Genomic DNA, 72,089 nt, shown 5'->3' with positions numbered 1-72,089 from the left:
CCTGTATGTGAAAGATAGCATAAAATCTAATTTAATACAAGTTAGCAAGACCAATTTAGAGTCAGTTTGGGTTACCTTGCAGCTTGATAATCATAAGGTCAATCAATTGCTGCCCAATCCCCTGAAGAAGCCAGTAATCTGGTGAAACATGTCGGGGGGCAGATTTTGTTTTTAAGTTCAGTGATTTACTCCACTGTCAATTAGCTAGTAGTAGTCCGGCTGGCCTACTTACCAAAACTAGAGTATTAGTTTAGCAGAGCAACACGGCATCAAAACCGTGAACCCACCGCATGCAGTGTGCACCATCAAAGGGATAGGCATCAGTTAACGCATGGTATCACCTATGCGCCGTACATATAGTGAGATGAAGGATTTCAGTTCCCACAATTTAGCCTAACTGTAGGTGTAACTGCTAGCGATATGAAGGCAGCAAACTGCCTGTAAGTGACAGGGGTGAGAGTGAGTGCACGTGCTCTCCCTCTTGATCAATGAGCAATATTTGATTGTACAGAGGAGTGGTCACTGTATTTTTAACCTTAGTCTTTCTTTTGGTTCGTTAATTAAAATTAAATATAATAAAGGTTTGAAGCACTTATTTTAACCCAATTAAAATAAAAGTGAAGTATTAAAATTTTCACCTGGGGCAAGACAGGTTCAACGCCTGCATAGGCATCTGTAAATAAAGGTTTTAGAAAAACTGACTTTTCTAAAATTAGATTAGTGGTATACGAGTCCCTATCAGATTGGGACAGTTTCAATGGAGTCCAGGAGAAATGGGACTACTTAAAAGTAGCAATATTGAAGGCAACAGATAATTGCATTAGGCTTGTCAGTAAAAGCAAAAAAAGGAAGAGACCACTGTGGTACTCAGCAGAAGTGGCCAAAATCATTAAAAACAAAAAGATAGAATTTAGTAATTATAAAAAAAACAAAAAACGAGGATGACAGGCAAATTTATAAGATTAGGCAGAGAGAGGCCAAACAAGTTATAAGAGCAAGGGTGCTGTTTGGCCACTGGGTCCCGCCGCCGGCCGGGATTGCGCCACAGCGCTGGCGGTCGCCGTGCAGCACCGCGCCAATTTTAGGTTAGGACTCACTCATAGAGGCACCCTTGGCGTGGTGAGTGGGCTTGTTGCCTTTTGATCAAAACGTACACAAATGCCTCATTTAGCATGTAGCATGGAGGTAGTACACATGCGCTATTTAGTGCTGTCTCCTGCAGAAATGCAGGGATGAGATCATAGCATTAGCAGTGGATGTGCGATTCATTTCTTTTTCTCTCTCAATATTTTATACAGGGGCCTGATGGGATACACCCAAAGCTATTAAAAGAGCTTAGCGGTGAACTAGCAAAACCATTAACAGATTTATTTAACCAATCACTAGTAACAGGAGTCGTCCCAGAAAATTGGAAATTAGCAAATGTTGTGCCCATTCACAAGAAAGGTAGTAGGGAGGAATCGGGCAACTATAGGCCTGACATCAATGGGGAAATTAATGGAAACCATACTTAAGGAGAGGATTGTGGAACATCTAAAATCCCATGGATTGAAAGATGAAAAACAGCATGAGTTTACTTCAGGGAGATCATGTCAAACTAATCTTATTGAATTTTTTAATTGGGTGACTAAAATAATAGATGGCGGAGGTGCAGTAGACATCGCTTATCTAGACTTTAGTAAGGCTTTTGATACTGTCCCACATAGAAGGCTTATCAATAAATTGCAGTCTTTGTGCTTGGACTCCCATATTATTGAATGGATTAGGCAATGGCTGAGGGACAGACAAAAGAGGGTTGTAGTCAATGGAGTATATTCAGACCATGGTCTTGTTACCAGTGGGGTACCTCAGGGATCTGTTCTGGGACCCATATTGTTTAATATCTTTATCAGCGAAATTGCAGAAGGCCTCGATGGTAAGGTGTGTCTTTTTGCTGATGACACAAAAGATTTGTAACAGGGTTCCTGGAGAGATATGGAAATGGAAAAGGATTTAGGAAAACTAGAATGGTCAAAAATCTGGCAACTAAAATTTAATGTTGATAAGTGCAAGATAATGCACCTGGGGCGTAAAAACCCAAGAGCAGAATATAAAATCAGTGATACAGTCCTAACCTCAGTATCTGAGGAAAGGGATTTAGGGGTCATTATTTCAGAAGACTTAAAGGTAGGCAGACAATGTCATAGAGCAGCAAGAAATGTTAGCAGACTTCTTGGGTGTATAGGGAGAGGCATTACCAGTAGAAAGAGGGAGGTGCTCATGCCGCTCTACAGAGCACTAGTGAGACCTCATTTGGAGTATTGTGCTCAGTACTGGAGACCATATCTCCAGAAGGATATTGATACTTTGGAGAGAGTTCAGAGAAGAGCTACTAAACTAGTGGATTGCTGGATAAAACTTACCGGGAAAGATTAAAGGACCTTAACATGTACAGTCGTGGCCAAAAGTTTTGAGAATGACACAAATATTAGTTTTCACAAAGTTTGCTGCTAAACTGCTTCTAGATCTTTGTTTCAGTTGTTTCTGTGATGTAGTGAAATATAATTACACGCACTTCATACGTTTCAAAGGCTTTTATCGACAATTACATGACATTTATGCAAAGAGTCAGTATTTGCAGTGTTGGCCCTTCTTTTTCAGGACCTCTGCAATTCGACTGGACATGCTCTCAATCAACTTCTGGGCCAATTCCTGACTGATAGCAACCTATTCTGTCATAATCACTTCTTGGAGTTTGTCAGAATTAGTGGGTTTTTTGTTTGTCCACCCGCCTCTTGAGGATTGACCACAAGTTCACAATGGGATTAAGATCTGGGGAGTTTCCAGGTCATGGACCCAAAATGTCAACGTTTTGGTCCCCGAGCCACTTAGTTATAACTTTTGCCTTATGGCACGGTGCTCCATCATGCTGGAAAATGCATTGTTCTTCACCAAACTGTTGTTGGATTGTTGGAAGAAGTTGCTGTTGGAGGGTGTTTTGGTACCATTCTTTATTCATGGCTGTGTTTTTGGGCAAAATTGTGAGTGAGCCCACTCCCTTGGATGAGAAGCAACCCCACACATGAATGGTCTCAGGATGCATTACTGTTGGCATGACACAGGACTGATGGTAGCGCTCACCTTTTCTTCTCCGGACAAGCCTTTTTACCAGATGCCCCAAACAATCGGAAAGAGGCTTCATCAGAGAATATGACTTTGCCCCAGTCCTCAGCAGTCCATTCACCAAACTTTCTGCAGAAGATCAATCTGTCCCTGATGTTTTTTTTGGACACCAGGCCATCTTCCAAAAGTCTTCGACTCACTGTGTGTGCAGATGCGCTCACACCTGCCTGCTGCCATTCCGAGCAAGCTCTGCACTGGTGGCACTCCGATCCTGCAGCTGAATCCTCTTTAGGAGACGATCCTGGCGCTTGCTAGACTTTCTTGGACGCCCTGAAGCCTTCTTAACAAGAATTGAACCTCTTTCCTTGAAGTTCTTGATGATCCTATAAATTGTTGATTGAGGTGCAATCTTAGTAGCCACAATATCCTTGCCTGTGAAGCCATTTTTATGCAACGCAATGATGGCTGCACGCGTTTCTTTGCAGGTCACCATGGTTAACAATGTAAGAACAATGATTTCAAGCATCACCCTCCTTTTAACATGTCAAGTCTGCCATTTTAACCCAATCAGCCTGACATAATGATCTCCAGCCTTGTGCTTGTCAACATTCTCACCTGAGTTAACAAGATGATTACTGAAATGATCTCAGCAGGTCCTTTAGGTTTTTTTGGGATTAAGTTAATTTTCATGGCAAAGAAGGACTATGCAATTCATCTGATCACTCTTCATAACATTCTGGAGTATATGCAAATTGCTATTATAAAAACTTAAGCAGCAACTTTTCCAATTTCCAATATTTATGTAATTCTCAAAACTTTTGGCCACGACTGTATATCTAGGAAGAAAGATGAGACAGAGGGGATATGATAGAAACTTTTAAATACATAAAGGTAATCAACAAGGTAAAAGAGGAGAGAATATTTAAAAGAAGAAAAACTGCTACAAGAGGAGATAGTTTTAAATTAGAGGGGCAAAGGTTTAAAAGTAATATCAGGAAGTATTACTTTACTGAGAGAGTAGTGGGTGCATGGAATAGCCATCCTGCAGAAGTGGTAGCTGCAAATACAGTGAAGGAGTTTAAGCATGCATGGAAAATGCATAAGGCCATCCGTCATATAAGATAGGGCCAGGGGCTATTCATAGTATTCAGTATATTGGGCAGACTAGATGGACCAAATGGTTCTTATCTGCCGACACATTCTATGTTTCTATTTATTTCCTAGAGCAAAATTTTTGTTCAAACCATCTGCCACTACTTGATGGACTGCTGAGCAATTAATGAAAATTTATCATGCCTTCACTCCAGAATTCTGGTTAAAAAAAATAAGTGTTAAGATTAAGGATAAGACAAATTTATCAAACAATATGCGATATTTTATAAAAGTGGCATAAAGTACGGCAACATCGACTTCATAAATTTTCCTCATAATAAATTCCCATGGTTGTTTCTATGTATGTTAGCAGTCCCCTGGGCAGAGAGGTGAGCTTGAAAACATTGTCGTGGCAGATACTAATAGCGGTGCACTTAACACTGTCTAAGAATACTAATCGCAATCTTGATATTTGAAAAATGTACTAATCTGATGCATGGAACTTTGTGAATTTGAAGTATCATAAATTCTGCATCAGATTTAGGCTAGAATTCTGTCCATGCACCAAAACTTTTGTCTATGTACCAGAAAAAAAAAATGTCTAGTCTAAGTTTACACCACCTATTTTTTTATTCCAAAAATGCACCAAAATTTGGGTGCAGAGAGGATCATTTAGGTTATGCCCCTTTTCAGTGAAGCCACACACCCTTTGCAAAACAGTTGATAAACGTGGTGCAATATATGCACAACAGTTTTTGGCACAATTTTAATAGTAAATCTGGGCTTAAGTCTAGAGCTAATACAGGAGATCTCCATACACATTTAACAAGGGGTTGAAAAAAATCTACATACAGAGTGATGACTAAATAGTTAGAATTTCCTCGGCCTGGATTTAATATGTGTATCAGGGCCTAACCCTCAACTGTTATACACACTTTAAAGTACTGCTTTCTTCTCATGTTGCAGAAGGACCCATGCCTATGAACCACCTATGCCTATGAGCACTGTTGCAAAAGGACCAATGCCATATGAACCCTAATGCCTATAAACCAGTTACAGATACAGTAGTTTTTGCTTTCTAGCTATATACTCTCCTAAAACTAAAAACAAAATACGACTTACTGTATGTAGGGGTTAATTTTTGTTTTAACCCTTTCTTAAGACTTTTACCTTAGATTAAGCTTCAAGACCACTTTTTACATAGTAAAAACGAATTTAAAACTAAATTATGCACAACACAGATCTCAGACGAATTTACTAAGATCTGACCCAAAGCTCTGTTTTGCTTGCTACATTGTGTACCTGCTTATTATCTGTGTAATCTGCATATGCCTATTGGTCATATTATTCAGTGGAATCATTAAAGGGTTTCTGTCACCTTAAAAATGAACTTTTATAATATGCTAATTAGCTAATCAGCAGCCGACGAGCGTTTTTCCCTCACTGTGCCTGCGCCGAATACTGAACGGCGCGAGATTTACATTGCAGACATGGCCGGCGGGAGGAGAGCATCACTGCCCTGGCCCTGTCAATCAAGAGAAGAAGGGCGTGAATAGAGGTGGGCAAACGGAGCCTCTAGGAGCAGGTACAACGACCCCCCCCCCCCCCCCCGCTCCTAGAGGCTAATTAGCACATTATAAAAGTTCATTTTTCTCAATAAAGGCTTTAGGCAGTGAGATGGCACTAATATAGTTATGTTTAGTGTTGATCACGAATATTCTAATGATTCAAATGATTTGGAGCAGTGCCACAGTAACCAGACAAGGCCATCACGCAGTGCAGCTCCTATCTTTGGTTTCATCACCAGAGCTTGTGAGAACAGCTGAATGCGGTGGCTTTGGAGAGCTTGACCTCCTTCAATCTGATATTGATGACCTATCCTAATTGTAGGTCATCAATAAGTAAACCTTCTAAGGCTAAATGCACACGATCAGGATTGCGTGTGGATTTTCCACGCAGATTTGCGTGTGGAAAATCCGCAACGTAGGTCATGTACATTGTATTCTATGGGAATTTGAAATTCTCAATGCACACAATGCAGATTTTTTTCTGCATGGATTTTGACCTGCGGTGCAGATTTTAAAAACCGCAGCATGGTGTCAATGTATTTTATTTTTCCTGGCCGGATTTTCTTCATTCACTTAGTAGAATCCGCATGCAGAAAATCCACACCGAATCCACACCAAATCTGCACGCAAATCCGCATGCAAATCTGCACCAATTGATGCGGATTGACTGCACAGATTTGCCTGCGAACACCTGCAGATTTAAGTGCGGATTCTCCGCACATGAATCCTGAACGCACGTGCCACTGGATAAGGACCGCGCTGTGTGGTCATATTCTAATTGCATCTGCCATAAAGCACACATAGAATCCAACCTAACACAGACAATTTGGGAAGGAAGAGTACATCTCCAATAAAGTCATCCCCAGGAAATGTTTATAAAAATATAAAATTACTAATTGCAACCTTAAACATTACAAACTAACACTCTATTTGTCATCTGCAGGCTTTCATCTATTTCATTTGACTATCCAAAAAGTCTCTGTATCGCAAATACACATTTTACTCAGCACTGCATTTTTTACAGGCCATGTTCATATTTGTCTAGAGCAGATCGGTGTAGAAAGTGAAATGGAAAATTCCTTTAAGGCTCCATTCACATGTCCGTAGCGTGTTTTGCGGATCCACGGATCCGCAAAACACAGACACGGCAATGTGCGTTCCGCATTTTGCGGACCGCAGATAGCCGACACTAATAGAATAAGGCTATTCTTGTCCGCAATTGCGGACAAGAATAGGACATGTTCTATTTTTTTCGGGAACGGAAATGCTGACCTGGAAGCAATGGGTCCGCAATTCCGTTCCGTGTGAATGATGCCTAATTCTCCCTCTCTTTGCTTTTTTGTTTGCTACCGTAATATCTCCTATACAATGGGGAATTTGAGCAGTGGGACATATACTGTACATATTATTGGGTGATAAATTGCTCTCCACACCAACTATAGCCCGTACAATATACTTGAAATTTTGCTAAAGTTAAGAAGTAATATATTGTATTGCATTGTAAACATACCTGGACTTGTATGCTAGCCTTTCCAGAAACTGATTATTCTAGTTGATCGCGCACTTGCCCTGGTATCTTCTACCTCTATTCATGTCTGAGCTGCAGAGCATTACCTTATTGCTTCTCATTTGCTTGACTGGATAATGTGTCTCCTCCAACACGCATGAGTTAATGCTTCTTCTTTTTTTCTTCCTAGATACAGATTTTAACATTTCAGAGAGTCAAGAAAGAACCCAATCTTTTATCTTGGAAATTACTGCTGCCTTTCTCTGCTTCTTTTGTGTAGCGTGATGGCTAAAATATACAGACAAGATTAAATATATGCCAGCTCACGATTCTGCGTATTCTATTTCTGTTGCCTACCATTCCTTTCCGTTCATGACTCATACTGATTCATAATGTCATTAAGAAAAGTGTGAACATTAAAGATGCAGCATCATTGTCTTATTTACAGGGATATCCCTTCTTCCCCCACCTGATGTGAACTTTTACCTGGTATGATATGGTATGATATAGGACTTTAAGGGCAGGAATTGGTGTAATATAAAGAATAACCATGAATCGCCTGTTTATTCCCCCACCACTCCAGTACTAAAACTTCAGGGGATCCTGTCAGTTCCTCCTCCCATGAGCGCTGCAGCCCCCTCACAGCTTACAAAGCACAGTGCTATCCATTGGAATTTTGAATTAGCAACTAGATTATATACTGTTCCACTGGCGCTTATGCTCCACAATACTTCTGCTGCAGTACCGCAGCAGTACCGCAACCAACCTGCTGCCAACAGACACTCAATATAGATTTTGTATTACCAGGTACCGCGCACTACCTTCACCACTGCTAATCCTGTTAACCCGCCAGAGATATACCACTGATTAGAATTAATATGATGATCAAGATTACCTTGATATTGAGTTCTCTTCCGTGGTACTTTTCAGCTCCTGTCGCAGGTTTGAAGACAAAATTTTAGGTGGATCAGATTTTCTCTCTTCAACAGGAGTATGCCTTGGCCGGTGGCAAAACTCCATATTAATGAATTTAGAAGCTTGCGCTCACAAGGAGCGACCTAGTGACGTCACTGTCTGAGCTACAGATCACTGTAAGGCCCCTTTCACACGAGCGAGTATTCCGCGCGGATGCGATGCGGGAGGTGAACGCATTGCACCCGCACTGAATACTGACCCATTCATTTCTATGGGGCTGTGCACACGAGCGGTGATTTTCACGCATCACTTTTGCGTTGCGTGAAAATCGCAGCATGCTCCTCTTTGTGCGTTTTTCACGTAACGCAGGCCCCATAGAAATGAATGGGGTTGCGTGAAAATCGCAAGCATCCGCAAGCAAGTGCGGATGCAGTGCGATTTTCACGCACGGTTGCTAGGAGACGATCGGGATGGAGACCCGAACCTTATTATTTTCCCTTATAACATGGTTATAAGGGAAAATAATAGCATTCTGAATACAGAATGCATAGTAAAACAGGGCTGGAGGGGTTAAAAAAAAATAAAAAGTCATTTAACTCACCTTTATCCACTTGCTCGCGTAGCCGGCATCTCCGTCTGACTCTTTTACTGTCTAGGACCTGTGGAGAGCATTAACTATAGTTTAAGGACCTGGGATGACGTCACTCCGGTCATCACATGGTACGTCACATGATCTTTTACCATGGTGATTCACCATGGTAAAAGATCATGTGACGTACCATGTGATGACCAGAGTGACGTCATCCCAGGTCCTTAAACTATAGTTAATGCTCTCCACAGGTCCTAGACAGTAAAAGAGTCAGACGGAGATGCCCGGCATCGCGAGCAAGTGGATTAAGGTGAGTTAAATGATTTTTTATTTTTTTTAACCCCCTCCAGCCCTGTTTTACTTAGCATTCTGTATTCAGAATGCTATTATTTTCCCTTATAACCATGTTATAAGGGAAAATAATACTATTTACAGAACACCGATCCCAAGCCCGAACTTCTGTGAAGAAGTTCGGGTTTGGGTACCAAACACGCGCGATTTTTCTCACGCGAGTGCAAAACGCATTACAAGGTTTTGCACTCGCGCGGAAAAATCGCGGGTGTTCCCGCAACGCACCCGGACATTTTTTTCCGCAACGCCCGTGTGAAAGAGGCCTAAGTGCCAAAAATCCAACGTGTTTCGAACAATGCGTTGTCCTTTGTTAGGGAATCACCCTGGCACTTCCTGATACCCTCCTTATATACCTCCTTCAGGTTATTTCGTTAACTATTTACTTGCTGCTTCTGACTTCTATCTTCATGTTCTTCTTTCAATCAAAGGCAAACAGCTCTATTTCCGCATTTAACCCCTTTGGTGCCAAAGTGTCCATATTAAAAATCCACTTTGTTTCAGCTCTTGACATAACATAGTACATAAGGCCGAAAAAAGACATTTGTCCATCCAGTTCGGCCTGTCATCCTGAAAGTTGACATGCTCTTAATGAAAACCCCTTTCCCCACTCATTTATTTTTATTATCTCTACCCCGCAAAACATCGACCCTTTAAACTTTCCTCCATGTTTATCTGTATAGTGCCTAGATAATGTATGTCCCTCATATTTTCTCTGGATGTTATATATATATGCTCTCCTAGTCTTTTCTTTAATTGTCTTCTTGTTCTTCCAACATTCATTTTCTTGCAGTGGCATGTGATGGCATATATTACCCCCCGACTGTTGCATGTAATATGTTCTCTAATGTCATATATATATATATGAACCTTTCTTATTCTGAATCTGGAGTTGTTTTTTATTTTTTGGGGATTTTTTGCACCCTATACATTTTTTGCTTGAAAAAAAACAAAACATTTGGTAAATTTTTATTTTGCGTTCTATTCTTGGCTACTACTGTGCATTCTCTTGTAGACGCTACCATATTTCCTACATTCCTTGCCTTTCTGTATACAAATATGAGAACATCTGGAATGTAGTCTCCAATAATTCTGTCTTCTTTTAAAATACCCCAATATTTATTCACTATTTTTCTAAACTGTTTGGTCTGGCCATTATACGGTATAATGATCGGTGGGATTTCTTCCTCATACTTTATCAGCGATTTTTTTGTGTTGACTGGATCTTCTAAGGCTACTTTCACACTAGCGTTCGGGGCTCCGCTTGTGAGCTTCGTTTGAAGGCTCTCACAAGCGGCCCTGAACGCATCCGTCCAGCCCTAATGCATTCTGAGTGGATGCGGATCCGCTCAGAATGCATCAGTCTGCCAGCGTTCAGCCTCCGCTCAGCAGGCGGACACCTGAATGCTGCTTGCAGCGTTCGGGTGTCCGCCTGGCCGTGCGGAGGCAAGCGGATCCGTCCAGACTTACAATGTAAGTCAATGGGGACGGATCCGTTTGAAGATGACACCATATGGCTCAATCTTCAAACGGATCCGTCCCCCACTGAAACATCAGACAGACCCACTCTGAACGCTAGTGTAAAAGTAGCCTTAAAGGGTTTGTCTGTTCATTTGCTCTATTTTAATTTTTTGCTTTATTAGTAATTCTTCATTGTAACCTTTTGAGTCAAATGTTTTCTGCATGTCCTCCGCTTCTATTTTATATCCTTCTATTTCAGTGGAATTTCTTTTAATTAGGTATGAGCGAACCCGAACTGTAACATTTTCGTAAAAATCCGGGTTCAGGTTCGGTGTTCGGCGCTTTCTTGGCGCTTTTTGAAAGGCTGCAAAGCAGCCAATCAACAAGCGTCATACTACTTGCCCCAAGAGGCCATCACAGCCTTGCCTACTATTGGCATGGCTGTGATTGGCCAGTGCAGCATGTGACCCAGCCTCTATATAAGCTTGGGTCACGTTGCGCTGCACGTCACTCTGCTGATTGAAGCATAGGGAGAGGTTGCAGCTGCGACGTTAGGGCGAGATTAGGCAGATTAACTCCTTCAAAAGACTTCATTCTGTGATCGATCTGCAGCTGTGGATCATTGAAGTGCTAATATTGACTTGCTCACTTTTTTGAGGCTGCCCAGAGCGTTTTTAGATCACTTTTTTTCTGGGGTGATCGGCGGCCATTTTGTGACTTGTGGTGCGCCAGCACAAGCTATTACCAAGTGTATTTAACCATCAATAGTGTGGTTATTTTGTGCTATATCCTACATCAGATGCAGGCTGAGCCTGTGTCACCGAAGTGCATTTAACCATCAACAGTCTGGTTATTTTTTGGCCATATACTACATCAGCTGCAGGCTGAGCCTGTGTCACCGAAGTGCATTTAACCATCAACAGTCTGATTATTTTTTGGCCATATACTACATCTGGTGCAGGCTGAGCCTGTGTCACCCAAGTGCATTTAACGATCAACAGTGTGGTTATTTTTTGGCCATATACTACATCAGGGGCAAGTTGAGACTGTCACCCAGCGCCTAAAAAATAGACCTGACATCTCTATTCAACCAAATCTGTACTGTTTTAGCTGGTCAAGTTATTTCTAGTGACCGTAAAAGCAAATTTTTTTTTCTGGGTTGAAAAACTATTCCCAAATTTGCCATTCTCAAAATAACTAGTTTCTGGTATTTGAGGCCTACTTGAAATCTATCCCAAAAAGGATATCTTACATTGAAGGTGCTGATAGTGCCATTCAGAAAAACCTAAGACACACGCTACCGTGCTGATAGAAGTCTGATTCTGTGATTAAACCTATACCTGTCACACAGCGCAAAAAAAAACAGGCCTCACATTTCTATTCAACCAAATCTGTACTGTTTTAGCTGGTCAAGTTATTTCTAGTGACCGTAAAAGCACATTTTTTTTTCTGGGTTGAAAAACTATTCCCAAATTTGCCATTCTCAAAATAACTAGTTTCTGGTATTTGAGGCCTACTTGAAATCTATCCCAAAAAGGATATCTTACATTGAAGGTACTGATAGTGTCATTCAGAAAAACCTAAGACACACGCTACCGTGCAGATAGAAGTCTGATTCTGTGATTAAACCTATACCTGTCACACAGCGCAAAAAAAAACAGGCCTCACATTTCTATTCAACCAAATCTGTACTGTTTTAGCTGGTCAAGTTATTTCTAGTGACCGTAAAAGCACATTTTTTTTTCTGGGTTGAAAAACTATTCCCAAATTTGCCATTCTCAAAATAACTAGTTTCTGGTATTTGAGGCCTACTTGAAATCTATCCCAAAAAGGATATCTTACATTGAAGGTGCTGATAGTGCCATTCAGAAAAACCTAAGACACACGCTACCGTGCTGATAGAAGTCTGATTCTGTGATTAAACCTATACCTGTCACACAGCGCAAAAAAAAACAGGCCTCACATTTCTATTCAACCAAATCTGTACTGTTTTAGCTGGTCAAGTTATTTCTAGTGACCGTAAAAGCACTTTTTTTTTTCTGGGTTGAAAAACTATTCCCAAATTTGCCATTCTCAAAATAACTAGTTTCTGGTATTTGAGGCCTACTTGAAATCTATCCCAAAAAGGATATCTTACATTGAAGGTGCTGATAGTGCCATTCAGAAAAACCTAAGACACACGCTACCGTGCTGATAGAAGTCTGATTCTGTGATTAAACCTATACCTGTCACACAGCGCAAAAAAAAAACAGGCCTCACATTTCTATTCAACCAAATCTGTACTGTTTTAGCTGGTCAAGTTATTTCTAGTGACTTTAAAAGCACTTTTTTTTTTCTGGGTTGAAAAACTATTCCCAAATTTGCCATTCTCAAAATAACTAGTTTCTGGTATTTGAGGCCTACTTGAAATCTATCCCAAAAAGGATATCTTACATTGAAGGTGCTGATAGTGCCATTCAGAAAAACCTAAGACACACGCTACCGTGCTGATAGAAGTCTGATTCTGTGATTAAACCTATACCTGTCACACAGCGCAAAAAAAAACAGGCCTCACATTTCTATTCAACCAAATCTGTACTGTTTTAGCTGGTCAAGTTATTTCTAGTGACCGTAAAAGCACATTTTTTTTTCTGGGTTGAAAAACTATTCCCAAATTTGCCATTCTCAAAATAACTAGTTTCTGGTATTTGAGGCCTACTTGAAATCTATCCCAAAAAGGATATCTTACATTGAAGGTGCTGATAGTGCCATTCAGAAAAACCTAAGACACACGCTACCGTGCTGATAGAAGTCTGATTCTGTGATTAAACCTATACCTGTCACACAGCGCAAAAAAAAACAGGCCTCACATTTCTATTCAACCAAATCTGTACTGTTTTAGCTGGTCAAGTTATTTCTAGTGACCGTAAAAGCACTTTTTTTTTCTGGGTTGAAAAACTATTCCCAAATTTGCCATTCTCAAAATAACTAGTTTCTGGTATTTGAGGCCTACTTGAAATCTATCCCAAAAAGGATATCTTACATTGAAGGTGCTGATAGTGCCATTCAGAAAAACCTAAGACACACGCTACCGTGCTGATAGAAGTCTGATTCTGTGATTAAACCTATACCTGTCACACAGCGCAAAAAAAAAACAGGCCTCACATTTCTATTCAACCAAATCTGTACTGTTTTAGCTGGTCAAGTTATTTCTAGTGACCGTAAAAGCACTTTTTTTTTTCTGGGTTGAAAAACTATTCCCAAATTTGCCATTCTCAAAATAACTAGTTTCTGGTATTTGAGGCCTACTTGAAATCTATCCCAAAAAGGATATCTTACATTGAAGGTACTGATAGTGTCATTCAGAAAAACCTAAGACACACGCTACCGTGCAGATAGAAGTCTGATTCTGTGATTAAACCTATACCTGTCACACAGCGCAAAAAAAAACAGGCCTCACATTTCTATTCAACCAAATCTGTACTGTTTTAGCTGGTCAAGTTATTTCTAGTGACCGTAAAAGCACATTTTTTTTTCTGGGTTGAAAAACTATTCCCAAATTTGCCATTCTCAAAATAACTAGTTTCTGGTATTTGAGGCCTACTTGAAATCTATCCCAAAAAGGATATCTTACATTGAAGGTGCTGATAGTGCCATTCAGAAAAACCTAAGACACACGCTACCGTGCTGATAGAAGTCTGATTCTGTGATTAAACCTATACCTGTCACACAGCGCAAAAAAAAACAGGCCTCACATTTCTATTCAACCAAATCTGTACTGTTTTAGCTGGTCAAGTTATTTCTAGTGACCGTAAAAGCACATTTTTTTTTCTGGGTTGAAAAACTATTCCCAAATTTGCCATTCTCAAAATAACTAGTTTCTGGTATTTGAGGCCTACTTGAAATCTATCCCAAAAAGGATATCTTACATTGAAGGTGCTGATAGTGCCATTCAGAAAAACCTAAGACACACGCTACCGTGCTGATAGAAGTCTGATTCTGTGATTAAACCTATACCTGTCACACAGCGCAAAAAAAAAACAGGCCTCACATTTCTATTCAACCAAATCTGTACTGTTTTAGCTGGTCAAGTTATTTCTAGTGACTTTAAAAGCACTTTTTTTTTTCTGGGTTGAAAAACTATTCCCAAATTTGCCATTCTCAAAATAACTAGTTTCTGGTATTTGAGGCCTACTTGAAATCTATCCCAAAAAGGATATCTTACATTGAAGGTACTGATAGTGTCATTCAGAAAAACCTAAGACACACGCTACCGTGCAGATAGAAGTCTGATTCTGTGATTAAACCTATACCTGTCACACAGCGCAAAAAAAAACAGGCCTCACATTTCTATTCAACCAAATCTGTACTGTTTTAGCTGGTCAAGTTATTTCTAGTGACCGTAAAAGCACATTTTTTTTTCTGGGTTGAAAAACTATTCCCAAATTTGCCATTCTCAAAATAACTAGTTTCTGGTATTTGAGGCCTACTTGAAATCTATCCCAAAAAGGATATCTTACATTGAAGGTGCTGATAGTGCCATTCAGAAAAACCTAAGACACACGCTACCGTGCTGATAGAAGTCTGATTCTGTGATTAAACCTATACCTTTCACACAGCGCAAAAAAAAACAGGCCTCACATTTCTATTCAACCAAATCTGTACTGTTTTAGCTGGTCAAGTTATTTGTAGTGACCGTAAAAGCACTTTTTTTTTTCTGGGTTGAAAAACTATTCCCAAATTTGCCATTCTCAAAATAACTAGTTTCTGGTATTTGAGGCCTACTTGAAATCTATCCCAAAAAGGATATCTTACATTGAAGGTGCTGATAGTGCCATTCAGAAAAACCTAAGACACACGCTACCGTGCTGATAGAAGTCTGATTCTGTGATTAAACCTATACCTGTCACACAGCGCAAAAAAAAAACAGGCCTCACATTTCTATTCAACCAAATCTGTACTGTTTTAGCTGGTCAAGTTATTTCTAGTGACCGTAAAAGCACTTTTTTTTTTCTGGGTTGAAAAACTATTCCCAAATTTGCCATTCTCAAAATAACTAGTTTCTGGTATTTGAGGCCTACTTGAAATCTATCCCAAAAAGGATATCTTACATTGAAGGTGCTGATAGTGCCATTCAGAAAAACCTAAGACACACGCTACCGTGCTGATAGAAGTCTGATTCTGTGATTAAACCTATACCTGTCACACAGCGCAAAAAAAAACAGGCCTCACATTTCTATTCAACCAAATCTGTACTGTTTTAGCTGGTCAAGTTATTTCTAGTGACCGTAAAAGCACATTTTTTTTTCTGGGTTGAAAAACTATTCCCAAATTTGCCATTCTCAAAATAACTAGTTTCTGGTATTTGAGGCCTACTTGAAATCTATCCCAAAAAGGATATCTTACATTGAAGGTGCTGATAGTGCCATTCAGAAAAACCTAAGACACACGCTACCGTGCTGATAGAAGTCTGATTCTGTGATTAAACCTATACCTGTCACACAGCGCAAAAAAAAAACAGGCCTCACATTTCTATTCAACCAAATCTGTACTGTTTTAGCTGGTCAAGTTATTTCTAGTGACCGTAAAAGCACTTTTTTTTTCTGGGTTGAAAAACTATTCCCAAATTTGCCATTCTCAAAATAACTAGTTTCTGGTATTTGAGGCCTACTTGAAATCTATCCCAAAAAGGATATCTTACATTGAAGGTGCTGATAGTGCCATTCAGAAAAACCTAAGACACACGCTACCGTGCTGATAGAAGTCTGATTCTGTGATTAAACCTATACCTGTCACACAGCGCAAAAAAAAAACAGGCCTCACATTTCTATTCAACCAAATCTGTACTGTTTTAGCTGGTCAAGTTATTTCTAGTGACCGTAAAAGCACATTTTTTTTTCTGGGTTGAAAAACTATTCCCAAATTTGCCATTCTCAAAATAACTAGTTTCTGGTATTTGAGGCCTACTTGAAATCTATCCCAAAAAGGATATCTTACATTGAAGGTGCTGATAGTGCCATTCAGAAAAACCTAAGACACACGCTACCGTGCTGATAGAAGTCTGATTCTGTGATTAAACCTATACCTGTCACACAGCGCAAAAAAAAAAAGGCCTCACATTTCTATTCAACCAAATCTGTACTGTTTTAGCTGGTCAAGTTATTTCTAGTGACTTTAAAAGCACTTTTTTTTTTCTGGGTTGAAAAACTATTCCCAAATTTGCCATTCTCAAAATAACTAGTTTCTGGTATTTGAGGCCTACTTGAAATCTATCCCAAAAAGGATATCTTACATTGAAGGTACTGATAGTGACATTCAGAAAAACCTAAGACACACGCTACCGTGCAGATAGAAGTCTGATTCTGTGATTAAACCTATACCTGTCACACAGCGCAAAAAAAAACAGGCCTCACATTTCTATTCAACCAAATCTGTACTGTTTTAGCTGGTCAAGTTATTTCTAGTGACCGTAAAAGCACATTTTTTTTTCTGGGTTGAAAAACTATTCCCAAATTTGCCATTCTCAAAATTGTGGTGAACGGGAACAATGAGGAAAACATCTAATAAGGGACGCGGACGTGGACATGGTCGTGGTGGTGTTAGTGGACCCTCTGGTGCTGGGAGAGGACGTGGCCGTTTTGCCACAGCCACACGTCCTAGTGAACCAACTACCTCAGGTCCCAGTAGCCGCCAGAATTTACAGGGATATTTGGTGGGGCCCAATGCCGTTCTAAGGATGGTAAGGCCTGAGCAGGTACAGGCATTAGTCAATTGGGTGGCCGACAGTGCATCCAGCACGTTCACATTATCTCCCACCCAGTCTTCTGCAGAAAGCGCACAGATGGCGCCTGAAAACCAAGCCCATCAGTCTGTCACATCACCCCCATGCATATCAGGGAAACTGTCTGAGCCTCAAGTTATGCAGCAGTCTCTTATGCTGTTTGAAGACTCTGCTGCCAGGGTTTCCCAAGGGCATCCACCTAGCCCTTCCACAGGGGTGGAAGAGATAGAATGCACTAACGCACAACCACTTATGTTTCCTGATGATGAGGACATGGGAATACAAACTCAGCACGTCTCTGATGATGAAAAAACACAGGTGCCAACTGCTGCGTCTTTCTGCAGTGTGCAGACTGAACAGGAGGTCAGGGATCAAGACTAGGTGGAAGACGATGCAGGGGACGATGAGGTCCTAGACCCCACATGGAATGAAGGTCGTGCCACTGACTTTCAGAGTTCGGAGGAAGAGGCAGTGGTGAGACCGAGCCAACAGCGTAGCAAAAGAGGGAGCAGTGGCAAAATCAGAACACCCGCCGCCAAGAGACTCCGTCTGCTACTGACCGCCGCCATCTGGGACCGAGCACCCCAAAGGCAGCTTCAAGGAGTTCCCTGGCATGGCACTTCTTCAAACAATGTGCTGACGACAAGACCCGAGTGGTTTGCACGCTGTGCCATCAGAGCCTGAAGCGAGGCATTAACGTTCTGAACCTTAGCACAACCTGCATGACCAAGCACCTGCATGCAAAGCATGAACTGCAGTGGAGTAAACACCTTAAAAACAAGGAAGTCACTCAGGCTCCCCCTGCTACCTCTTCTGCTGCTGCCGCCTCGGCCTCTTCTGCTGCTGCCGCCGCCTCGGCCTCTTCTGCTGCTGCTGCCGCCGCCTCGGCCTCTTCCTCTGCCTCTGGAGGAACGTTGGCACCTGCCGCCCAGCAAACATGGGATGTACCATCAACACCACCAGCGTTCAGCTCTCTATCTCACAAACATTTGAGAGAAAGCGTAAATTACCACCTAGCCACCCTCGATCCCTGGCCCTGAATGCCAGCATTTCTAAACTACTGGCCTATGAAATGCTGTCATTTAGGCTGGTGGACACACACAGCTCCAAACAGCTCATGTCACTTGCTGTCCCACAGTATGTTGTTCCCAGCCGCCACTACTTCTCCAAGAGAGCCGTGTCTTCCCTGCACAAACAAGTGTCCGATAAAATCAAGTGTGCACTGCGCAACGCCATCTGTGGCAAGGTCCACCTAACCACAGATACGTGGACCAGTAAGCACGGCCAGGGACGCTATATCTCCCTAACTGCACACATATGGTAAATGTAGTGGCGGCTGGGCCCCAGGCGGAGAGCTGTTTGGCGCACGTCCTTCCGCCGCCAAGGATCGCAGGGCAACATTCTTTGCCTCCTGTCTCCTCCTCCTCCTACTCAGCTTCCTCCTCCTCTTCTTCCACCTGCTCATCCAGTCAGCCACACACCTTCACCACCAACTTCAGCACAGCCCGGGGTAAACGTCAGCAGGCCATTCTGAAACTCATATGTTTGGGGGACAGGCCCCACACCGCACAGGAGTTGTGGCGGGGTATAGAACAACAGAACGACGAGTGGTTGCTGCCGGTGAGCCTCAAGCCCGGCCTGGTGGTGTGCGATAATGGGCGAAATCTCGTTGCAGCTCTGGGACTAGCCGGTTTGACGCACATCCCTTGCCTGGCGCATGTGCTGAATTTGGTGGTGCAGAAGTTCATTCGCAACTACCCCGACATGTCAGAGCTGCTGCATAAAGTGCGGGCCGTCTGTTCGCGCTTCTGGCGTTCACACCCTGCCGCTGCTCGCCTGTCTGCGCTACAGCGTAACTTCGGCCTTCCCGCTCACCGCCTCATATGCGACGTACCCACCAGGTGGAACTCCACCTTGCATATGCTGGACAGACTGTGCGAGCAGCAGCAGGCCATAGTGGAGTTTCAGCTGCAGCACGCACGGGTCAGTCGCACTGTGGATCAGACACACTTCACCACCAATGACTGGGCCTCCATGCGAGACCTGTGTGCCCTGTTGCGTTGTTTCGAGTACTCCACCAACATGGCCAGTGGCGATGACGCCTTTATCAGCGTTACAATACCACTTCTATGTCTCCTTGAGAAAACACTTAGGGCGATGATGGAAGTGGAGGTGGCCCAGGAGGAAGAGGAGGAAGAGGGGTCATTTTTAGCACTTTCAGGCCAGTCTCTTTGAAGTGACTCAGAGGGAGGTTTTTTACAACATCAGAGGCCAGGTACAAATGTGGCCAGACAGGGCCCACTACTGGAGGACGAGGAGGACGAGGATGAGGAGGAGGTGGAGGAGGATGAGGGTGAAGCATGTTCACAGCGGGGTGGCACCCAAAGCAGCTCGGGCCCATCACTGGTGCGTGGCTGGGGGTAAACACAGGACGATGACGATACGCCTCTCACAGAGGACAGCTTGTCCTTACCTCTGGGCAGCCTGGCACACATGAGCGACTACATGCTGCAGTGCCTGCGCAACGACAGCAGAGTTGCCCACATTTTAACGTGTGCGGACTACTGGGTTGCCACCCTGCTGGATCCCCGGTACAAAGACAATGTGCCCACCTTACTTCCTACACTGGAGCGTGATAGGAAGATGCGCGAGTACAAGCGCACGTTGGTAGACGCGCTACTGAGAGCATTCCCAAATGTCACAGGGGAACCAGTGGAAGCCCAAGGCGAAGGCAGAGGAGGAGCAAGAGGTTGCCAACGCAGCTGTGTCACGCCCAGCTCCTCTGAGGGCAGGGTTAGCATGGCAGAGATGTGGAAAAGTTTTGTCAACACGCCACAGCTAACTGCACCACCACCTGATACGGAACGTGTTAGCAGGAGGCAACATTTCACTAACATGGTGGAACAGTACCTGTGCACACCCCTCCACGTACTGACTGATGGTTCGGCCCCATTCAACTTCTGGGTCTCCAAATTGTCCACGTGGCCAGAGCTAGCCTTTTTTTGCCTTGGAGGTGCTGGCCTGCCCGGCGGCCAGCGTTTTGTCTGAACGTGTATTCAGCACGGCAGGGGGCGCCATTACAGACAAACGCAGCCGCCTGTCTACAGCCAATGTGGACAAGCTGACGTTCATAAAAATGAACCAGGCATGGATCCCACAGGACCTGTCCATCCAATGTGTGACAGTGGCCTGTTCCAGTGGTGGGTGACGTGAAGCCTGATTCTCTGCTATGACATGAAGACTTATTCTGTGCTGACATGAAGCCAGATTCTCTGTTACACGACCTCTCTCCTCTGCCTGGGTGCCTGGGCCTAAATATGTGACAGTGGCCTGTTCCAGTGGTGGGTGACGTGAAGCCTGATTCTCTGCTATGACATGAAGACAGATTCTGTGCTGACATCAGGCCAGATTCTCTGTTACGGGACCTCTCTCCTCTGCCTGGGTGGCTGGGCCTAAATGTGTGACAGTGGCCTGTTCCAGTGGTGGGTGACGTGAAGCCTGATTCTCTGCTATGACATGAAGACAGATTCTGTGCTGACATCAGGCCAGATTCTCTGTTACGGGACCTCTCTCCTCTGCCTGGGTGGCTGGGCCTAAATGTGTGACAGTGGCCTGTTCCAGTGGTGGGTGACGTGAAGCCTGATTCTCTGCTATGACATGAAGACAGATTCTGTGCTGACATAAGGCCAGATTCTCTGTTACGGGACCTCTCTCCTCTGCCTGGGTCTAAATGTGTGACAGTGGCCTGTTCCAGTGGTGGGTGACGTGAAGCCTGATTCTCTGCTATGACATGAAGACAGATTCTGCGCTGACATAAGGCCAGATTCTCTGTTACGGGACCGCTCTCCTCTGTCTGGGTGCCGGGGCCTAAATGTGTGACAGTGGCCTGTTCCAGTGGTGGGTGACGTGAAGCCTGATTCTCTGCTATGACATAAGAGACTGATTCTGCGCTGACATAAGGCCAGATTCTCTGTTACGGGACCTCTCTCCTCTGCCTGGGTGCATGGGCCTAAATGTGTGACAGTGGCCTGTTCCAATGGTGGGTGACGTGAAGCCTGATTCTATGCTATGACATGAAGACTGATTCTGCGCTGACATAAGGCCAGATTCTCTGTTACGGGACCTCTCTCCTCTGCCTGGGTGCCTGGGCCTAAATGTGTGACAGTTGCCTGTTCCAGTGGTGGGTGACGTGAAGCCTGATTCTCTGCTATGACATGAAGACTGATTCTGTGCTGACATGAAGCCAGATTCTCTGCTATGGCATGAAGAGACTGATTCTGTGCTGACATGAAGCCAGATTCTTTGCTATGGCATGAAGAGACTGATTCTCTGCTGACGTGAAGCCAGATTCTCTGCTATGGGACCTCTGTCCAATTGATATTGGGTCATTTTTATTTTTTTAATTTTTATTTTAATTCATTTCCCTATCCACATTTGTTTGCAGGGGATTTACCTACATGTTGCTGCCTTTTGCAGCCCTCTAGCTCTTTCCTGGGCTGTTTTACAGCCTTTTTAGTGCCCAAAAGTTCGGGTCCCCATTGACTTCAATGGGGTTCGGGTTCGGGACGAAGTTCGGTTCGGGTTCGGATCCCGAACCCGAACATTTCCGGGAAGTTCGGCCGAACTTCTCGAACCCGAACATCCAGGTGTTCGCTCAACTCTACTTTTAATGCATAAAAATTGACTCCTGGGTATGTTATCCAGCCACTAGGGTAAATGGAAGCTTTCTTTAAAAATAAAACTATTAGCATCTGTAGGTTTATTGTAAGTTTTAGTAAAATTTTTCTTTTTTCAATATAAACAGTCAGGTCTAAAAAGTTGATCTCTTTTTCACTATAAGTTGGGGTAAATTCTAAATAAAAATCATTTTTATTTATATTCTTAAAAAATTCCAAGAGCATATCCCCACCTCCCATATGAAGAGCAAGTCATCTATAAAATGCCGCCATAGGATAAAGGCCCGCCCGGAGCTCGCTATCTGGGTGTATAGTCAATTGTTCCCACCACCCAACTTACAGATTAGTGAACCCCGGTGTGAACATCGTCCCAATCGCAGTACCCCACGTCTGAAAATAAAAGTTATCTAGGCATTTAAAATAGTTCCTCTGTAAAATAAACTAAATACATTCCCCTATAAATTCTATTTGTTGTTTTGGCATATCTACTTTTTTGTTTAAAAAGCGTTGAGCAGCTTTGCATCCCTTTTGGTTCTCAATTACCGTGTACAGTGATTTCACATCTAGTGTGCCTATTGTGTATCCTGATTTCCATTCAATACTATTAAGTACTTGTAGCACTTTGGCACCAAAGGGATTAAATGTGGAAATAGAGCTGTTTGCCTTTGATTGAAAGAAGGACATGAAGATAGAAGACAGAAGCAGCAAGTGAATAGTTAACGAAAGAAACTGAAGGAGGAATATACGGAGGGTATCCGGAAGTGCCAGGGTGATTCCCTGACGAAGGAAAACGCATTGTCCGAAACATGTTGGATTTTTGGCACTTACAGTGATCCGTAGCTCAGACAGTGACGTCACTAGGTCGCTACTTGCGAGCGCGAGCTTCTAAATTCACTAACACAGAGTTTTGCCACCGGCCGGGGCATACTCCTATGGAAGAGAGAAAACCCGATCCACCAAAATCTTCAAGCCTGCAACAGGAGCTGACAAGTACCATGGAAGAGAACTCAATAGCAAGGTAATCTTGATCGTCATATTGATACTAATCAGTGGTATATCTCCGGCGGGTTAACAGGATTAGCAGTGGTGAAGGTACTGCACAGTACCTGGTAATACTAAAGGTATTTTGAATTGGACTGAGCTGCACCTTGGCCACATGACTGATGAACATGACATCATTGGCTAAAGAAGAGGATACAGCGCTCACTGGAGCACTACAGTCTCTTCAAATAGCTGATCAGCATGAGTGCTTGAAATTGGATCCCAGCTGATCAAATTTTTTTATGATCTTTCCTGAGAATCAGTATCAAAATCTCAGAAAACCCCTTTATAAGGGTTTCTGTCACCTGAAAAATGGGTATTAAACTGGCTGACATTAGCGATGTGCTAATGTCAGCTGAACATAGCTATATTAGTGCCATCTCACTGCCTGCCGCCGTTATTGGGAAAAACAAACTTTTATAATATGCTAATTAGCCTCTAATAGCAGGGGGGGAATTGCACCTGCTCGTAGAGGTTCCGTTTGCCCACCTCTTTTCACGCCCTTCTTCTCTTGATTGACAGGGCCAGGACAGCACTGCTCTCCTCCCGCCAGCCGTGTCTGCAGTGTAAATCTTGCGCTGTTTAGTATTTGGCACAGGCGCAGTGAGGAAGTCAGCAGCCGCCAAGCGTCCTTCCCTTACTGCGCCTGCGCTGAATACTGAATGGCGCAAGATTTACACTGCAGACACGGCTGGCGGGAGGAGAGCAGCGCTTCCCTAGCTCTGTCAATCAAGAGAAGAAGGGAGTGAAAAGAGGTGGGCAAACGGAACCTCTACGAGCAGGTGCAATTCCCCCCTGCTATTAGAGGCTAATTAGCATATTATAAAAGTTTGCTTTTGTCAATAACGGCGGCAGGCAGTGAGATGGCACTAATATAGTTATGTTCAGCTGACATTAGCACATCCGCTGTGCTCCATTAGGCGTGCAACTAGTGATGATGACAGTCGGGTAGGAGCATGTGTTGTGAGCAGTCAGGGACTTGGCCATGAGACTGATGAGGGTGACAAGTGACAAACAGATATTAGTGGATCATGTAGCCGATTACAAGTGGGAGCCGAGTTAAGAGGGGGCATCATCATCATCATCAGGGCGTGAGGGTGGCAGCAGGCCCGTGTGACAGCAGCAGGGTGGCAGCATGCTGATGAGCCAGCAGGGTGGAAGCAGTAGGAGATCTTTAGTCCAACGTGCCTGGGGTAGAAGATCTGCTACTCAGGAGCCTACCAAGTTGCTGGAGGATGTTAGCGTGGTGGTATGCAGGATATGTGGGCAAAAGGAGAAGCGCAGGGTGCTAATGTTGACAACACGGGCCTGTGTCAACACATGGAGTGTCACCATAAACTGGCCTGGGAAAACCTTGGCACTAACGTAGAACAGAGGAAACCCCTTACCAAATTCTTGATGATGTAGACAGACAGGATTACTCCTAGGTGTAACTTTGACGTTAGACAGTGGCATCTCATGCGTGACACCTGCGTTTGATCAGGCCCTTTGAAGAGGCTACTTTATTTGTCAATCGCCAGGACTTCGGGATGAATGATGTCATTCCACTCCTTCATGTCCTGGAGGGGATGCTGATACATCTGACTGGTGAGCGTATAGAAGACATGGTGCCTACATCTCATGGCCATCTGAGTCCTGTGGAGGCTGAACTGACACAGGAGGAGGAGAATGAGGAGGAGGAAATAAACGCCCAGGAATTCTATACAGAACCAGGTGGTTTATCTGCCCAAGTGACAGGAGAAGAGCAGGAAGAACATGAGGCGATAGAGAGCGACTACAAAGATGACACAGATGACCCTGAAATAGAGATGGAGGCAGGGAGTCTCTTGTGCAAATTGCCAGATGCATGCTGAGTTGCTTGCATAGTGACGCTTTATTACCATTCGGCAGAGGGATGACTACTTGCTATCCACTCGTTACCGGTCTATAATGGGGGCCTTTTTTACACCTTCTGAGATGGATAAAAAACTCAACTACTATTAAGATATACTTTGTAGTCAGTCTGTGGCTACCTATGCGCGTCATCGTCCATCCTAACATAGGTGTAACCCCCTTCTGCCTCTACTGCCATCTGCTGCCTACTGTGGTCTGCCACCATCTTGTGCTGTTACTGCCACTGCTGTTGCCCCCTCTCCTCACTGTGTTCCAGGGCCACTATTGTGAGTCTTCATGCTGTTTCCACCCTCACCAGTTTGTTCCTGGGCCACTATTGTGACTTTTCATGCTGTTGCCACTCTCCTCACTCTTTTATGTGGCCCCCTATTATGACTCTTCATTCTGTTGCCACCCTCACCAGTCTGCTATAGGGCCACTAGTGTCAATGTTTGGCCATGTTGACATCACAGTTTATTTTTCAGTTCTTGTGATCCTTCAGGATTTGATCATGATTTGGGAGCCAACAGTAGGAGTAGGTCCAAAACACAGACATGCAAATATTTCCATCACATATTGACTGGACCCACTCCTATTTTTGCTTTACCAATACTGATCAAATGCTGACCAAATACTGACAGTGTGCATATGGGTGCTCAAACTGCAGGATCCTCTTTTTTTGGCCTGTTCTTTTGACGGACAAGAAGAATGGAAAAATAAACAGGGATATGAACACAGCCTTACTGCTGACACCGACCCCACTGTCATGGGGCCACTCCTTGAATATTGGGCCACTGCACAGTTAAATCCACTCTGATAAATTAGAGCTGACGCCAACATTGTCCTGTAAGGCAAAGTTCACACTTCTGTTATTTGGTCAGTAGTGTTAAGCGAGCGTGTTCGACCGAATACTTTGTGTGCTCGAGCGCGATGCTCGAGTCTCCTCCCCGCATGTTTGTTGGCTGCTACACAGCGAATAGACGTACAGGTATGTACGGCCACTCACTGTAATGCTGTAGCCATGTTGGTTACTGGCATGACAGTAATTGGCTGGCCGAAAAGCATCATCGGGTGCTATAAAAGCACCCAATGAAACGTGGTTTGGCTCAGTCTTAGGCCCCTTTCACACGGGCGAGATTTCCGCGCGGGTGCAATGCGTGACGTGAACGCATAGCACCCGCACTGAATCCTGACCTATTAATTTCAATGAGTCTGTGTACATGAGCGTTTTTTTTCACGCATCAGTTCTGCGTTGCGTGAAAAACGCAGCATGTTCTATATTCTTTAAATCACCTGCGGTCTTGAAAATAAACGGTACACTCCCGCAATTACATAAAACCACAATAGAGAAAAAGAGTGCTAGACACACCGGTATGAGAAAATACAAATCAATTTTATTCAATATCCATAAAAGACATACATGATACATATTATAAGACAATAAATGAGCAGGGACAACCACAATCCTGCATCACACTGCTACCTGCCCCATCCATTGGACGGACGTAAATAGATCTCCATGTGTGTAATATATAAATAATCTATTATCCCAAAGGATATAATACCAGGAGCATGGAGAATCTATAGCAAGGGTGCGCTTGCCTCAATACACCGGTGTGCATGAATACCAAAATAGCAGACACAAGATCCGAAAATATAAGGTAAGGCAGGTGTATAGGGCTACATACCAACAGAGCAGGGACAGGTACCAGGGCAATGGCGCTCCTCAACGCGCGTTTCGCGTATAGTTTGCTTCCTCAGGAGGAGTTTACGTCCGTCCAATGGATGGGGCAGGTAGCAGTGTGATGCAGGATTGTGGCTGTCCCTGCTCATTTATTGTCTTATAATATGTATCATGTATGTCTTTTATGGATATTGAATAAAATTGATTTGTATTTTCTCATACCGGTGTGTCTAGCACTCTTTTTCTCTATTGTGGTTTTATGTTCTATATTCTGCGTTTTTCACGCAGCCCTGGCCCCATAGAAGTGAATGGGGCTTCAGTGAAAAATGCATTGCATCCGCAAGCAAGTGCGGGTGCGATGCGTTTTTCACTGATGGTTGCTAAGAGATATTGTTTGTAAACCTTCAGTTTTTTATCACGCGCGTGAAAAACGCATCAAAACGCATTGCACCTGCGCGGAAAAAACTGAACAACTGAATATAATCGCAGACAAAACTGACTGAACTTACTTGCAAAGTGGTGCGAGTTTCACTGAACGCACCCTGAACGCATCCGGCCCCAATCCGCAACGCCCATGTGAAAGGGGCCTTAGGCCTATTGCACACGACAGTATGGCTTTTTCAGTGTTTTGCGGGCCGTTTTTCACGGATCCGTTGTTTCATTTTTTGTTTCCGTTGTGTTTCCGTTTCTGTTCCGTTTTTCCGTTCCGTTTTTCCGTATGGCATATACAGTATACAGTAATTACATAGATAAAATTGGGCTGGACATAACATTTTCAATAGATGGTTCAGCAAAAAACGGCCCGTAAACGGAAAAAAAAAACGGCCGTGTGCAGGAGGCCTTAGTCAGGGAGAGCTATGCTGTAGAAGGGACAGATAGTGTAGGGAAATGAATTTTATTTTTTTGTTAGGCAGGGTTGGTGTTAGAGACCCAAAAGTCCTTTTAAGGACTATTGTTGTGTCTGGCAGCAATATATATTTTAAGCGCAACCTGCGCTAAATTGCGTGCAATTGTAGAGACCCAAAAGTCCTTTTAAGGACTATAGTTGTAATTTGCAGCAATATATAGTATTAGCGCAACCTGCGCTAAATTGCATGCAATTGTTAGAGATGCAAAAGTACTTTTTAGGAATATGGTTGTATCTGGCAGCAATATATATTTTTAGCGCAACCTGCGCTAAATAGCTTGCAATTGTTTAGCCGCTGCAGACAGCGAAATTATCTGCGCTACATCTCCTGTGTAACATGTGCGCAGCCTAAAAATATCTGTGACATCCAGTGTACTTTTTCCGTAAACGGTGTCCGCTGCGGACAGTTACATTACCTGTGCTACATCTCCTGTATAATGTTTGCACATCCTAAAAATATCTGTGACATCCAGTGTACTTTTTTCGTAGACGCTGCGGACAGTGACATCACTTGCGCTAAATCTCCTGTATAATGTTTGTGCATCCTAAAAATATCTGTGACATCCAGTGTACTTTATCCATAGATGGTGTCCGCTGCGGACAGTTAAATTACCTGCGCTACATCTCCTGTTTAACATTTGCGCATCCTAAAAATATTTGTGACATCCAGTGTACTTTTTCCATAGACGCTGCGGACAGTGACATTACCTGCGCTAATCTCCTGTACAACGTTTTCACATCCCAAATATCAGTGACATTGACTGTAATTTTTTCTAAGCCGCTGGTGACAGCAGCTCCATTACCTATGGTACCTCCCCTGTATAACGTTTCTACATCCCAAATATCTGTGACATTGACTGTAATTTTTTCTTAGCCACTGTTGACAGCAGCGCCATTACCTGTGGTACCGCTCCTTTATAACGTTTCCACATCCCAAATATCTGTGACATTGACTGTCATTTTTTCTTAGCCGCTGTTTACAGCAGCGCCATTATCTGTGGTACCTCTCCTGTATAACGTTTCCACATCCCAAATATCAGTGACATTGACTGTCATTTTTTTTTTGCCGCTGGTGGTGACAGCAGCGCCATTAACTGTGTTACATCTCCTGTATAACTTTTCTGCATCCCAAATATCAGGGACATTGACTGTAATTGTTTCTTAGCCGCTAGTGAAAGCAGCGCCAATACCTGTGGTACCTCTCCTGTATAACGTTTCCCCATCCCAAATATCAGTGACATTAACTGCAATTTTTCTTAGCCGCTGGTGACAGCGGCGCCATTACCTGTGGTAACTCTACTGTATAACGTTTCCGCATCCCAAATTTGTGACATTGACTGTCATTTATTTGCGCAAACACTTAAAAAAATGCGCTACTGTACGTGTGACATAAATGCAAGTATATTGTCGGGTGGTAATAATTCAATTAAGAATTATTAATTATGGTCATAAAATAATTAACCATGAAAAAATTTAATTTGTCATAAATTCTTGAAATCATGACCTGGTGAATTGTAGACAAACAAGTCCGACTATTTTCTCAGATAATAAGTAGGGTTCAGCGAACCCGAACTTTAGGATTTTTGGACCCCGGACCCGAACCCGAACATTTCAGTAAAAGTTTGGGTTCGGTGTTCGGCGCTTTCTTTGCACTTTTTGAAAGGCTGCAGAGCAGCCAATCAACAAGCGGTTAACTGTCTGACCTTAGAAGTAGTGTTGAGCGAACAGTTCGAGCATAGTTCGGGTCCGTACCGAATTTTGGGGTGTTCGTGACACGGACCCGAACCCGAACTTTTTCGTAAAAGTTCGGGTTCGGGTTCGTCGTTCGGCATGTATTTTGGCGCATTTTGAAAGGCTACAAAGCAGCCAATCAACATGCATCATACTACTTGCCCTAAGATGCCATCGCAGCCATGCCTACTATTGGCAAGGCTGTGATTGGCCAAGTGCAGCATGTGACTCAGCCTCTTTATAAGCTTGTGCGCACGTCGGGACGTGCTCACTCCCGATGTGAATAGAACAGGGATAGACGCAGCTGATGCTAGGGCGAGAATAGGCAGGGATAATTGAATAACTGGAAGCAAATTTCTCTCCTCCACCTGTGATTCATCTGAACAACTGCAGCTGAGCTGCTTTTTTGATAGGGATTGGCTATTTTTAGAGTGGCCAGAGTGATTTTTCCATCCACATGTACCTGGGCTGACCGCCGGCCGCCATTTTGCGACTTGTAGTGCTGCAGCAGAAGCTGCCACAGTGTGCATTCCAAAGCTCCAAACAAGTCAGACATCTACACCTGGGATTCAGACCAATAGCGATTTAGCAGCACAGTCCAAGGCTATTTTTTTTAAAGGTTGTGCAGACCATTTTGTGGCACATGTTACTGGGCTGATAGGCGGCGGCCATCTTGGGACTAGTGCTGCAGCACAATCTCTCCCAACGTCCATTAATCACTTGTAATAGTGGTCTGTGCCATAGAAATCCTACATCAGGGACTTGGGTGTGCTTGTGTCACCCCTACTAATACCAGTCCACCTGTAATCCATACAGTGAAAAGCCATAAAGTATTCCAGTGAGGGAATTTTTTTTTTATTTAAAAAAGGCCAAGTTAGTTTATCTGGCGTTCAATATACTAGATACAGTTAGGCCTGCGTTTCATACATCTGGAATTAGCAAACTAATGTGCTGGGGTTGGGAAAACATATATGTACCCATACTAGAATCTGTCAAAGAAAGCGGTACTCACATATAACAGTCATTCCATCTGTAATCCATACAGTCAAAAGACTGAAAGTATTCCAGTGAGGGGATTTTTTTTATTTAAAAAAGGCCAAGTTAGTTTATCTGGCGTTCAATATACTAGATACAGTTAGGCCTGCGTTTCATACATCTGGAATTAGCAAACTAATGTGCTGGGGTTGGGAAAACATATATGTACCCATACTAGAATCTGTCAAAGAAAGCGGTACTCACATATAACAGTCATTCCATCTGTAATCCATACAGTCAAAAGACTGAAAGTATTCCAGTGAGGGAATTTTTTTTATTTAAAAAAGGCCAAGTTAGTTTATCTGGCGTTCAATATACTAGATACAGTTAGGCCTGCGTTTCATACATCTGGAATTAGCAAACTAATGTGCTGGGGTTGGGAAAACATATATGTACCCATACTAGAATCTGTCAAAGAAAGCGGTACTCACATATAACAGTCATTCCATCTGTAATCCATACAGTCAAAAGACTGAAAGTATTCCAGAGAGGGAATTTTTTTTATTTAAAAAAGGCCAAGTTAGTTTATCTGGCGTTCAATATACTAGATACAGTTAGGCCTGCGTTTCATACATCTGGAATTAGCAAACTAATGTGCTGGGGTTGGGAAAACATATATGTACCCATACTAGAATCTGTCAAAGAAAGCGGTACTCACATATAACAGTCATTCCATCTGTAATCCATACAGTCAAAAGACTGAAAGTATTCCAGTGAGGGGATTTTTTTTATTTAAAAAAGGCCAAGTTAGTTTATCTGGCGTTCAATATACTAGATACAGTTAGGCCTGCGTTTCATACATCTGGAATTAGCAAACTAATGTGCTGGGGTTGGGAAAACATATATGTACCCATACTAGAATCTGTCAAAGAAAGCGGTACTCACATATAACAGTCATTCCATCTGTAATCCATACAGTCAAAAGACTGAAAGTATTCCAGTGAGGGGATTTTTTTTTTATTTAAAAAAGGCCAAGTTAGTTTATCTGGCGTTCAATATACTAGATACAGTTAGGCCTGCGTTTCATACATCTGGAATTAGCAAACTAATGTGCTGGGGTTAGGAAAACATATATGTACCCATACTAGAATCTGTCAAAGAAAGCGGTACTCACATATAACAGTCATTCCATCTGTAATCCATACAGTCAAAAGACTGAAAGTATTCCAGTGAGGGAATTTTGCTTATAAAAAATAATATATTTCATTGTGATGCGAGTTGAATCGCAACAATGAAGAAAAATACTATTAAGGGACGAGGACGCGGTCGTGGTGGTGTCCGTGGAGCCTCTGTTGCTGGTAGAGGACGTGGCCGTTCGGCCCCAGGCGCACACAGTAGGGAACGAACTCCCTCAACTAGCCGGCAGAATGTACCGCAATATCTCGTGGGGCCCAATGCCGCTCTTAGGATGGTAAGGCCTGAGCAGGTACAGGCATTAATCGATTGGGTGGCCGACAGTGCTTCCAGCACGTTCACCACATGGTCTTCCACCCAGTCTTCTGCGGAAAGCGCACAGGTGGCACCTGAAAACCAAGCCCATCAGTCTGTCACATCACCCCCAAGCATATCAGGGAAACGGTCTGAGCCACAAGTTATGCAGCAGTCTCTTCTTCTGTTTGAAGACTCTGCTTCCAGGGTTTCCCAGGGGCGTCCACCTAGCCCTTCCCCAGTGGAGGAAGACATACCATGCACTGACGCACAACCACTTATGTCTCCAGATGAAGAGGACATGGGAATACCACCACAGCAGAGTCACCGACTCTCTGATGATGACGAAACACAGGTGCCCACTGCCGCGTCTTTTTGCAGTGTGCAGACTGAACAGGAGGAGGTCAGGGAGGGAGACTGGGTGGAAGACGATGCAGAGGACGATGAGGTCTTAGACCCCACATGGACTGAAGGTCGTGGCGATGACTTTCACAGTTCAGAGGAAGAGGTAGTGGTGAGACCGAGACAACAGCGAAGCCAAAGAGGGAGCAGGGGGCCAAAGCAGACGAGCCGCCGCCCCCAGAGTTCGCCTGCTACTGGACATCGCCAACAGGGACCCAGCCCCACAAAGGCAGCTTCAAAGAGTTCCCTGGCATGGCACTTCTTTAAACAATGTCCTACCGACAAGACCCGAGTGACTTGCACGCTCTGCCATCAGAGCCTGAGGCGAGGCATTAACGTTCTGAACCTCAGCACAACCTGCATGACCAGGCATCTACATGCAAAGCATGAACTGCAGTGGGGTACACACCTTAAAAACCAGGCACTCGCTGAGGCTCCCCCTGCTCCCTCTACCGCTGCTGCCTCGGCTTCCGCCTCGAGAGGAATGTTGCCACCTGCCGAGCAGCAAACAGAGGATGTGCCACCGACACCACCACCACCGCCACCGTCAACTAGCGTCTCCACTATATCACACAGCAGCGTTCAGCTCTCAATATCTCAAACCTTAGAGAGGAAGTGCAAATTCCCCCCGAGTCACCCTCGAGCCCTTGGCCTGAACGCCAGCATTTCTAAACTGCTGGCCTTTGAAATGCTGTCATTCGGGCTGGTGGACACAGACAGCTTCAAACAGCTGATGGCCATGGCTGTCCCGCAGTATGTGGTTCCCAGCCGCCACTACTTCTCCAAGACAGCCGTGCCTTCCCTGCACATGCAAGTGTCCGATAAAATCAAGTGTGCACTGCGCAACGCCATTTGTGGCAAGGTCCACCTAACCACAGATACGTGGACCAGTAAGCACGGCCAGGGACGCTATATCTCACTAACTGCACACTGGATGAATGTAGTGGCGGCTGGGCCCCCGGCGGACAGTTCCTTGGCGCACGTCCTTCCGCCCCCTAGGATCGCAGGGCATCATTCTCTGCCTCCTGTAGCCTCCTCCTCCTACTCGGCTTCCTCCTCCACTGCTTCCACCAGCTCATCCGGTCAGCCACACACCTTCACCACCAACTTCAGCACAGCCCGGGGTAAACGTCAGCAGGCCATTCTGAAACTCATATGTTTGGGGGACAGGCCCCACAGCGCAAAGGAGTTGTGGCGGGGTATTGAACAACAGACCGACGAGTGGTTTCTGCCGGTGGGCCTCAAGCCAGGCCTGGTGGTATGCGATAATGGGCGAAATCTCGTGGCAGCTCTGGGACTAGCCGGTTTGACGCACATCCCTTGCCTGGCGCATGTGCTGAACTTGGTGGTGCAGAGGTTCATTCACCACTACCCCAACATGTCAGAGCTGCTGCATAAAGTGCGGGCCGTCTGTGCGCGCTTCCGCCGTTCACATCCTGCCGTTGCTCGCCTGTCTGCGCTACAGCGGAACTTCGGCCTTCCCGCTCACCGCCTCATATGCGACGTGCCCACCCGGTGGAACTCCACCTTGCACATCACTGGTGCGTGGCTGGGGGGATACGGTGGACGATGACGATACGCCTCCCACAGAGGACAGCTTGTCCTTACCCATGGGTAGCCTGGCCCACATGAGCGAATATATGCTCCAATGCCTGCGCAACGACAGCAGAGTTGCCCACGTTTTAACGTGTGCAGACTACTGGGTGGCCACCCTGCTGGATCCCCGGTATAAAGACAATGTGCCCACTTTAATTCCTGAACTGGAGCGCGACCGTAAGATGCGCGAGTACAAGCGCACGCTGATAGAGGCGCTCTTGAGAGCATTCCCACATGTCACAGGGGAACAGGTGGAAGGTGAAGGCAGAGGAGTGGCAAGAGGTCGCCAACGCAGCTGTGTCACGGCCAGCTCATCTGAGGGCAGGGTTAGCATGGCAGAAATGTGGAAAAGTTTTGTCTCCACGCCACAGCTATCTGCACCGACACCTGATACGGAACGTGTTAGCAGGAGGCAGCATTTCACTAACATGGTTGAACAGTATGTCTGCACACCCCTCCACATCCTGACGGATGGTTCGGCCCCATTCAACTACTGGGTTTCGAAATTGTCCACGTGGCCAGAGTTAGCATGTTATGCCTTGGAGGTGCTTTCCTGCCCGGCGGCCAGCGTTTTATCTGAACGCGTATTCAGCACGGCAGGGGGCGTCATTACTGACAAGCGCAGCCGCCTGTCCACAGCCAACGTGGACAAGCTGACCTTCATAAAGATGAACCAGGCATGGATCCCACAGGACCTGTCCCTCCCTTGTGCAGAGTAGTCCTTATTAACTGCCTAAAACATGTCTTGTTGTGCTACGGGCCACTTCTTTATTTGATACAAATTTTATGAAACCCACAGTTGAATGAAACTCTTCTCTGTCTGGGCGCCGGGGCCTAACCAGATGAAAGCGGCCGGTTAAACTAACGGGTGACATGAAGCCATAACCTCTGCCATGCTACCTCTGTCTTCTGTCTGGGTGCTGAGGCCTAAGTCAAATAAAGCGGTCTTCTGCTGTGCTGGGGGATATGAAGCTAATCTCTGACCTCTCTCCTCTGTCTGGGTCCAAAGGCCTAAATCACTGAAAGAGGCCTTCTCCTGTGGTGTGTGAAATGATGCCAGAATATGTGCTGTGGGGCCTCTCTCCTCTTCCTGGGTGCAGGGGTCAAATAAACTAAATTGTGGCCTACTCCTGTGGTGGTTGATATGATGCCTGATTCTCTGATGTGGAACCTCTCTCCTCTGTTTGGGTGAAGGGGTCAAAGTAACTAAATGGTGGCTTCTCCTGTGGTGGCTGATATGATGCCAGAATATGTGCTGTGGTGCCTCTCTCCTCTTCCTGGGTGCAGCGGTCAAAGTAACTAAATGGTGGCTTCTCCTGTGGTGGCTGATATGATGCCAGAATATGTGCTGTGGGGCCTCTCTCCTCTTCCTGGGTGCAGGGGTCAAAGTAACTCAATGGTGGCTTCTCCTGTGGTGGTTAGTATGATGCCAGAATATGTGCTGTGGGGCCTCTCTCCTCTTCCTGGGTGCAGGGGTCAAAGTAACTCAATGGTGGCTTCTCCTGTGGTGGCTGATATGATGCCAGAATATGTGCTGTGGTGCCTCTCTCCTCTTCCTGGGTGCGGGGGTCAAAGTAACTCAATGGTGGCTTCTCCTGTGGTGGCTGATATGATGCCAGAATATGTGCTGTGGGGCCTCTCTCCTCTTCCTGGGTGCAGGGGTCAAAGTAACTCAATGGTGGCTTCTCCTGTGCTGATTGATATAAAGCTGATGGTTGTGCCATCTGACATGGTTGCCAGGGTCTGATTCAATGGGGGCCTACTCCTGTGGTGGGTGATCTAAATGCCTGATTCTCTGCTGTGAAACCTCTCTCCTCCGTCTGGGTGTAGGGGTCAAAGTCTTTCAAAGTCGCCTTCTCCTGTGCTGATTGATATGAAGCTGATGGTTGTGCCATCTGACATGGTTGCCGGGGTCCCATTAAATTGTGGCCTACTCCTGTGGTGGTTGATATGATGCCTGATTCTCTGATGTGGAACCTCTCTCCTCTGTTTGGGTGAAGGGGTCAAAGTAACTAAATGGTGGCTTCTCCTGTGGTGGCTGATATGATGCCAGAATATGTGCTGTGGTGCCTCTCTCCTCTTCCTGGGTGCAGGGGTCAAAGTAACTAAATGGTGGCTTCTCCTGTGGTGGCTGATATGATGCCAGAATATGTGCTGTGGGGCCTCTCTCCTCTTCCTGGGTGCAGGGGTCAAAGTAACTCAATGGTGGCTTCTCCTGTGGTGGCTGATATGATGCCAGAATATGTGCTGTGGTGCCTCTCTCCTCTGTCTGGGTCCAAAGGCCTAAATCACTGAAAGAGGCCTTCTCCTGTGGTGTGTGATATGATGCCTGAATATGTGCTGTGGTGCCTCTCTCCTCTTCCTGGGTGCGGGGGTCAAAGTAACTCAATGGTGGCTTCTCCTGTGGTGGCTGATATGATGCCAGAATATGTGCTGTGGTGCCTCTCTCCTCTTCCTGGGTGCGGGGGTCAAAGTAACTCAATGGTGGCTTCTCCTGTGGTGGCTGATATGATGCCAGAGTATGTGCTGTGGGGCCTCTCTCCTCTTCCTGGGTGCAGGGGTCAAAGTAACTCAATGGTGGCTTCTCCTGTGGTGGTTAGTATGATGCCAGAATATGTGCTGTGGGGCCTCTCTCCTCTTCCTGGGTGCAGGGGTCAAAGTAACTCAATGGTGGCTTCTCCTGTGGTGGCTGATATGATGCCAGAATATGTGCTGTGGTGCCTCTCTCCTCTTCCTGGGTGCGGGGGTCAAAGTAACTCAATGGTGGCTTCTCCTGTGGTGGCTGATATGATGCCAGAATATGTGCTGTGGGGCCTCTCTCCTCTTCCTGGGTGCAGGGGTCAAAGTAACTCAATGGTGGCTTCTCCTGTGGTGGTTAGTATGATGCCAGAATATGTGCTGTGGGGCCTCTCTCCTCTTCCTGGGTGCAGGGGTCAAAGTAACTCAATGGTGGCTTCTCCTGTGGTGGCTGATATGATGCCAGAATATGTGCTGTGGTGCCTCTCTCCTCTTCCTGGGTGCGGGGGTCAAAGTAACTCAATGGTGGCTTCTCCTGTGGTGGCTGATATGATGCCAGAATATGTGCTGTGGGGCCTCTCTCCTCTTCCTGGGTGCAGGGGTCAAAGTAACTCAATGGTGGCTTCTCCTGTGCTGATTGATATAAAGCTGATGGTTGTGCCATCTGACATGGTTGCCAGGGTCTGATTCAATGGGGGCCTACTCCTGTGGTGGGTGATCTAAATGCCTGATTCTCTGCTGTGAAACCTCTCTCCTCCGTCTGGGTGTAGGGGTCAAAGTCTTTCAAAGTCGCCTTCTCCTGTGCTGATTGATATGAAGCTGATGGTTGTGCCATCTGACATGGTTGCCGGGGTCCCATTAAATTGTGGCCTACTCCTGTGGTGGTTGATATGATGCCTGATTCTCTGATGTGGAACCTCTCTCCTCTGTTTGGGTGAAGGGGTCAAAGTAACTAAATGGTGGCTTCTCCTGTGGTGGCTGATATGATGCCAGAATATGTGCTGTGGGGCCTCTCTCCTCTTCCTGGGTGCAGGGGTCAAAGTAACTCAATGGTGGCTTCTCCTGTGGTGGCTGATATGATGCCAGAATATGTGCTGTGGTGCCTCTCTCCTCTTCCTGGGTGCGGGGGTCAAAGTAACTCAATGGTGGCTTCTCCTGTGGTGGCTGATATGATGCCAGAATATGTGCTGTGGTGCCTCTCTCCTCTTCCTGGGTGCGGGGGTCAAAGTAACTCAATGGTGGCTTCTCCTGTGGTGGCTGATATGATGCCAGAATATGTGCTGTGGTGCCTCTCTCCTCTTCCTGGGTGCAGGGGTCAAAGTAACTAAATGGTGGCTTCTCCTGTGGTGGTTGATATGATGCCTGATTCTCTGCTGTGAAACCTCTCTCCTCCATCTGGGTGTAGGGGTCAAAGTCTTTCAAAGTCGCCTTCTCCTGTGCTGATTGATATAAAGCTGATGGTTGTGCCATCTGACATGGTTGCCAGGGTCTGATTCAATGGGGGCCTACTCCTGTGGTGGGTGATCTAAATGCCTGATTCTCTGCTGTGAAACCTCTCTCCTCCGTCTGGGTGTAGGGGTCAAAGTCTTTCAAAGTCGCCTTCTCCTGTGCTGATTGATATGAAGCTGATGGTTGTGCCATCTGACATGTTTGCCGGGGTCCCATTAAATTGGGGCCTACTCCTGTGGTGGGTGATCTAAATGCCTGATTCTCTGCTTTGAAACCTCTCTCCTCCGTCCGGGTGTAGGGGTCAAAGTCTGTCAAAGTCGCCTTCTCCTGTGCTGATTGATATAAAGCTTATGCTTGTGCCATCTGACATGGTTGCCGGGGTCTGATTCAATGGTGGCCTACTCCTGTGGTGGGTGATCTAAATGCCTGATTCTCTGCTGTGTAACCTCTCTCCTCCGTCTGGGTGTAGGGGTCAAAGTAACTAAATGGTGGCCTACTCCTGTGGTGGGTGATATGATGCCTGGTTCTCTGCTGTGGGACCTCTCTCCTTTGTCTGGGTGCTGTGGTCAAAATAATAGTAAGTGACCTTCTCCATTGGTGGGTGACTTGAAGCCTGATTCTGTGCTATGGGACCTCACTCCAATTAATATTGTTTAATTTTTATTTATTTTATGTTAACTCATCATTTCCCTATCTACATTTGTTTGCAGGGGATTTAACTACATTTTGCTGCCTTTTGCAGCCCTCTAGCCTTTTCCGGGTGTGTTTTACAGCCTTTTTAGTGCCCAAAAGTTCGGGTCCCCATTGACTTCTATGGGGTTCGGGTTCGGGATGAAGTTCGGGTCGAGTTCGGATCCCGAACCCGAACATTTTTCGAAAGTTCGGCCGAACTCGTCGAACCCGAACATCCAGGTGTTCGCTCAACTCTACTTAGAAGCCATCACAGTCACGCCTACTAATGGCATGGCTGTGATTGGCCAGTGTAGCATGTGACCCAGCCTCTATATAAGCTGGAGTCACCTAGCGCTGCACGTCACTCTGCTGTGCTTAGTGTTGGGAGAGGATGCTGCTGGTGATTTCAGGGAGAGAATAGGAGAGACTCTTTGCTAAAAATCAGAATCTAACATACATTGTGTTTTGTGGGTGCAGGGCACAATTTTTTTATCCTGCCCTGAGCCCAGAGACCGAAAAAAAAAAAAACTTTAATAAGTCAGTAAGGTGGGCGGCAGCGGAGGCCATTTTATGCAAGCTCAGTGCACCAGCACTGCATCTGAGCTTTTGGGACATTGAAAATCAATCAATTTTTTGGGCAATATACAACATCTGGATTAGTCAGTGTGCAATTTAAGCTAGAATTACAGCCATCATTTTCTGGGATTTAAAAAAAAAAACAACAACAACACTTCCCCCCCAATAAAAAACTGTATTTTCCTGATCTGCAAGTGTTAAATTCAAGTTTAATATATACAGCTTTTATATTCTGTTACCAAAAAAACACTTTTTTGGCAATATACAACATCTGGATTAGTCAGTGTGCAATTTAAGCTAGAAATACAGCCATTATTTTCTGGGATTTTAAAAACACACTTTTTTACCAAAAAAACACTATTTTCCTGATCTTCAAGTGTTAAATTCAAGTTTAATATATACAGCTTTCATATTCTGGGGTTTTAAAAACACACTTATTTGCCAAAAAACTGTATTTTCCTGATCTGCAAGTGTTAAATTCAAGTTTAATATATACAGCTTTTTAAGCTAGAAATACACCCATCATTTTCTGGGGTTTTAAAAAACCACTCTTTTCAGGCATTGCAGCATCAGCACGTGTGAAATTACAGGCTTATATACTGCTGTCAAATTCAGTTGTTAAACAAACACTCGTTTGGGCAAAAAATTTAGTTGGCAGCCTTTGATGCAGATGTCATTGTGAGATACACCCTTAATACATTTGGGTTAGATTCAGAAATTTGAAATACCGCCATTTGGTGCACCAATATTTAATTCAGGCCTACAGTTGGTTCAGGCCGTGTGAGATACACCCTTTACATACAGGGGTTTGATTCAGGCATTTGAAATACAGCCATTTTGGGCAAAGAAATCTTTAATTCAGGCCTACAGTGGGTCAGGTCGTGTGAGATACACCCTTTACATACAGGGGTTTGATTCAGGCATTTGAAAGACAGCCATTTTGGGCAAATAAATCTTTAATTCAGGCCTACAGTGGGTCAGGCAGTGTGAGATACACCCTGTATATGCAGGGCTTATATTCTTTAATTAATAAAGCACCCTTTCTTGGGCAAAATACACTATTTCAGGCCTTGCATCATAAGCACGTTTGAAATTCCTGGGTTATATACTGCTGCCATATTGAGTTATTAAACAAACACCCGTTTGGGCAAAAAAAGTTTATTTGGAAGCCTTTGCTGCATATGTCATTGTGAGATACACCCTTAATACATTTGGGTTAGATTCAGAGATTTGAAATACCGCCATTTGGTGCACCAATTTTTGGTTCAGGCCGTGTGAGATACACCCTTTACATACTGTCGTTCTATCCTACTATTAATTAACCAACCATTTAGGGCAAGATCCTAAATTCAAGAAATATGAGGAGAGCGTCAAATAAGGGACGTGGCCCAGGTCATGGTGCTGCTGGTGGAGCGCCTGTTGCAGGGAGAGGACGTGGTCGATTTGTGCCAGCTACACGCACAAGTGAAACCCCTTCCTCAGGTGCGAGTAGGCGACAGAACCTGCAGCGGTATTTGGTCGGGCCTAATGTGGCTCTACGAATGGTGAGGCCTGAACAAGTACAGGCGATAGTAGATTGGGTTGCTGACAGTGGATCCAGTTCCTTCACATTGTCTCCCACCCAGTCTCCTGCTGAAAGACCACAGTTGGCACCTGCAGCTGATGCCCATCAGTCTTTCACCTCACCCCCTTGCAAATCAGCTAAGCAGTCTGAGCCCCAAGTCATGCAGCAGTCTCTTCTGCTTTTTGATGACTCTGTTAGCAGGGTTTCTCAGGGCCATCCACCTAACCCTGCACCAAAAGTGGAAGAGATTGAGTGCACCGATGCCCAACCACTCATCTTTCAAGATGAGTATATGGGAGGACAATCGCAGCACGTCTCGGATGATGATGAAACACAGGTGCCAACTGCTGGGGCTTTTGAAAGTGTGCAGACCGACAAGGAAGGCAGGGGTGATGACTGGGTGGAAGATGATGTGGAGGACGATGAGGTCCTCGACCCCACATGGAATCAAGGTCATGCGAGTGACCTATGTAGTTCGGAGGAAGAGGCGGTGGTCGCACAGAGCCACCAGCACAGCAGAAGAGGGAGCAGGGTGCAAAAGCGGAGCAGCCGTCCTCTAGACAGTACGCTTGCTACTGCCCACCGCAGCAAGGGACCGAGCACACCAAAGCCAGCTCCAAGGAGTTCCCTGGTGTCGCAGTTCTTCAGACAATGTGCTGATGACAAGACACGAGTGGTTTGCACGCTGTGCAATCAGAGCCTAAAGCGAGGCATAAACGTTCTCACCTGAGCACAACCTGTATGACCAGGCATTTAAGTGCAAAGCACGAGCTGCAGTGGAGTAGACACCTCAAAAACCAAGAAAGGTCTCTGGCTCCTCCTGCTTCCTCTTCTGCTGCAGTCTCGGCCTCTTCATCCACCTCTAGAGTGACAATGCCACCTGCCACCCCGCAAACAGAGGATCTGCCAGCAACACCAACACCTGGGTCACCAAGCATCTCCACAATGTCCCACGGAAACGTTCAGCTCTCCATATCCCAAACGCTGGAGAGGAAGAGGAAATACCCTCCTACCCACCCGCGATCCCTAGCCCTGAATGCCAGCATTTCTAAATTACTTGCCTTTGAAATGCTGTCATTCTGTCTGGTGGAGACGGATAGTTTTAAAGGCCTTATGGCGGTGGCTATGCCACAGTACGTCGTGCCCAGCTGCCACTACTTTTCAAGACGAGCCATCTCTTCCCTGCACAACCAAGTAGGGGACAAAATCAGGTGTGCACTGCGCAACGCCATCTGTGGCAAGGTCCACCTAACTATGGATACGTGGACCAGTAAGCACGGTCAGGGCCGTTATATCCCCATAACAGCACACTGGGTAAATACAGTGGTGGCTGGACCTGAGGCGATAGCAGTTTGGCGCATGTCCTTCCACCACCGAGGATTGCAGGGCGCTTCAGTTTGCCTCCTGTTGCTTCCTCCTCCTACTCTGCTTCCTCATCCTCTACCAGCTCCTCATCCGGTCAGCGTAACACCTTCACCACCAACTTCAGCACAGCCAGGATTAAATGACAGCAGGCAGTTTTAAAACTTATCTGTTTGGGGGACAAACCCCACACCGCGCATGAGCTGTGGACGGGCCTTGAACAACAGACCGATGAGTGGTTTGTGCCAGTCAGCCTCAAGCCCGGCCTGGTGGTGTGCGATAATGGGCGAAATCTCGTAGCAGGTCTGGGACTAGCCAGTTTGACCCACATCCCTTGCCTGGAGCATGTGCTGAATTTGGTGGTGCATAGATTCCTTAAAAATTACCCCGATATGTCAGAGCTGCTGCATAAAGTGCGGGCCGTCTGTGCGCGCTTTCGGCGTTCTCACCCTGCTGCTGCTCGCCTGTCAGCGCTGCAGCGTAACTTCGGCCTTCCTGCTCACCGCCTCATATGTGACGTGCCCACAAGGTGGAACTCCACCTTTCACATGCTGGCCAGACTGTGCGAGCAGCAGCAGGCGATAGTGGAGTTTCAGCTGCAGCACGCACGGGTGAGTCTCTTGGCGGAACAGCACCACTTCACCACCAATGACTGGGCCTCTATGCGAGACCTGTGTTCCTTGTTGCGCTGTTTCGAGTTCTCCACCAACATGGCCAGTGCCGATAACTCCGTTCTCAGCGTTACTATCCCTTTTCTATGCCTCCTTGAAAAAACGCTTCTGGCGATGATGGAAGAGGATGTGGCACAGGAGGAGGAGGAGAAAGAGGGATAATTTTGTAGGGTTTCTGGCCAGTCATTCCCAACTGGCTCCGAGGGTGGGTTCCTGCACCCACAAACCCATGGCACACAATTGTCCAGCCAGGGCACAGTTCTGGAGCATGACGAGGTGGAGCATGAGGAGGAGGAGATGGAGGAGGAGGAACAATGTTCACAGCAGGGTGGCACCCAGACCAGCTCATGGCCATCACTGCGTGGCTGGAGGGATACAGAGGACACAGACGATACACCTCCCACAGAGGACAGCTTTTCGTTGCCTCTGTGCAGCCTGGCACACATGAGTGATTACATGCTGCAGTGTCTCCGCAACGACCACATTCTAACTTGTGCTGATTACTGGGTGGCCACGCTGCTTGATCCCCATTACAAGGACAACGTACCGTCCTTAATTCTGTCACTGGAGCATGATCGTAAGATGTGCGAGTACAAGCGCACGCTGGTAGACGTGCTGCTGATGGCATTTCCACCTGACAGCGGGGGCACAGTGGAAGCACAAGGCGAAGGCAGAGGGCGAGGTAGAGGTCGCCAACGCAGCTGGGGCACCGCCAGCACCTCAGAAGGCAGGGTTAGCATGGCCGAAATGTGGAAAAGCTTTGTTAGCATGCCACAACAACCAGCATCACCAGCTGATATGGAACGTCTCAGCAGGAGGCAGCATTTCACCAACATGGTGGAGCAGTATGTGTGCACACGCCTACACGTACTGAATTACGGGTCTGCCCCCTTCAACTTCTGGGTCTCCAAATTGGGCACATGGCCTGAGCTTGCCCTTTACGCCTTGGAGTTGCTGGCCTGCCCTGCAGTCAGTGTATTATCTGAACGTGTGTTTAGCACCGCAGGGGGCGTCATCACAGACAAGCGCAGCCGCCTGTCCACAGCCAATGTGGACAAGCTCACGTTCATTAAAATGAACCAGTCATGGATCCCTTAAGGGCTTGTCTGTACCTTGTGCAGAATAGACATGTATACCGGCACTAACCAGCCATTGTTATACTGCAGCGCAATTGCTCGTTCTTGTATTTTGGATATTTCACACTCTTTTAGAGTTATACCCTAATTAAAAAAATCATAATTAAAACCAAAAACCTGTGTTGGCTACCTCGTCCTCCTCCACCGCCGCTTCCACCTACACCGCTACGTCTACCGCCTCCTCAAACTCCTACTCCATATGGAACTGCACCTCATAAATCACATTTTTTTTTATATTTGTACGTATTTTATTTCATTTCATTTTACTACTTTGTCAGTTACATTTTCTGGTAAAATTCAGCAATTTTTGGGTGTATAGTACCACTGCTATACCAAGTAGACAGGTTTAAAAAATAAAAAAAATTGTCATTTACATTTTCGGGTGAAATTCACCAATTTTTGGATGTATAGTACCACTGCTAGACATAGTAGGCCGGTTAAAAAAAAAAATAATTGTCATTTACATTTTCGGGTGAAATTCACCAATTTTTGGGTGTATAATACCACTGCTATACCTAGTAGGCCGGTTAAAAAAAAAAATTGTCATTTACATTTTCGGGTGAAATTAACAAATTTTTGGGTATATAGTACCACTGCTATACCTAGTAGGCCAGTTAAACAAAAAAAAATTTGTCACTTACATTTTTGGGTGAAATTCACCAATTTTGGTGTGTATAGTACCACTGCTAAACCTAGTAGACCGTTAAAAAATATAAAAAAAAATTCAGATATATATTATGGTGAAATTCACCAATTTTGGTGTGTATTGTACCACTGCTATACCTAGTAGACCGTTAAAAAAAATAAAAAAATTGTCAGTTACATATTCTGGTGAAATTCACCAATTTTTCGGTGTGATGTACCACTGCTGTACCTAGTAGACAGGTAAAAAAAAAAAAAAAATAGTCAGTTACATTTTCCGGTGAAATTCACAAATTTTTGGGTGTGATGTACCGCTGCTATACCTAGTAGACGGGTTTAAAAAAATAAAATTTGTCAGTTCAATTTTTTTGTGAAATTCACCAATTTTTGGGTGTAATATACCCCTCCTCTACCTAGTTGACAGCTTAATAAATTTCAATAATTTTTCTGTTACATTCTTGGGTTGACATTATACAATTTTAGACGGGAATAAACACCTGCTATGCATAGGTGACAGGGAATAAAATTTAACAAATTATTCCGTAATTAATGCGCGCAACATCCTTTCATTCAATGCTTAAACTTTGAAAAGTTGTCACACTTTTATGCTTTAATAATTTCTCCCATATTTCAACTCTATAATTTTAAATTTGAAAAAATGAATCCTCCCTTGGATGTGGTCTCTCTTTCTCACGCTCCCTCTCTGGCCTGGAACCCTGATTCCCCGCCACCCGTGATCACCATGGTAGGCGCATAAAAGAACATTGAAAGTTGATAGAGCAGATATCAAATTGGATTGTGAACATCACGGGGACGTGCGACATGGTGGGGCAGTAAGTGTGCTCACGCCTACACGAACTAACTGACAGGGGTCAGCCCCTGCAACCTCTGGGTCTCCAAATTGGGCACATGGCCTGAGCTTGCCTTTTACCCCTTGGAGGTGCTGGTCTGCCCTGCAGCCAGTGTATTGTCTGAACGTGTGTTTAGCATGACTGGAGGGGGTTATCACAGGTTATATTTCCCAATGTTTTGGGGTGTACCCTAATTTTAAAAATAACATTTAAAACCAAAAAGCAGTGTAGGCTACCTCTTCCTCCACCGCCGCTTCCACCTACACCGCCACATCCACCGCCTCCTCAACCTCCTACACCAGATGGACCTCGTCCTCCTAAATCAAGATTATTATTTTTTATTTTTACCTATTTTATGTTATTTAAAGTCATTTCCCTATCCACATTTGTTTTCAGAACACTTGCCATGCACTTAACCACATTTTGATGCCATTTGCAGCCCTCTAGCCCTTTCCATGACATTTTTACAGCCATTTTAGTGCTCAAAAGTTAGGGTCCCCATTGACTTCAATGGGGTCCGGGTTCGGGGTCAAGTTCGGGTCCCGAACTCGAACTTTTTTCTCAAGTTCGGCCAAACCCGTCAAACCCGAACATCCAGATGTCCGCTCAACTCTAATAAGTTCTTTTGACGTGAGATGACGTTAATGATTATAAAAATTTGCAGATTTATTGGTTACAATGTTTAAACATAAATAAGTAAATAAACACAATGATACATGCAAATGAATATATTCAGCATTGATATAAAGCATTACAAGCTTAACAATGCATGTGAGTGGAAAAAACTTGTCGCATAACAAAGCTATTAGGTTAGGATATCAAAATAGGAACATAAGTTATATACATCACTTCTGTTCAGAGGAAACCTCATGATATCAGGATGGGCATGTCTAATCCTATACATCAATATGGAATGCTAAACACATTCTGCCCCCTTCTACACATCACATGACTTCAAGAATGGTCAAATCCATTCAAGGATATAACCTAGAAGAGATTATTGTATCCTTCCGCCCCATCCTGGACTATTTTCACACATATGATTTTGGTAAGACTATTTAGACAAACAACAGGGATCTAGGAACTTTGTTAGACCATATGTTAAATGGGAAGGACTTGAAACAAGTCTTTCCTGTGGGAATCTATCATTTAGCCTGGCGACGAATGTTCTATCTATATATATATATACAGGGAGTGCAGAATTATTAGGCAAGTTGTATTTTTGAGGATTAATTTTATTATTGAACAACAACCATGTTCTCAATGAACCCAAAAAACTCATTAATATCAAAGCTGAATATTTTTGGAAGTAGTTTTTAGTTTGTTTTAAGTTTTATCTATTTTAGGGGGATATCTGTGTGTGCAGGTGACTATTACTGTGCATAATTATTAGGCAACTTGACAAAAAACAAATATATACCCATTTCAATTATTTATTTTTACCAGTGAAACCAATATAACATCTCAACATTCACAAATATACATTTCTGACATTCAAAAACAAAACAAAAACAAATCAGTGACCAATATAGCCACCTTTCTTTGCAAGGACACTCAAAAGCCTGCCATCCATGGATTCTGTCAGTGTTTTGATCTGTTCACCATCAACATTGCGTGCAGCAGCAACCACAGCCTCCCAGACACTGTTCAGAGAGGTGTACTGTTTTCCCTCCTTGTAAATCTCACATTTGATGATGGACCACAGGTTCTCAATGGGGTTCAGATCAGGTGAACAAGGAGGCCATGTCATTAGATTTTCTTCTTTTAAACCCTTTCTTGCCAGCCACGCTGTGGAGTACTTGGACGCGTGTGATGGAGCATTGTCCTGCATGAAAATCATGTTTTTCTTGAAGGATGCAGACTTCTTCCTGTACCACTGCTTGAAGAAGGTGTCTTCCAGAAACTGTCAGTAGGACTGGGAGTTGAGCTTGACTCCATCCTCAACCCGAAAAGGCCCCACAAGCTCATCTTTGATGATACCAGCCCAAACCAGTACTCCACCTCCACCTTGCTGGCGTCTAAGTCGGACTGGAGCTCTCTGCCCTTTACCAATCCAGCCACGGGCCCATCCATCTGGCCCATCAAGACTCACTCTCATTTCATCAGTCCATAAAACCTTAGAAAAATCAGTCTTGAGATATTTCTTGGCCCAGTCTTGACATTTCAGCTTGTGTGTCTTGTTCAGTGGTGGTCGTCTTTCAGCCTTTCTTACCTTGGCCATGTCTCTGAGTATTGCACACCTTGTGCTTTTGGGCACTCCAGTGATGTTGCAGCTCGGAAATATGGCCAAACTGGTGGCAAGTGGCATCTTGGCAGCTGCACGCTTGACTTTTCTCAGTTCATGGGCAGTTATTTTGCACCTTGGTTTTTCCACACGCTTCTTGCGACCCTGTTGACTATTTTGAATGAAACACTTGATTGTTCGATGATCACGCTTCAGAAGCTTTGCAATTTTAAGAGTGCTGCATCCCTCTGCAAGATATCTCACTATTTTTGACTTTTCTGAGCCTGTCAAGTCCTTCTTTTGACCCATTTTGCCAAAGGAAAGGAAGTTGCCTAATAATTATGCACACCTGATATAGGGTGTTGATGTCATTAGACCACACCCCTTCTCATTACAGAGATGCACATCACCTAATATGCTTAATTGGTAGTAGGCTTTCGAGCCTATACAGCTTGGAGTAAGACAACATGCATAAAGAGGATGATGTGGTCAAAATACTCATTTGCCTAATAATTCTGCACTCCCTGTATTCACTTGCTGCTGAACGTGGCCATAAAGCTCCGGGATGCCCTTCTGGGAGAAATATTTACTTCCGGGGACCTTCTTTGCGGTGTGCCAATGGCCACAAATTTTCTAAAAGTCTCTGAGTCAACCAGTTTATATGGAAGTAGTTGGTGGGCTAGCAGTTCTGAAGAAGCCAGCGGTCAGCCGTTGGGCAAGAGGGTTATCCGGCGTCATCAACTTTTTACGCTCGAACAACTGGGCCACGGAAGCCTGCCTTCTGCCAGATGAACACTACGATGGCACGGTGGAAGGTGGAGTGGAGGACATATGGGAGAAGAGAGGAGAAGGAAAAGGAGAAGAGGCAGGACGTGGAGTGCCGGGAGTGTGGCTTTGTGGGTTCTGACGGAATTGCACCCACTGGGCTCGGTGATGGGAGGCAAGGTACCTTCTTAAGGCGGTCGTCGCTAGGTGAGTGTTGGTCTTACCGCAACTTATGCATTGACAGCACAGACTGCAGATGGCAACACTATTGTCAGCAGCTGACACGTTAAAAAAAAGCCCTCACTGCGGAGCCACGTGCCGGAGTCCTGGGAGCGCCAGAAGCGACCGTGCATGGTGGATGGCTTGCTCCAGATACATTTGCAGTCTGCTTTTTGCCTCCTGTGCCCTGCGAGCTCTGCCTGCTTCTCCTCCCTCTCTGCTGCTTCGTCTCTCCCTCTGAACTCTCCTCCTCTTCCTCTCTTGTGGGCACCCACATGACGTTCATCGACACTTCATCATTGTCACCTTCACCACCACTGACATTTGAGATCTCGGAGTAGGCAGCAACAGCGGGGACCTCCCTCCTTGTGCTGATCTGGGTACTGTCGTCAGACCGCTGGGTGGCGGCCGTTGCTACCTCCTCTTCCTCATCCGATGTCAAGAATGGCTGCGCATCGGTAAGATCTGGGAATGGATGGGAAAATAATTCCTCTGACTCGATTGGAGGAGCTATGGTGGTGGTGTCTTTGGGGGTGCACACAGCAGAGAGTGAGGATGGTGCAGATACAGAGGTTAAGGAGGATGCAGAAGGCTGAATGAACCACTCAACCAACTCTGATGCATCCTTTGAAGTAATCGCACACTCCTTCTCCAACTTCCCACTTTGGCTCCCGCCTGGTGCACCTTCCCGACCCCTACCACCCCTGCGAAATGGCCTGCCTCTTCCTCTGCCTGATATTTTCAAAATGACCCTGTGCCTAAGTACCTAGAGTAGAGCAGTATTTGTAGAAGCAGGTATATCGCAGGCCTCAATCAATATTTGGTGGAAACAGTTATATCAAACCCCTTAATAAGTATTTTGTGGAAGCAGGTATATCTCAGGCATCAATCAATATTTCGTAGAAGCAGGTATATCGCAGGCCTCAATCAATATTTGGTGGAAACAGTTATATCAAACCCCTTAATAAGTATTTTGTGGAAGCAGGTATATCTCAGGCCTCAATCAATATTTTGTGGAAGCAGGTATATCAAACCCCTTAATCAGTATTTTGTGGAAGCAGGTATCTCGCAGGCCTCAATCAATATTTGGTGGAAGCAGGTATATCAATCCCCTTAAACAGTATTTTGTGGAGGCAGGTATATCGCAGCCCTCAATCAGTATTTTGTGGAAGCAGGTATATCAATCCCCTTAATCAGTATTTTGTGGAAGCAGGTATATCGCAGCCCTCAATTAGTATTTTGGGGAAGCAGGTGTATCAATCCTCTTAATCAGTTTATTTTTTTTATTTTTTTGGGCAACAGGAATATCACACCCGTTGCAATTAGTTGTTCCAATAGCGCTTGTCCCTCTATATAGCTGTGGTATCGCAGCAGAACCGCACACAACTGCTGCACATTACAAATGCACTATATACTTTCTATGTTAGAAAGTATATTACAGTATAGGTATATCACACCCCTCAATCAGTTTTTTTGGGGCAACAGGTATATCACAGCCGTTGTAATTAGTTGTTCCAATAGCGAATGTCCCTATATATAGCTGCGGTATTGCAGCAGAACCGCACACAACTGCTGCACAATTCAAATGCACTATATAATTTCTATGTTAGAAAGTATATTATAGGTATATTACACCCCTCAATCAGTTTTTTTTGTGGCAACAGGTATATCACACCCGTTGCAATTAGTTGTTCCAATAGCGTTTGTCCCTCTGTATAGCTGCGGTATCACAGCAGAACCGCACACAAATGCTGCACAATACAAATGCACTATAATATAATTTCTATGTTAGAAAGTATATTATAAGTATATCAGACCCCTCAGTATATCACACCAATCTATAGCACACCTATACCAGTCCTTAACAGGACTTTTGTGGCCCTATTAGCTAGCGTTTGGTGTCTCTAACAGCCTGTCCCTGCTCCACAAAGCAACCTCTGCCTACACTGACAAAACACAGAATGTAAAATGGCTGTCAGATCAGGTTCTGTGATAGGGTGGGGGTGTGTCTATGTGCAGAAACGTCTCAATTGACTTTCCTGTTCCACCTGAAGGATGTGTCATGGGTCAAAGTTTGGCGCAATGCAAAAGAATATGGCGTCGGTGGATATCGCCATATGTTCGCATGTCCGGCGAATCACGAACGCACAAAGTTCGAATGCGAAACGACCACTGGGCGAACCGCAAGGACATCTCTATCTTCAACATCCATTGCCATCATCATTTGTTTCCTGTCATCTGTTGGTGAGTTATTTCTGTGTATTTGATGTCTGCAAGTGCTGATACATATTTCATAATATTATTGTTGAAACCATCCAGTTGTTCGCCAATTCAATCCTACTGTAACACCTGTAGCAAGGGACAAACACAGAAAGTGAGCCCTAATCTAGAACCTAGCACGCCTTCCCTACCTACAGTGCAAGCCCTAAGTAGCAAGACTGCAGCTGGTCGACAGTCCCTGTGCTACTTTCCTGCAGACACAGACAAACACCAAGAGACAAAACAACACAAAAACAGGGTCATATGTAAATGGGTCAGAACTAGACAAGCTATGCAGTACCAAATGAGAGACAGAGAGTTGCAAGAAGAGGAGCTAAGATCATAACCAGATGGACAACACAGTACCAAATGAGAGACAGAGAGTGGTCAGAAGACATGGCTGGGTCATAGCAATGAGCAATCCAATACAAACAAGAACCATGAACCAGGAACACAACTAGTGAGTCAGAGACTATCACTGACACTGGTATATGACCAGGAAGGGGTTTAAATAGGGCACCGAGTCCCAGCATCAGAACCTGATAAGTCATGACTTAGGCTACTTTAACACTTGCGGCAGAGTGATCCGGCAAGCAGTTCCATCGCCGGAACTGCCTGCCAGATCCGGCAAAACGTATGCCAACTAAGGGCTCTTTCACACTTGCGTTGTCCGGATCCGGCGTGTACTCCACTTGCCGGAATTACACGCCGGATCGCAAGTGAACTGAAAGCATTTGAAGACGGATCCGTCTTCAAAATGCGTTCAGTGTTACTATGGCACCCAGGAAGCTATTAAAGTCCTGGTTGCCATAGTAGTAGTGGGGAGCGGTATACTTACAGTCCGTGCGGCTCCCGGGGCGCTCCAGAATGACGTCAGAGCGCCCCATGCGCATGGATGACGTGCCATGCGACCACGTCATCCATGCGCCTGGGGCGCCCTGACGTCACTCTGGAGCGCCCGGGGAGCCGCACGGACGGTAAGTATACTGCTCCCCCGCTCCCCACTACACTTTACCATGGCTGCCAGGACTTTAGCGTGGCTGCCAGGACTTTAACCATTCAGAAAAAGCTGAACGTCGGATCCGGCAATGCGCCGAAACGACGTTTAGCTTAAGGCCGGATCCGGATTAATGCCTTTCAATGGGCATTCATTCCGGATCCGGCCTTGCGGCAAGTGTTCAGGATTTTTGGCCGGAGCAAAAAGCGCAGCATGCTGCGGTATTTTCTCCGGCCAAAAAACGTTCCGGTCCGGAACTGAAGACATCCTGATGCATCCTGAACGGATTTCTCTCCATTCAGAATGCATTAGGATAAAACTGATCAGGATTCTTCCGGCATAGAGCCCCGACGACGGATCTCTATGCCGGAAGAAAAGAACGCAGGTGTGAAAGAGCCCTAATGGCATTTGTAAGACTGATCAGGATCCTGATCAGTCTTAAAAATGCCTGATCAGTCAGAAAAATGCATTGAAATGCCAGATCTGTCTTTCCGGTGTCATCCGGCAAAACGGATACGGCATTTATTTTTTTCACCATTCCGGTATTTTGAATGCCGGATTCGGCACTAATACATTCCTATGGAAAAAAATGCTGAATCCGGCATTCAGGCAAGTCTTCAGTTTTTTTGACCGGAGATAAAACCTTAGTATGCTACTGTTTTATCTTTTGCCTGATCAGTCAAAAAGACTGAACTGAAGACATCCTGATGCATCCTGAACGGAATGCTCTCCATTCAGAATGCATGGGGATATAACTGATCAGTTTTTTTCCGGCATTGAGCCCTTTTGACGGAACTCAGTTCCGGAAAAGAAAACCGCTAGTGTGAAAGTACCCTTAGCACTCTATTAGTCAGAACACTAGTACACAGTAATAAAACAGCTGAGCAATCAGCCCACGGCAAGTCTCCTCCAGCACATGCCCGCTGTGGGGAGAAAGAGCATTGAATCCTGATGCTAAGCAGGCAGTTGTGTCACCAGGGGCCATGGCTTAACAGCGCGTCTCTCCCAACTCAGCAGCACCAAAGCTGGACATCTCATCGCTGGAGCCCGGACAGGTAAGTTTGTTAACACCTACTATTAGCTTGAAGGGTATCTGAGTATCAGGAGACACAATTAGTATCTGGAAAGTCCAGTATTGCAGTCTTGGGAACAACCATTGTTTTTATAGAACCGTGTGTTCAGAGTCTGTGCAGCAGTGTGTGGATGATAAAATGCTCCTTAGAATTGAGCCACACAGCATCTTTATGTGGTAGTACACAATTTGTGGTGTCCCTTATGTACATAAATGCTATATTTTAGGGAAGAATACCTCCATACACACTGAATTTGATGAAAAATTCCTCCAATTCCTATGTACTTCAACAGAAAAACACTTTATGTCTCTAAAGTAGGAGGCATATTGAGATACAGTAGAGGATCAAGGCCCTACTTTGGCTTCTTATACATCAGTTTGTGCATAGACCTAACTGCTATGCTTTGTCGAAACACGTAGACATTGCCTGTCTGGTCAGCCTATGAATTTTATAATGAAGAAATTAAGAAATTGGATTTTATCCCGAGCCTGCTGCTGGATTTTTTTCAACTTTTTAAATTGATTCCTGGTCCGGGATCCGTGCACGGCAAAGGAGGACGGTGGGTGAGCTGAAATCCCTATTTTTTTTTCTTTCTTATACCTTACTGTTATAGTACTACTCTACTTGTGTATACTTATAACACAGTGAATAGTAACTAAATGCAATAATAAGACTAATTTTAAAAAGTATAACAGCAAACCAAGATGCCAAACTCAGCAAGATATGTTTGACAATGTAATTAAGGTAGAGAATAAATGACTGTCAACCTACCTTGGAGTCTTGAATTTGATTTAGTAAGTTCAGTAGCCATGGGAGAAATTCATTGAGAAGATGTCTTAGTAAGTATAAGAAAGTTCACAAGGGGAATAAGCAGCCTTGAATACAGGACATTTTAGATAATTTCAGATCACAAGTAATATAATTCTGTAACATACAGGGAGATTTACCTTCGGGGTTTATTTCACTGTCCTTGAAATGAAGGAATTATCCAAAATGCAATGTTTAGTATTTCAAGTTATTACTTTATGCAGCAGCGGCGGACCTGAAAGTTTCTTTCCCAATAGTTCGTTGATGGGCTTCAATCCCATCCCCTGATGGTAGGTGTTGACATAAAGAAATCTCAGACATGTTGGATTACAACATTCTAGAAGCTTTGTACCAGAGTCGTCTGAAGTGTTTAGCAGCAACTTATTTGCCTCTCAATGTCGAAATGAATAGCACATATGGCCATTTGGAAAGGTAGGTTGTCAATGCCTTCAGTCTTGACAGAACACAGCATATTTATATCTTTATTACAATACAGCAGTCCAGTCTTGGCAATTGTTAAAGGGAATCTGTTACCAGGATCATATCTGCAGTAAAACATGAGCAGTGCTGCAGATAAGGAGTCAAGATCACTGTTTGTTATTTTTGTACGGCCCCCATTCCCCCCACTGTCGACGCTCAAAGCTGCATTTAACTACATTGTCTGGACTGCTGTGCATACGCACATTAGTCCTCTATTATATTATCTAGACACTGTTCTGGCCTACACACACTCCTGCGGGCCCGGCCACCAGAGAAGCAGATACTTTTTCCTATAGTGTGCAAGCATGGCCACCAATGCTGGATTACAGGGTGGTCATAACCCCTGGATATGAGTAGTGTATAATGCATGGGCGTCACTAGGTTAAAACATTCGGGGCCTGGGCCCCAGATGTTTTGTCCCAGACCCCGAATATACTGCCTGTGCAGCCAGCCAGTCGCAGGGGGAACACGTGAGGTTCACGGTGGACCGATGAGGGGCCAAGTAATAACACACAGTTCATCAGTTTACTCACGGTTAGCAGATTGCCTCCCTGGGCTGGCAGCACAGTGTTGAGGTGGACAGCACGAAATCCTCCGGGGCACGCTCTGTGGTAGGAAGCATCAGCCAAGATGGTGGTTGAGGTGCCCTTGATGTTAAGGGTGCTTAGGGTGCTTGTTGCGGCTGAGTCCCTTGATGGTTTTTTGTCGTGACGCCAGTACCGTTAATGGTGGTACAACCATAGGTAGTAATAATGAGGTAGACAGTGGTAAGATGCAACTCACAACTTTTGATGTCTTTTGGTTGCAGCAGTACAATTATGCAGTCTTTAGATGGTACAGAGTCATTTTTGCAAATCCACTGTTTCAGGCTTGTCAGGTTTCTTGGTGTTTTGGAGCAGTGGGTTAGGTGTACCTGGTTCTTTTGGATGCTTTGGATCCTATTCCTTGTCTTTCCCTACAAGCTAAGTATTTTAGATAGGAAAACTCAACTGTCCCTTAGAAGGTTGGTGTGGCTGCCTGAAGCTATAAAACCTCCACCATGCAAAGGTGTCTGTGGCCCTCAGTAATGGCTCTTATCACCGATGAATTCCTAGGAATGCTTGTTTCTTTTCCAGGGAGGCAAACTCTTCTCCTACTGGTCAGGGATGCAAGTCTATAGTCCGGCCACAGAAGGAAAACGCTCTTCTGCGCCTAACATCTGAGTAAACACCTCCTAACGATGTTGGCTCCACTCACTAATCTGTGTTGCGAAGTCTTCACTCTATCTTTACTCCCACTAATTTGATCTGACTACCTCAGATCTGCTCACTTCTGACTACATCCTGGTCTCAACTCCTCTCATCTCAACAACTACTAACTAGGCCTGACCTAGGTATATATATAGGACCTGAACTTTATCCCCATCTAGTGGCAGGATGTATAAATTACACCTAATAGGCCTGTTAACAGGGATTTTGCAGTTACACAAATGCAAAGTTATACATTACAACCTAGTGCTCTAAATAATGTAAAAAGTGCTTTTAAGCAGTGCCCACACACACGTAGTGGGACGCTGCACCTGCTAATGAAAAAAAGTGTGACTACTAACCAGGGACGCACTGCAGGAGCTGAAGGACCTGTGATGACATCACAGTCAGGTGATCTGTGCTAGAGGCAGAGCTCAGTGGTGGAGAAGGACCTTCGATGATGTCACTGTCATGTGATAAGTGCAGGAGGGGGCGGAGCTAAGCTGTGAAGAGGAGAACTAGTGGAGAAGACCCTGACTGTGATGGCTTCTGTGACTGATAAAAGGTTAGTGAAGGGATGGATACAGTATAAGAGCCAGAGGAGTGCTGGGAGTTGTAGTTCTGCTCTCTCACACCACTTCCATGCTTGGTTGAGAGAGTGATGTTATTTACAAGAGACTGTATGTTAGTTATTTACAAGGGACTGTATGTTAGTTATTTACAAGGGACTGTATGTTAGGGCTGAAGGGAAGGGTGTTATTTACATGTGGACTGTATATTGAAGGGGCTGAAGGGAGGGGAGTGATGTTATTTACATGGTACTGTATATTGAAGGGGCTGAAGGGAGGGGGGTGATGTTATTTACATAGGACTGTATGTTGCAGGGGCTGAAGGGAGTGACATTATTTACATGGGACTGTATGTTGGAGGGGCTGAAGGGCGGGGAGTGATATTATTTACATGGGACTGTATCTTGGAGGAGAGTGATGTTATTTAGGTCATGTGACAGCAGTTTAAGTAGCGTCCATATATAACCTATTATAACCAATTGCAGTTTATGTGGCTGTTCACACGGCTGATTTTTTTTTACGTTTTTTTTTCAAAGGTCTAGTAAATAGCGGCCAATAAAAAATAGGACATGTTCTATTTTTGGCCGTGAAATCAATGGGGCCATTTTTAACTGCCGTCTAGACAGGAGAATGCCCGTTTAACAGCTGATAAAAACAGGTACAGTGGGGATAAATGATATTTCAGGGGTTAAAATAATTGTAAAAATACTCACCTCATCCAAAGCACAGGGACACAGACTCCTCATTGGATGCAGAAGGACCTGCGCTCCCAGCGTGATGACATCACTCGATCACATCAGGTCCTGCTGCATCCAGTGAGGAGCGAGTGTCCCCGCGCGTGAAAGTGGATGAGATCTGTTTTTTTTTTTTTGCAATAAAAAAAAAATGCTGTGGGCCATATTAATGCTGGCGGCCACTATGAGGGACATTATTTACAATTGGGGACATTATGGGGGGTTGGGATAAGCCAATGAAATTCATCCATTTTTGAACAGCCAGATGACGAGAAAATAGATGCACAAAGGGTTATAAAATGGTTAGGACAGTACGTCTGCTTGTAAACGCCTATTCTTTATAATTTTTTTTACATTCGTGTGCATGTAGCCTTACATGGAACTGTACGATGGAGGCGGTTTGGGAGGGAGTGATGTTTCTTACATGGGACTATGTGTTGGATGAGGCTGAAGGGAGGGAATGATGTTTTGTACATGGGACTGTATGTTGGATGGGCTGAAGACAGGGGGTTGATGTTATTTACATGGGACTGTATGTTGGAGGAGGCAGGAGACATGGCATTATGTTATTTACATGGGACTGTATGGTAGAGGGAGGGAAATTATGTTATTGGGTCTGTATGTTGGAATGTCTGTGGCATTATAATTTCTGAGGGCACTACAGGGAGGATTATAACTATAGGGGGCACTGCAAGGAGGCATTATAAATACAGAGGACATTATTGGGGTCCTGATTGCTACAGGGGGCTCTGTAGGAGTGTTTATACATCGGGCTGTAGAGAGCTTTATTACCATTGGGGGAACAATAGGGGGCCTTATTTCTACTGGCGGCTGTGTGAGGGTATTATTAATACTGGAGGGCTCTTCTACTAATGGAGGCACACTTGGGGAGCGTTATCACAGTCAGGGGCACTGTAGGGGGCAGTATTACTAATGATGGCATTCTGGAAGGGAATTACTATTGGGGGGACTTGGAGGAGCACTATTACTATGGGGGGACTATTTGTATGGCAGTAATTTTTTTTCAGGGTAGTACTTGGGGGTATTGGGGGGCACAGAGAGCAGCAGGATAACACTGTTGGGACTACAGGTTGTTGGGGGTGATGACAGAAATGTGAGGAAGCTAAGATGTCTGTGTGCCACACTCTGCAGAGACGAGGGCTGGCTGAGAGAAGTTGTCCTGACCTAATGTAGAAGGTGATGACAGAGAAGATCACTAGAGATGCCACTTGGGAGTCTCTGGATGTGAGAGGTATGTGCTGCTGTATACTCCTGTATGTTTGATAGTGTCTATGCAGCAAGTAAAATGTCTTTAGTGCTAGTGCGGGCAGGGGGCATTGATTGGAGCCATACGCATTAAGGCCTGGGCCCCGGATCTTTTGAGACCCTAGCAACGCCTCCAGTATAATGTGATAGAAAAATGAATCAAGCCAGCAAAGGAGGCAATATGGACAATCACAGTATATTAGTAAGTGCCTTGTATTAAAGGGGTTGTCCAAGTTATGTAAAAAAAATATATATAGCACTATAAATTAGATGATCAGCAATATATATATAAGCTAGGCAAGTTTTAGGCAAAATTTTTTTTATATTTCCTCATTTCCCTGGTTCTCTTCTGTCCCTTTGTTTACCTGCAATATCAACAATATCTGAGGTTTTCCTCATGTATATTTGTGCCCTCCCCCTGCTCTGAAAAGGGAATTAATAAAAGTGTTGCCCTGAGTGACATGTCTGACTGATGGGATACTCAGCAGTATGTTGTAGGTATAGGACTAAAAGTCCAAGCTGTACAATGACACTGCTGATACACACAGGATCTTCCCCCTACCTGTTCTTGTGCAATGCCCTGCAGAACTCCTCCAGTATGTCAGCTCTGTGTCTGCAGGATGATTAGGGTAGATCCTGAGCATTTGTGTCTTCACTTCCTGCAGCTGCTCAGCAAATCCTCCAGCTCTGAGTTTTTGCTGCAGAAGGGGTTAATATTTCCTGAAGAATCCAGTGGGAGCGAGACACAGGGCAGACAGAAGCAGATGGTAGTGGAGGGGGTGTGGCCAGCACAGTAACGACTCGTGCACAGACACAGACTAGGCTTGTGTACAGGAGCAGAGCAGGGAGAGAAGCTGACATCATAGGTCATGTGACCCTCAGTGAAATCTGAGAAAAGAGCCACTGCAGATGAAGGAAGTGAATTGTAAACCCCTTACATGTGATTAGTTAGAAACATACAAAGAACAAACAAAAAAAAACTCAAACAACCCCTTTACCTTTCTCTACATGATAAATTGCATTTGCTGAAGTGATACAACCCCTCATTAGAAATCCCCCCAATAATTCACAAGCAAAATTCTTCATGGAGCAAAATAAAACACTGGAAAACAAATTTGCCTTAATTTTTTTGGCAGTGAACATATGCAAAATAATATGTTGCATTCTCTTCTCTTTTTAAGTGATGCTATTGCCTATTGTGCTGTTTGGGCATCTTTTTTTGCATATTACATACTACATTTTTCATCCTATAAGACACACCTTTTCCCCCCAAATGGGGGGAAAATGTCATTGCATCTTATGGGCGAATACTAATGAGCGCTTCAATTATGGATGTGCTTGTTAGAACAGAAGGACCATAGAGTGGTAAATGAAGCACTCCCTCTGCTGGCTCTGTACTCACCGCTTTCTGGTCTTCTTCAGGCACTACACACTGTGCTATGACCTGTGCACAGTGTGAGAACATTTGTACGCTCTGTGACCTCATGCTGTGCGACATGGGGTCTTATTAACTAGGAGGTCTGATCTGAGGTCTGAATGGGGCTCTGAGCTGAGGTCTGATTAACATTGGGGGTTTCATTGGGGCTCTGAGCTGAGGTCTGATTAACATTGGGGGTCTGATGTGAGGTCTGATTGAGGTTCTGAGCTAAGGTCTGATTAACACTGGGGTCTGATTGAGGCTCTGAGCTGCTTTCTGATTAACTTTGGGGGTTTGATTGAGGCTCTGAGCTGAAGTCTGATTAACATTGGGGGTTTGATTGGGGCTCTGAGCTGGGGTCTAATGAAAAATATTTTTTTCTTATTTTTCTCCTCTAATACCTAGATGTGTCTTATGGGCAGGTGCATCTTATAGGGGGAAAAATAAGGTATATAGACATTCTAAAGAATTATGTAAATGCTTATAATGTAGGTAAACACTTCTGTCATGTTTTTTTTTTTATAACTATTAGGGCAGCAATAGGAAGAACAATGCTGCCAAGTTCCCACAGGGTTCTAGAGATGATCAAAAAGCCAGGCATAAGTGTTGTTATATCTTGTAGCGCATTGCACAAACCTTCTATGTAAGTGTGGAATAGAACCAGTGCCAGAGAGCCAGGACAGACTTATTAGAGTTTGCTTGCTACTGCTCCATTGATTCTTTGAAGTACTCTACTACCCTAGACTTTTGCTGTCTTCAGAAGATAAAGGCAGCTCAGCAGGAGCAAGCATTTAAGATTCTAGCCGGACTCCACTCCCCACAAAGTCTCCATCAAAGTATTTGAGTTTATTTTTTACTTCTGACAAGGGCAATAAATATGTAACGTTTTAGTACTTTGTATGTTCCACTTTTCAGAGCTTTCTCCTCCATTTTGAACTTACAGATAAATCAGTATAATTGCTTTATATACTTTCTGGTGCCGGTGACTGACAGAAAATGATGATTGGTGGAGGTGTAAGATGGCTGACCACCACTGATTTGATATTGATGAACTATCCTTAGGATAGGCCATCATTATCTAAGTATTAGAAAACTCCTATAACATGGGTCGAGCACAAGGTGCCAATAAATAAATAATAGACCAATAGACACATGAATAGATAGATAAATAGACAGATCAGGGCTCAGCAACATCCGGCACTGCAGCTGTGCTCAAACTACAATTTTCAGAATGCTTCATTTATTTCTATAGGAGTTACAAGAACAGCTGAACAAGTGGGAATGATGGGAGTTGTAGTTTCACAGCAGCTGGAGTGCCGAAGATTGCTGACCTCTGAGATAGATGATAGATAGATGATAGATAGATCGATTAATCAATCGATAGATAGTTAGATCAATCGATAGATATGAGATAGATAGATAGATAGATACTGTATTTCTTGGACTATGATACAGTTTTAAGCTTTTAAATCAGGGCGTTAAATGTTTGTGTATCTTATAATGTGAACACGTGGAACAGCTGCATTGTTAGAAGACAAGTGACAGTTTTTTGTCATTTCGTTTTATGATTTAAGGAACAAGCTCCAATTTCAGGAGTGAGAAGAAAACCAAGGTCAGTCCCCAAAACAAGTTGCCCAAAAATAAATATTATCTTGTTTAATATGCTGCCTGGACCTTTTTTTTTGCTTCAACTGTAAAAACCCAGCAGCAGCTGTCTACCAGCCTCATCAGGTTTTGAGCCTTCCATTGGATGTGTTCGTCTGGTGGACTTAAACCGCATACCTCTGACGGAAGGCCCAGAGGTATCCCACCGTATAGGTATACATCCCCCACACAGTCCCCTCCCACTGAGTTCCCACTCACTTTAGAGGAAAATATTCCTTTCCGACTCCAATCAGGCAATCAGAATAACTCCCTGGATCAACGACCCCTCTCTAGTAGCTATAGCCTGTAATATTATTACACTCCAGAAATACATCCAGGCCCCTCTTGAACCACAGTGCGGCACAGAATAACTCCCCAGAAGCTTGTCCCCCTGTGGTGGCCGATTGTCTCTAATATGGATATGGAGCAGGTTCTTAGGAGGTGAGACCTTCAGCATGCTGCTTGGATCCTTAAAGTGCCCCCAGAAGTATGTATCCAGCCAGTGGCATTGAGGAGTGCTCAGTTGACCCTGTGGGCATTGGCCCACTGAAAAAATTTCCTGTAGGATCTATGACCAGATTGCCTCTGGGTTAAAGCTCAGAAGCTCTTTGAGGCATCAGTTTAACAGAGGCTAGTGACCGATGTCATACAGAGGCATCCATCACCATAGGTTATCATAGCCTCCAGTAATTGGACCCAATTTTTATTTATTTTTTTAATAATTTTTTTTTTTTTTTTGCAGTACAATGACATATACCAGCCAGATGGAGGTCAAAAGGATACTCTTTTGATTTCCATCTCACTAATGCAAACGTTTAAGGTGTACGTCTGAATATTTATATGACAATTTTGCCGCAACATAAATGTTTTTATCTCTGAATTGGAAAATTCATGAATCACTGTATTAATTTTTGTTGCCTTGAGAAATACTTTACCGGATTGCCCTCTGAGCTGATTTGATCTATGTTTGGCATGGGGATGAGCTCGCTAGCCTTCAGTCCTCTGATACCGCTTTATTTTTAGCTTCTGATTTTACTTGCTGTGTCTGATGTGCTCGCAAGAAAAAAGGTAGAAATATGATTATTGATTCTTGCTGAGATTCGTGCAGTCTGGAGTCCCCTTGAAATGCAGAAAGAATCATAATGATACCACTTAATTTTCATTTCAAGCAAGCAGAAGACAGGTCTGTACTGGTTAATTCTGCACAAATTAGATAATTACAATAAAATTGGAAGCATTATGTTCAGACAGTCATCAAATTACAAACCTATAAAAACACTTTAGCTCCTAAGGGGACATCCACATTTGGTTGTTTTGTTGCATATGACAGTAAGTTTAACTATGTTCCATGGTTTTCAGTGCTGTGTTTAACAGCTACAGTACGTTCTTATGATCACTGGGTTATGGGGTATTTTTGTCATGGTTTTACCCTTTAATTATGATAAACTGCAATGAAAGCGGCATAATTAAAGGGAACCTGTCATCATCTTTATGCTGACATCACTGAAGGCAGCATAAATTAGTGACAAAAATACTGATCTCAGCGGTGTGTCACTCATGAGCTAATAGTAAGTGGTTGCCGAGAACCAGCATCATAATCATTACAGCCCAGGATTTGAAAAGAGTCACATCTACCTGAGAAGAGTCCTGGTTATTCCTAATCTCCTGCTCTCCCGCCCATCTGCTGATGATCGGCAGTTCTCTCCTAGAGAGAAAGAGAGAAAACTAGGTAGAAGACTGTCAGTCATCAGCAGAAGAGCAGGAATTCATGAATAACCAGGACTCTTCTCAGGTGGCCTGTAATACGTAATGCTTTGTCGCTTCCTGCTTGGAATGGGCTGTGAATAGGTTCCCAGCCCCGTATCTATAGATATTGTAAATCACAGCCAGAAGAGTTTCACGTTGGATATGGATTTTGTTTATTTGAATACAAGTAAAGTGCGGCTTTTTGTGCGAACGTTTTCAGCTGAAAAACCAGCCTTCTTCAGGCACTAAAAGCATAAAACAAAGTATAATCATGAATTTATACATAGTAACACATAGTTACATGGTCAAAGTCACCAAGGAACATAAACTGTGTTGATAATGGAACCAACACCAAACATTCTTCATAATGAGTCTAATAATATAATAATAATATCTAGAAAAAGCAAATCTAAATACAACGGTATGATCTAATATCTGACAACGTGTAGTTAAGGTAACACAGGAGTCTCAAAAGTCCAGGTGTATAGTTATAAGTATCTATTTGTCACAATCTGTGTTATTTTCTGATTGAAATTGAAGTCAGTGATTCCATAGTCAATGAGCATGACATTCTTTGTAATGCACTTTAACAGTAGTCAGCAAATGTTATTGGTTCCATGACATTGATATACATTATTATCTACATGGTATAGGCCAAATTAGCAAAGTGCCGCTTGTGGGTAAGGAATCCAAGATAAGTACAGCAAGAAAAGGAGAAGGGGGGCGCTACTGTCCGCCTATAAGTCAGTGGTGTGAGGAATTGTTACAGATTGTTACAGATGCGTCCTTAAAAAAAGGAGTGGAAAGGGCGCGTGAGGAGAACCTGAGGAGCGCTTCCGGTGGCGTGCGCTCCAAAGACCGAAAGGAGAGATCCGAACATGGCGGAGACATCCGGCGGAAGTGCGTTCCAAAATCCGGAAGTGACGTTCCGCAATTGCCGAACGTAAAGAATAGGATCAGGGCAGAGCAATAGAACAAATAGTAATAGATGAGACTAATTTGCGAGTGTATAAGGACAGAAAAGAGGCTGACTATATTAAAGGATACCACTTGCGGCACTGGATTCTATCTACAATGTCATGGAGCCTGCAAGAGACAGAAAAGACATGATATGTAATATTATAGATATGATCATTTTTAATTGATATATATTCCTATATATATATAAACAAGAGGAATCTTGTTAATGTTCACAGAGTTATAAAGCACAAGCAGACATGTAATTATTTATTATATACATGGAAACATCTTTCGATTCCCATCAGTATAGTATCGTATAATCCCTTGGCTATGTACAGTCGTGGCCAAAAGTTTTGAGAATTACAAAAATATTAGTTTTCACAAAGTTTGCTGCTAAACTGCTTTTACATCTTTGTTTCAGTTGTTTCTGTGATGTAGTGAAATATAATTACACGCACTTCATATATTTCAAAGGCTTTTATCGACAATTACATGACATTTATGCAAAGAGTCAGTATTTGCAGTGTTGGCCCTTCTTTTTCAGGACCTCTGCAATTCGACTGGGCATGCTCTCAATCAAATTCTGGGCCAATTCCTGACTGATAGCAATCCATTCTTTCATAATCACTTCTTGGAGTTTGTCAGAATTAGTGGGTTTTTGTTTGTCCACCTGCCTCTTGAGGATTGACCACAAGTTCTCAATGGGATTAAGATCTGGGGAGTTTCCAGGCCATGGACCCAAAATGTCAACGTTTTGGTCCCCGAGCCACTTAGTTATCACTTTTGCCTTATGGCACGGTGCTCCATCGTGCTAGAAAATTCATTGTTCTTCACCAAACTGTTGTTGGATTGTTGGAAGAAGTTGCTGTTGGAGGGTGTTTTGTACCATTTTTTATTCATGGCTGTGTTTTTGGGCAAAATTGTGAGTGAGCCCACTCCCTTGGATGAGAAGCAACTCCACACATGAATGGTCTCAGGATGCTTTACTGTTGGCATGACACAGGACTGATGGTAGCGCTCACATTTTCTTCTCTGGACAAGCCTTTTTTCAGATGCCCCAAACAATCGGAAAGAGGCTTCATCTGAGAATATGACTTTGCCCCAGTCCTCAGCAGTCCATTCACCATACTTTCTGCAGAAGATCAATCTGTCCCTGATGTTTTTTTTTTGGAGAGAAGTGGCTTCTTTGCTGGCCTTCTTGACACCAGGCCATCTTCCAAAAGTCTTCGCCTCACTGTGCGTGCAGATGCGCTCACACCTGCCTGCTGCCATTCCTGAGCAAGCTCTGCACTGGTAGCACTCCGATCCCACAGCTGAATCCTCTTTAGGAGACGATCCTGGCACTTGCTGGACTTTCTTGGACGCCCTGAAGCCTTCTTAACAAGAATTGAACCTCTTTCCTTGAAGTTCTTGATGATCCTATAAATTGCAATCTTAGTAGCCACAATATCCTTGCCTGTGAAGCCATTTTTATGCAACGCAATGATGGCTGCACGCGTTTCTTTGCAGGTCACCATGGTTAACAATGGAAGAACAATGATTTCAAGCATCACCCTCCTTTTAACATGTCAAGTCTGCCATTTTAACCCAATCTCCAGCCTTGTGCTTGTCAACATTCTCACCTGAGTTAACAAGACGATTACTGAAATGATCTCAGCAGGTCCTTTAATGACAGCAATGAAATGCAGTGGAAAGGTTTTTTTGGGATTAAGTTTATTTTCATGGCAAAGAAGGACTATGCAATTCATCTGATCACTCTTCATAACATTCTGGAGTATATGCAAATTGCTATTATAAAAACTTAAGCAGCAACTTTTCCAATTTCCAATATTTTTGTCATTCTCGAAACTTTTGGCCACGACTGTATATTTATACCTAAGGTTTATGTTTAAGTGAAGCCGTATATTTCGTACTCCCTATTTAGTCCTCTGGGAGTGAGTGTCTGTAGGGTATGAATCCAAAATGCTTCCCTATATTTAAGAATCTTGGATCAATCTCCACCTCTTCGGGGTTTTTAAATCTGTTCGATCACCTGGAATTTTAGTTGTGAAATTTTATGTTGGGCTTCTTTAAAATGGTGAGGGAGTGGCAGTAATCGATTCTGTCGTCGAATGGTCGACTTGTGCTGACAGATTCTGTCCCTTATTGTCTGTGATGTTTCCTCTACATACAAGAGGCCATATGGACATTTAATGGTATAAACTACATGGTCTGAATCACATGTGAACAGCTTGCAGGGGCATCTATTCTGCAACAAAACTAATAGAGCGCCTGGGCGCTTCCTAGAGAAGCACTGTTTATAAGAATGATGGCTAGTAGTTATGAAAACTTCGATTCGGCTTCTTCGCCGAATTTCACAAAGAAATTTGCCTCTCCATGAAACGCATTTCTTTGTAATTAGCGGGCGCAATAATCGGGAATAGTGATCGCGCTGCCTCCCATAACTGAACCCCTCAGATGCTGGATTCATCGCTGATCGCTGCATCTGAGTTGAAAAATGAGGGCTTTCAGGGGTTAAAAAAAATACTCACCTTATCCATTTGAACGCGAAGAGGCCGTTGCGGCCATCTTGATTGGAGATCCCTCGCAAAATCTTGCACAGTACATTATGACATCATCACGCTGGCTGGCGTGATGACGTCAAATGTCACCGCACACGGGATTTCGTACGGGATCTTCAATCAAGATGGCTGCGGCGGCCTCTTCACGCTGAAATGGATGAGGCGAGTTTGTATCCCCCCCCCCCCCATTTCAGTGAAAATTTATTGGTTACCACGAAGCACGAGGAAATTCATCCTCACAACACATAAAATTTTCCCTGAAAATTTAACTTCAGATACTTTGATTCGCTCATCCCTAAATGGCCAGGAATGTATTTGCATTTACCAGGCTACTTCAGTAACAACTCTGAGAAGTGCATACAGTCAAATGGGGTGAATGTTGCTCCCCATGTGAATGTTCCCATGCGTCCCCATGTGAATGTTAATAAAAAAGAACAGCAGTGTGATTTTCAATTTTTTACACATTGATGTTAATAAATAGCAGAACTTGTTAGTTTACTATTCAATAATGTACATTAAATATTACTATTGTCCTTTTTATTTGTTCACATTCACATATTTATTTATGTAATTGTTCCCCATTATATTCATGTAATTTTTCTTGATATCACAATTATTTCATAATATGACAAATATTAGTATCTTTATGTATCTTTTATATCTATTTCTCTTTTATAATGCTTTTTTATTTATTAATATTTTTTTCAACACAGTATAGTTCATACTATGACCTTTGCACTTACTTTTCACTTCTGGGGCATTGCTATAATTTGCCCTCTGCTTGTCTGGTTTTATTGTTTTAATTGTTTTTAATGACATGTGCAAAAAATTACAGTTTTCGTGTCCAGCACCCCAGAAAACCATTGCTCTAACATCTAATCTTAAACATGGTATAGACAGGCACAGGCTGCAAACATGGCACCCACATGATGCCTGCAATGTTTAGTGCACATGTACTTTTCTAATTAACCCCTTCTCGACCAGCGCCATACATGTGAGGGGCAGCGGGACCTGACAGCCGAGCCGCTGCTGTATATGCCAGAATTGGTAAATAAACCGTTGACGGCACATTAAATCCTTGTATACCGTGGTCAATGCTGACTATGGCATGTACAAGGTTTGTGGAGGGGGCTTCCTTTTCATCCAACCATCAGGTCCCTGTGCTGCGATGACGGGGACCCAATGGCTGCTATGGCAGCCCAATGCCTTACACAGGCATCAAAGCCTGCTAGCTACGGAAGCCTATGAAATCCAGTCCCCAGGCTGGGTCTCATAGGCATGATGTCAGTGTATTAAACTGATATTCAATGCATTACAATACTGTAACGCCTGTAGTTAGGGACAGACATGGACAGTGAGTCATAACCTAGAACCCAGCCCACTTTTCCTACCTACTTGCAGTGCAAGCCCTAGCAAGATCGCAACTAGTTGACAGTCCCTACATAGCACTACTAAAATTCAGAGACAGACAAACACCTCCTTTCCCCTTCCTCAGTGGGGAAGGGGAAAGGAGATCCCCGAAAAGCATTTGGTGCTTTTCAAAGACATCCCCAACAAGTGACCCCCACTGGAAGTTCGTCTACTAATATCCGGAGATACACAAAGAAATTGGAGCGCTCCAAAGATAAAGACCCGGAATTTCAGCCATTCAAACTGGTCAGTACAAGTATAAGTTCACCTCTCGCGATATTACACCCTGATCGTATAATCGGATCTGAGATTTGTGGATAACGATCGAGAGAGACCAGAGACGAACAAACCAGGTGGGACGCTAAACACTGAGAACCACGTGAATAAATACCGTGAGTAAAAATCTAAAGGATTGAATATTGGGACTGTAGGATAATCGACATTCACCTCTGAGTAAAAACTTGGTGTCCGATTGGATACTTTATTAAATATTTAGATCGGACAATTCCGAATATTTGAAAAGGTGCCCTGTATGGATTTTGCATGTTATATTGCATACAAGAATGCCAATACTATTATAAGGAATAGACTGACAATTTTGGCTTGAAATATATTTGCACATTCAGGACGTATGGTCCCCTTCTTTTTGGACTTTTTTTGAGTTTTTATTGAAGTTTTAGATTTTAGGTATTTTTAGGGACTGATATTGTCTCTGCTGCAGCGATTGTTATTTTAATATTGTATTGTGATGTTGTATTTTAATATATTTTGACAATTAAATATTGTATAACAACACTATTACTATTGCTCTATTTCCATGCGAGGGAGTGCCAGTCTCATACTACAAAATATAAATAAAAACGGTGTCAAACGGACATTTTTTTGGCATCTTGCCAAGTGCAATACCAAACAATGAAAAAGCTGTATGTACCCCAAAATAGTACCAATGAAAACATCAACTCTTCCCACAAAAAACGGCAACACAAAAATAAGATTTTTCTTTTCAAAAATGCTTTTACAGGGTACAACTTAACAAAAATAGACATACTGTATTACGGTATCACCGCATCTGTAACTACCTGCTCTATAAAATTATCACCTAATCTACCCCGTCAGGTGAATGCTATAAAAAAAAATCCATTTGTGGCCACCTTGCCTCACAAAAAGTGTAATACCAAGCGATTAAAAAGTCATATGTACCCCAAAATAGTACCAATAAAAATATCACCACATCCCACAAAAAATGAGCCCCCACAATTGCCCAAAAAATAAAAAAATTATGCCTTTAAGAAAATGGTGATGCAAAAACATGATTTTTCTTTACAATAATGCTTTGTATAAGGCCTAGTTTTTTTTGCGAGTGTACGGGCCGTTTTTTTGTGTTTCATTCATTTCAATGGTTCCGCATTAAAAACTGAATGTGTTCCATAAGCATTCCGTTTCCGTATTTACATTTTTCCGTTCCGTTGAAAGATAGAACATGTCCTATATTTGGCAGCAAATCACGTTCCGTGGCTCCATTCAAGTCAATGGGTCCGAAAAAAAAAACGGAACACATACGAAAATGCATCCGTATGTCTTTCTTATCCGTTCCGTTTTTGTTGAACCATCCATTGAAAATTTTATGCCCAGCCCAATTTTTTCTATGTAATTACTGTATACTGTACATGGCATACGGAAAAACGGAACAGAAAAATGGAAAGGAAACGGAAACACAACGAAACTCAAAAACGAAACAACGGATCTGTGAAAAACAGATCGCAAAAAACTATAAAAGCCATACGATCTGTGAACTAGGCCTAAAAGTTGTAAAATGTAAAAAAATATATATATAAACTTGGTATCTTGGTATCTCTGTAATTGTACTAACTAACAAAATAAATATAACGTAATTTTTTCTGCACGGTATACACTACAACAACAAAATCCAAAAAGCAATGGCAGAATTGCTGCATTTCTTTATCCTGATTTTGAAAAAGCAAAATAAAAAGTGATCAAAAAGTTATATGTACCCAAAATAGAACCAATGATGATGGCAACTCATCCTGCAAAAAAGAAGTCCTCACACAGAAATTTTTTTATGGTTGTCAATAATAAGGGGACTGGTTCCCCAGAGACAGTTTAATACCAACTTGGTGCCCGTAAACCAATCCATCCAAATCTGTGCTGCAAAACCCATATGGCACTCTTTCCCTTCTGAGTCCTGCGGTGTGCCCCAACAGCATTTTACATCCACATATGGAGTGTGGCCGTATTCAGAGCAAAATTGGTAACAAATAGTGTTTGGAAAAGCGCGTTCGGACTGCTCTGTCTGAACCCGATTCGTTTCTAAGCTTAGTTCATAATATGTGCTCCGTACAGCATTACAATGTATGGCTCCGCTGAAGCAATCATCTTATTGCCACCACTAATAACGTGAGACTTGTTTAGTGTTGCGACAGTGCCATTACAGTTAGTTTCTGTGCATACATTAATGCTTCAAAATCCGAATCCGAACTCAGGTTCATTAATGATCATAGCACAAGCCACAAAACTAAGTTTGTATTCGGATTTTGAAACATTAATGTATGCACAGAAATGAACTGTAACAGACTAGGCACAAAACTAAACAAGTCTTGCACTACTGGTGGCGATAAGAAGATTGCTTGAGAGGAGCCCATATATTGTTATGCTGTATGGAGTGCATATTATGAATGAAGTTTAGGGACGTATTGGGTTTGGACAGAGCAGTCTGAACCTGCTTCTCTTAACCCTACTAACAAATTATGAGGTGCTTTTTCTCCTGTTACCCCTTGTGAAAATGAAAAATTTTGGGTGAAACATTTTATTGGAACAAATTAAATTTTTCATTTTCACAGCCAAGTGTTTCTAAATTCTGTAAAATGCCTCTGGGAAACCCCTTACAAAATTCCTTGAGGGGTATAGTATCCAAAATAGGGTCACTTTTTGGGGGTTTCCATTATAGGGGTACCTCAGGGTTTCTTCAAATACAACATGGAACCCAAAAACCATTTCAAGCTCATGGCTAGAAAACTAGCAGTAAGGGCTCATTCAGGCGGCCAAATGAATGAGTCCGCATCTGTTACGCAATTTTACGGAACGGGTGCAGACCCATTCATTTCAATGGGGCTGCAAAAGGGTGGGCTGCATTTTCTATTATGGTTGCGGCCATGTGCGGTCCGCAAATTGCAGAACGCACATGGCCAGTATCCGTGTTTTGCGGATCCGTAAATTGCGGATTCACAAAGCACTATGGCCGTCTGAATGGGCCCTAAATGTGGAAGATTTCAATGCATTTTTTTTTCTTTTTAATTCAAACAGATTTAAAAAAAAATGTAACATATTTATTTTATGTTTTCCTATTTAAAAAAAAAAAAAGATCTCAGAAACTGGCCGACTCGAGATAAGGTTCATTCATACTTACCTGGTCCCCGCTTCTGGCTTCTTCCTCCATTGCTCCTCGGCCATCTTTGCAGCTCCACGATGCTCTGGCATCAACATCCACGTGACAGCTGCAGTGACTCACTGGACATAGCAGTGACATGTCACCTGTGTGGCACGTGACCCAGTGTCAGGTCATCGCTAGGACCAGTGATTGGCTGCAGTGGTCACATGGCACCCGTCAACAGGATGTTGATGCCTTTTTAAGTCTTGGATAACCCCTTTAACAATTTCTATTGTCTTCAGCAGTCCATCTTCCAGTATTTTTATGGTTTAGAATTATTGCTAGTGCATGAAGCTGGGCCACCAAGGAGTGGTGTGTTGAGGTTGAAAACCATACAGTGAGATGTCCGTTGTATCCGGTTCTTGGTGCCAGATTAGTCTGGAATCTGCTAGCTCCATGAGCGGCAGGGGCAATATTCGAAATCGCAATATTTCGCTAATATTTTGTAGAATATTCATCATATATTCGTGAATTCGCGAATTCGAGATTATATTCTTGATAGCGAAAATTGGCAATGTAATATTCGCGTTATGCGCGCAAAATACAGGCGTGGGTCACTTATGCAACATTTTTCAAGCTGGTATAGGTTTCCTGAGACTGGAAAAAATGGTTGACATGGCAGAACATTAGAATAGCTTTATATGCAGATAGAGAGTTCCAATATATTTGCGCTTGCAAATTTTTGGCAATTAATGATACACATGTTTTTTCGCAATACTTGCAACTTGTACAGTAAGGGGCAGGCAACTTTTCTATTGGTTGCTATGGATGTTGCTAAGCTGTGACAAAGCCTTCTCATTGGCCCACAAGCTAGAAGAAGGGAGGGATGATCACTTGATGTGTACTGTGTAAAAAAAAATAAAAAAAATATTCGTCATTACAAATATATAGCACTGTATTCTAAATATTCGCAAATTCTCAAAGTGCCGATATTCGCGATAAAAATTTGCTTTTCGAATATTCGAGCTTAACACTAATGTTTACAATACAATTGGCTAATTAACAGAGCAAATGTTCTCTACCACTGCATACAGAACAAATGACCTATTTCAATATACACTCACCTAAAGAATTATTAGGAACACCTGTTCTATTTCTCATTAATGCAATTATCTAGTCAACCAATCACATGG

This window comes from Bufo bufo, chromosome 3 (genome assembly GCF_905171765.1).
Source record: "Bufo bufo chromosome 3, aBufBuf1.1, whole genome shotgun sequence".
Classification (NCBI taxonomy): domain Eukaryota; kingdom Metazoa; phylum Chordata; class Amphibia; order Anura; family Bufonidae; genus Bufo; species Bufo bufo.
This window is presented reverse-complemented; position numbering follows the sequence as displayed.